General features: G+C 32.7%; 7 protein-coding genes and 1 pseudogene across 7 annotated transcripts in view; all 8 read right to left on the bottom strand.

Annotated features, from left to right (window-relative positions):
- The window catches only part of LOC114728908 (MADS-box protein AGL24-like), an 8,010-nt gene extending 1,386 nt beyond the window's left edge, over window positions 1-6,624 (bottom strand). Inside the window, exons 1-2 of the mRNA XM_028915864.1 lie at window positions 6,443-6,624; window positions 180-279 (exon numbers count right to left, since the gene is read on the bottom strand). Coding sequence (XP_028771697.1) covers window positions 180-279; window positions 6,443-6,624 — 282 coding nt within the window. The remainder of the gene's footprint in view (window positions 1-179; window positions 280-6,442) is intronic.
- A 7,826-nt stretch (window positions 6,625-14,450) lies between these two features.
- On the bottom strand, window positions 14,451-18,388 carry LOC114728907 (U3 snoRNP-associated protein-like EMB2271; annotated as a pseudogene).
- A 1,595-nt stretch (window positions 18,389-19,983) lies between these two features.
- On the bottom strand, window positions 19,984-20,397 carry LOC114728906 (vegetative cell wall protein gp1-like). Its single transcript, XM_028915863.1, has one exon. It carries the CDS (start codon window positions 20,395-20,397, stop codon window positions 19,984-19,986), a length of 414 nt encoding a protein of 137 aa, XP_028771696.1.
- Window positions 20,398-50,002: 29,605 nt separating this feature from the next.
- LOC114728913 (protein PELPK1-like) lies at window positions 50,003-50,773 on the bottom strand. The gene has a single exon (XM_028915867.1). It carries the CDS (start codon window positions 50,687-50,689, stop codon window positions 50,303-50,305), a length of 387 nt encoding a protein of 128 aa, XP_028771700.1. The 5' UTR covers window positions 50,690-50,773; the 3' UTR covers window positions 50,003-50,302.
- A 2,412-nt stretch (window positions 50,774-53,185) lies between these two features.
- On the bottom strand, window positions 53,186-53,871 carry LOC114728898 (protein PELPK1-like). Its single transcript, XM_028915856.1, has one exon. The coding sequence runs from the start codon at window positions 53,808-53,810 to the stop codon at window positions 53,418-53,420; it is 393 nt and encodes a 130-aa protein (XP_028771689.1). The 5' UTR covers window positions 53,811-53,871; the 3' UTR covers window positions 53,186-53,417.
- A 10,073-nt stretch (window positions 53,872-63,944) lies between these two features.
- LOC114728904 (RNA-binding protein 12-like) lies at window positions 63,945-64,454 on the bottom strand. The gene has a single exon (XM_028915860.1). The coding sequence runs from the start codon at window positions 64,403-64,405 to the stop codon at window positions 64,019-64,021; it is 387 nt and encodes a 128-aa protein (XP_028771693.1). The 5' UTR covers window positions 64,406-64,454; the 3' UTR covers window positions 63,945-64,018.
- A 2,339-nt stretch (window positions 64,455-66,793) lies between these two features.
- On the bottom strand, window positions 66,794-67,159 carry LOC114728905 (RNA-binding protein 12-like). Its single transcript, XM_028915861.1, has one exon. The coding sequence runs from the start codon at window positions 67,157-67,159 to the stop codon at window positions 66,794-66,796; it is 366 nt and encodes a 121-aa protein (XP_028771694.1).
- Window positions 67,160-68,834: 1,675 nt separating this feature from the next.
- On the bottom strand, window positions 68,835-69,471 carry LOC114728900 (protein PELPK1-like). Its single transcript, XM_028915858.1, has one exon. The coding sequence runs from the start codon at window positions 69,443-69,445 to the stop codon at window positions 69,062-69,064; it is 384 nt and encodes a 127-aa protein (XP_028771691.1). The 5' UTR covers window positions 69,446-69,471; the 3' UTR covers window positions 68,835-69,061.
- Window positions 69,472-72,089: the final 2,618 nt, after the last annotated feature.

Below are 72,089 nucleotides of genomic sequence, written 5' to 3'. Positions count from 1 at the left end.
TTCCATAGTCCCGCGGTGGGATCAGGTTTCACCAATTTCAATGGAATCAAAGCTTCCTTTAAAATCTCTGTTTCTGCATAACAAACATGTGTGCACGCAGAATTTTTTTTTCCAACTCCTTTTTCCTACCCCTAGTTAATTCCTGCATATTAATCGAGGTACAAGGGAAACAGATTGACCTTTTCCTTTGAAACACGCATCATACCCCTTTCAAGCAGTTCCTCAAGTTTTTGTAATTCTTGAACTGTGGAATCTTGCAACGCTTCCCCATTCAACTGCCTGTTTAAGTAGAAGAACCCTGATTCTTTAATACAATATAGTAGCTATATATATGGTACATACACAGTACTCATCGTGCAGTATAAGCATATATACCTCAGTTCATGGGTCTTTATTGCTATTTCACGGCTCAGCTCTTTGAAGTTTTCACATCCAATCCGTAACAAAAATTTTCCGGGGCAAACCCATCGACGATTTCACTTCAGGCTAAGCAACGTCTGTGAAATATTACATTCCGTGATAAAAGAATGAGGGGTTGGATCTTCAAGTTTTAAAGAGATTTAAGTCTTGATTAACGGGCTACTTGGCATGCAATCCATAACATAACAAAGAAAAACAGATATTTCTTCCAATATTATATATCTCGTCACTTCATCCAATTTACTGGTTTTTACAAGCTTCTATATTTTCTTTAATATTCAGAATTAGAGACAGCAACTTAAAATTGAAAGATTTAGGCATCAGAGAATGCTCAAATGCATTGTTTCATCACCCGGTTGATGTAAGAAAGTTGGTACTTCTATAGGGTATAGGTTCAGAGTCATGCAGAATAATTACGCAATACTCTAAACTAAGCACAAAGAATTATGCACTTATTATAACTAACAATAACATTACAACGAACATAAGGTGAAAACTAGTAATAACATTAAAGGCTATATGTTTGATAGAGGAGATAAGTATTACAATAGGCGCATGTAACATCATTTTCACTTCCATGCCAAATAGGCTTATGATAATTTTTAGTGACGTATTTGTTTTTGGTAAAATATCCATTTTCGTTGTTTTAACTGATGTGACACCAAATCATCATTTGCGAAAAATTGCAGGAAAAAAATTAAATACTTACCTGCAAATCAATACAAGGTTGATCTGATGTTTGCATGTCTAAATGGATACCATGTCTTTCAACTATCTTCTGCATACTTGAGATGGGAACAAAAAATCTCAGAATTCCTTTGGTTGATTATTAACTCATTTTTGTTTAAATGAAACATATTTCTCATCGAATGATCTTTCTGCAGAATCATATGGCTTTCTGCACTCATTTTTACGCTAATATGTTTTTGTTTATATATGTATGAATATCATTTGAAGACATGTTTATGTACATTTAAAGACATGTTTATGCACTCAACAATTCAAACATTGCGTCTATTTGGTGATCTCGTTATGTGTTCTCTTTTATGTTAAAATACCTTTCGGCCTTTTTCTTTCAGCTGAGTTTTTCAATCTTTTAACAACAATAAATGATGATTTAATTTAAAAAATTTTACGCCCAATGATTTATTGTGAGAAGATTTTCCACTTTTCAAAATGCTTATGTACTTTGAGATGCTTTGTTTGATCATGTTGGATTTGATGGAGAGAGAAATGTTAATAACAACTTTATTACCACTATAATTTTATCAACATCTAAACCTCCTCATTAAATTCCTTCAGTAATTGTTGAAACTAACGCCCTTTAAGTTAAATATGCTTTGAGCTACTCTAAACTCATCTTTAGTACTAGTTCTAATCACCACATTCTGTTCCTTACTCGTACAAGTCACTAGATTTTCTCTAACAAAGGTAAAATAGCCATAGTTAGATCTAGTAATTTTTTTGAAGATCTTTCTTACTCTATATCTGTGAATGCTTCTATATATTCATACGTTCTCCTCCTTTGAAGAGGAGGCCTCTTCTTGGAGACTCTTTCAAGTATCTTAGGATTTTATAAAGTACTGCTTCCGAGTGACCTTGTCTAGATTGATGCATATGCTGGCTAGCAAAACTTATTTATCAAAAGCTAGCATGCATGTGACAAATAGATCAGTTTTCCAACCAATCTCTGACACCATTCCTTATTAACAACTTTCATCTTCACCTCCCTTTCTAGCCTTTATGAGAATGTCACTTGGTTTGCAATCAAGCATTCCAGTTTTCTTCAACAGTTCTGATAGGTGCGTGTCTGTGTGTGTTTACTCTAAAATACATTGATTCCTCTCTTAGACTTAAACTCAATAGCCTTTACTTCTACTAGTTGGTTCATTTCTAATGTATTATCTCCTCTCAACACAATATCATCCATGTGTACATATCGAGAATATAGGATCTTGTTCCCATTTTTATGCTCAAAAAAAGATAGTGTGATATGGATGTCCCCTCTTGTAGCCTTCCCTTTTCAAAACTTTTGTAAACATCTCAAACCAAGCCCTGGGAGAATGTTTCAACCCATTCAAAGACTTGTAATGTCATGTGAACATCGATCAATTCTGAATTAGAAAAGTAATAGTTAAGTTGAAGTGGCCGGCCAGTGATAATTAGTAGCTAAAGATAGAAGAACTACGATTGTATTTAATTTAGCCACAGGCGCAAAAATTTTTGCACAATCAACTCCATGTCCAAGGAAAATCATTGGCCATTAAACTAGTTCGGTACCTTCTAATTTTCACATCAACATGAAATGTCACAATAAAAACCCATTTGCAGTAAACTGGCTTCTTACCTATTGGAAGTTATATAACTTCTCCATTCCCATTCTTTTCTAAGGCTTTCATTTCCTCTCTAACTCCCTCTTTCCATTTTGTTGCCTCTAGGGTCTCCTGAATATTATTTGGTATCTTGATCTTATCAAGGCTGCTAGTGATAAATGCCAAATACCTTGACAACAAAGAATCACTTGAAACAAATTGTTCAAAAGGATGGGCAATGAAAGAACAAAGCTTCTTGCTGCTAATTAAGAGAAATAGGTGCATCAAAATTATTGAATTCATTAATACTTTGAATGACACTATAAGAAATGTGATCATAGAGCTTATACCCTTTTTCTGGTTAGTGACCAATTGGAGGGAAGACACACTGAAGACTAAGTTCAGCCTACTAAGATGATCAGCCTGACCGCATATGACTCCCCTCAGGGTTGTTTCCTTCTTACTAGCATTGCCCCCAGTGAATTTAAGAGATTCAACTCTAGATAATAGATCTCTAATATAATGGGAGCGTTTGAAAATTTCATTTTGTTGTGTGTTTTGGATAGTACAAGGTAAAGGAGATGTATACACTAGAGAGAGAATCTGGAATCAATTCTAGTGTGTGAGATCCTGATATAGCAACAATGCCAATGGACCCGCTATTCATTCCCTAAAAATTTTGGACAAAAATATTTACAATCATAAAGCGTTGACATGAACTACATTACGATTACTATGCTAATTCTAGGATGTGAAAACAACAAAAGTTGAAGTAGAGTTAAATACAAAAATAATCTTTCCTGACATGGATTTCTGGGACTTGTCTTTCCATAGTTATGCAACAGGCTCTAGGGTTGCAAAAGGGGAGTTGAGCCATAAAAGGTTGATAGTGAGCGTAGTGGACTCCGTAACACGATCTTAGCCAATCAATTTAAATAGGGGCCACTTATCAGGCTTAGGGATGAGAAAAGGCTAGCCCCGTAATAAGACTAAAGTCTGCGATTAGATCTAATGTTAATTATATGTATGTTTTCTTGCTTCCCAAATAAACAAGTATCATCCAAATCCCTCACATATCACCAGTTAGGAAGGTACTCCCTCCATCTCTTACTATAAGGCATAATTAACTAATTCACAGATATTGAGAAATTAGTTGACTTCTAAAAATATATTCCTTCTTTCCAATTTTGTCTTCGATGATCATCATTTTCCTTTATTAATTGCAGGTGTGCCAACTCATTTTATTTATTGCCCAGGGGCATTATTGGGAGAAATTATCTAATTAATTTGTCCTAGAACTTTGTGAATTACTCCTCTGGTCCTATTTATAGGGTAGAAAGAGAAAATATTTTTTAGTCATCTTTATAGGGTACTAAGAGAAATTTTTTGTATGAATGTATAATTTTATCCTTCATTTATTATTGTGTTAACTTTGTTTATATGAGTATAATGTATACAAAATAGGGATAAAGTTGAAAAGTTGAATTTTAAATAAGAGAAACATGTTGGAAGTGACTTATAGATTGGACCAAAGGAGTAACTCATACAAAGGGACATCACAGCCTTAAAAATCATGTCATATAAGTAGGGACAGAGGAAGTAGTTTGGAAGCCCCCCCCCCCCAAAAGAGGGAATTGGAGAATTGACAGATAAGATGAGACGGATGCATATAAATAACTATGTGTCATATTACATGAATTTTATAGATCAAAATCAAACAAGTGAGAAACAATTAGATGTGTACTTGCTAATTTAAGGGTGATTCTTTCATTGGGTGATCCCTGAGAGACACAAACATGTAGGAATAGATAAAAGACGAAAGGTTCCTCTATATCGTCATTTTGAGATGAAACATGAAGTGTTGATAGTAATTGTAAGATGACTAATCGCTTAATTAAAGCAAAAGAAGCCGCCCTTTCATGTGCAACTAAGGAAAAAAGGATTAAAATAATGGAAGAGATGGAATCAGTGAATACAAACCCAGTTTAGAAATTCGTTGATCTTTTATTTGGTCAACAAACCATAGGGAACAAGTGAATCCTCAAGACAAAAACGAGGGTGTGGTTCTATTGAGAGATATAATATTGGTTTAGTTGACAAGTAGTATACATCAAAAGAAGGCATCGAGTATCAGAATATCTTCTCGATCGCCTATGATGACGAAATTCAACTATCAATTAGTCTTATTTTAATTTATGATAGTTGTGAGTTTAAACTTGAAGGCACATCGTATTGATGTGAAGACTAGCTAGTTAATGGCTTTTATCTAAAAAGGTAGAAAGCCACAAAGTTTGTAGGCTCCCTAAGGTATTTGATATAGGCAATGGCATGTCTAAGACTGATTTCTTCTTTATTTTAGGTGTTATGAGTCGTTTTCAGTTCGATATATCATTGACAAAATAAAGCATTTTCAAATGGCCAATAGGATTATTGAGATACATAAGGTGTTTTGCAAATTATTTATACATTATGCTAATCAATGCAATTAATTAGCAGGATATTCAGATGCTAATTGGGCTGTGAATCCATGGGCAAAGCTATAAGTCCTTGGATAATAGATTTTGATACATTATGGATGAAGGACCCTATAAGTACGATGGTAAGTTGACGCAAACAAGTAACTATTTGAGCCTTTTTAGTCTAAATAATTCTTTTGGCCAATTTTAGTCTAAATAATTAAAGACAACTATTTATTATTGTTGATGCTTACTAATTCTCTATATATTATGAAAAAGCTTTGAAATTGAAAGAGAAAGAGTAACGTCCTGTTCGATATTTTCTGGCTCGTCATACTTTATCTTTGTACATTTGTCCAGTAATAATCGTTTTCCGATGCATTCTGAAATAGGATATATATATATTCACCCAAAAAAAAAAAAAAGATACATAGATAATACATAAAAGTGTTAGTCTTACTATCTATCACTACAAGCCATAATGATATTCTAGGTAGAATTTTAAAATATTAATAATTATTCATAAACAACTTGTCTATCAAATGTGTAAATATTCCAAAATTTTTGTAGCTGAAAAAGGTTTTGAAATCACATTGTAAACAAATTACAATATTTCACTTTTTTTTCCATTTTGTATTTCTTGCAGGATATAATGAATTTGTAATTAACAACAATTTGAAGTAATGAAAAGTGATTCAAAGTGAGTCATATCAAAACTTTCTGAATAAGTAGCTCGGATTTATATATCGGCCATATAATTTGAGATAGATTTTAAGCATATAATTAGAAGGAGAAATTAAACAATTTTTTTTATTAAATTACACATCTAACTATTTTTATAATTTTATCTCTAGTGTATATATAGTGAAAAGGGCCATACCTCAAACATTCAAGAAATATCCTTGCAAGTGATTGAAACTTGAAAGGCTAACCAACTAAAATTAACTGCCTATCAACCGAATTTGAAGTTTATCATAATTAATTTCTTCCTTTTCCCTCCCTGTTTTTGCTCTTTTATACTATACTATGTTTCTTCTTTAAAGGTACAATAGTACTCAGGAATTTATTACCCAATTAGGAATTGTTTAAATTGAAATCAAGATTTTGTACAGGATTTGACTGATCAAGATGAAGAAGAATGGATCTATAGAGATAGAAATATAATTGAAATCTACATACATATATAAGGAAAGCTACGCACGCACACATGATAATGAAGGGCTATATATATACAGGTAAAGAGAAGAAAGAGACCTTGAGCTAGCATAGTCGTAGAGCTTTCCAGTGGAAGAAAAGACAATGAGACCAATCTCAGCATCACAGAGCGTAGCAAGTTCCCTTGTTTTCTTGAAAAGCCCTCTTCTTCTCTTTGAGAATGTCACTTGCCTTGCTGATATGTTATCGATCTTCTTTATCTCTATCTTCTTTCTTGTCATCTCCCCTTTAATTTCTAAATTAACACAAACCCAACACATCAAAAATCAATTCATCAGTAAAAATTAATTTCTGGGCTTGCATAGTTTTACACAGAAGAAAAATACTAACTCAAAAAAAAAAAAAAAAAAAAAGAATCAGTAAGCTGCAGATAGCTAGTTGATGTACTAAGGAAGATGCAGATCAAAAGTGAAAAGGAAGAAAACAAAGGAAATTTTGTTCATTAAAGAAAAGAATCGAGTGATGAAGAGAGATTAGGGTTTTCCTGGGTTTGGCTGTTGACTGTACAGAAAACAGAAAAAACCAGAACTTCGACAAATTAATTTGATGAAAGTGAAAGGAAGGAACCGTGTAATGGACAAAAAATCAGTTAACATAATTACTGTAGGTTGGAATTGGAGATCAAACTTGAAGGAGAGATCAGAAAATAATCAGATAATTATAATATCCCTTCTCCTCCCTTACCTTTTCCCGATCTCTTATTTTCTGAGCCCGAGTGATGTTAGAACCTAAAATTCTGAACAAAATCGCCCAGTAGAAGAAGGGAATGAGATAGAAATAAGCAGATTAGATGGGGAGTGACTGACTTCAGAATTTCCGATTATGGGCCGGCGATAAAGCTGGGGTTTTGTCTGCAGTGTTGGTTTTTGCTCCTTTTTTTCGGCCTCAAAGAAAGGTTAAATGGGTAAGCCATCCCAGGCTGTCTTAAAATTAATTTTGAAGTTTAATTTGCTTCACAGTACAAAGAGACATGTCTGATGGCTCCCTCAGACAGTGATAGCTCTCACCCTCGTACTCCTCGAATCTCCAACATCTTTACTGTTTTACTTTGGTTTTTTAATCTCGTAAATTACAAGTTTGGACTAGTTTGTTTATATTTATTCCTTCGATCTTCTGATTTTCTCATTGCTTTTTCTTATTCCCTGTTGTTTTTAAATGCCACTTTGGCTTTCACAGCCACCCAAGTAAATATATTTCAGTTTGGCCCAAAAAAAAAAAGTAAATATATTTCATAATGAATAATTATGTTAAATTTCTTAGTTTAATAAAGTAAATCGTGAGAATATTTAAACTTTACAGAGTTTGAAAAATACATAACATTATTGTGGCATATGGATCATTGATTCTTTACCATAAATGCATATCTTGTGTAGTTGTATTAATATTTATATTATCGAAAGTCATTAGACTCGGATATATTATTTATATGTACTTTTAATTTTATTATTGATATTCTGTGAAGCTAAATGGCTAATAACTTATAAAGAACATTTCAACGCATTATCTAATTAATTAAAGGGTGTCGAACATGATTTTAACACAATCTGTTCTTCTAAAATTATTTTTCATGAAACTACATCTATCTAATTGAAAGAAAATACAAAATAAGTAAAATAGACAAGTCTCTTTCTTTTGATTGGACTTAATACCGCAAGTAAATTTTGAGTTTGTGAGATTGAGAATTTGAGATATTGGAGTTACGGGGTTTCATCTTTCAAGTATATGTAATAATATCCAGGCAAAAACAAAAAGTATATGTAATAATATCATATATAGTACCTTGGCCAAAAAAAAAAATCATATATGGTACAATTAAAAATCTGCGGTGAGTGAAATAGTACAAGCAACTATGAAACTCAGCCCAAGCAGCTATCAATTTGGTGTCCTTGACAGACGCAACAAGCACTATGCACGAAGGAAGTTTGATGATGGGGAAAGGGAATATTGATGGAAATGAGAATAGGAATGGAGTTTTACGGGGTGTTTAAATAAATCTAAATTATAGTTTAGAGAATAACTTTTAAAAAAATTATTTTTAAAAATATATTTTAGGAAAATAAATTTTATAAAAAAATAATTTTAATAAAATAAAAGTGTTTGGGTAGTTGTTATCGAAAACATTTTTTTCATATACAAATTACTAAACAAAAATATAAGTTAATATGATAATTATATAAAGATAAATTTTAATTTATATTTTTATTTGAAGTAATAATTTTGTTAATAATATATTTTTCCAACATAATAATTAATATATAAAAATATAATTAATTAATAATTAATAGGTATATATATTTGTAAAATATAAGATTAAATATGTTTTTAGAAAAATGATTTTTTTGCCAACAGAAAAATTTTATTTTTACTTTAAAGATTTTAAACATGAAATCTCATAATATTTTTTAAAAAAAAACTGATTAAACATATATGAAAAAAATTTATTAATTATATAACTAATTAATAATTGGCGTGTGTGTATAAAGTAGAAGATTGATCAAGTGTATGTCATAATAACTGTCAGGTTGCAACTATATACAACATATGTAAAGCTAGTTTTTTTTTTTAAACAACATATGACCTCCAATATTTAATATAAAAATTAGTTTGATATTTAATTTGATCATAAATATAAGATCAAATTCATCTTGTTTCTAATATTTATTCATTTTTTTCAAAGTAGTCCCTGTAATAATTACACATGTTAAATGTTTCATCAAACGGTACTTCTAACTAATATACATGATTAGTAATGGTATTTTAAGGACAACAACACCTATTTATTACAAATAATTAATTTAACTAATTTTCTTAATTTACTCGAATTAGTTAACTAATTCTTATATTAAGCACTAAAAGTATCAGTACAATGGATGGGGAAAAAAGGACCACCTTTAACCCTCCAAGAAGCAATTTTTTTTTTTTTTTTTACTTTTCATGAAACCATAGTTAGGTGGGCTAAACTATGGTTTTGAAGTGAAACCATGATTTTATAAAAATATGGGATGTTTGGCAACTTTTTAAGCCAAATGTGTTTGGCTCAAAAGATAGAAGGGGAGGAATGAGATTTTAATAGAAGGAAAAGAAAGAAAAGGGAGACAAGATATTTTAATATTATTTTGTTTGGATTAATGATGGCAAATGGGGGAGGAGGGATTTTTTATTATTTGATATATGATCTGATAAGAGTGTAGTAGTTACCATCTATTTCCCATGTGATGTAAGATCAAAAAGGTAGTATGGGGATATTAAAAACTAATTATTGACATATAAGTCAAAATAAACTAAAATATTATCATTTTCTTCCAAGTCCCCCGAATTTGGAAGGGGGGTTATGAGGGGAGAGGAGGAAAACTCTTAAAATTTTTTTCTTACTCTCCTAAAAATTTAAGCAACCCAAACCAGGGGAGGAGAACAAAATCTCTCCTACTGTTCCCCTCCCTTCCTTTTCCTTCATACCAAACAAGCCCTTAGTAATTTAAATGGAATGCTTGTGATGGAAATATTAAAATGTCATTAGTTAGTTAATGACTCATGGGCTCTATAAATAAGGGTCTTAGTAGGTGATTAGATGTGTGTTAGGATGTGAGTTCTTTTACCAGGAGGGATGTTAACTTGGGTCTCTTTCATGAGTCCCCAAAAATTTTTGGGTTGTTTAATTAAGATTCCCTAAAAATGATTGATCATAGGGGCGTTTAACTACATCCAGTCCCAATTTCAATCATTTCCACACAAGACATTCACATTTACAAAATTTTTGGGATGGGATGAGACACAGGATGAAAGTTCCTGATATATCATCTTTTTTTAAAAAAAATTATAAATTTATTTCATTTCTCAATTGTTATTTTAGTTTTGTTTGCCAAATTTTAATTATTGCCAATTATTTTGACCAATTTTTATCCATTTTATTTATTTCTTCTACGGTTCTTATCATGAGTTCTTATGCTTGAGGTATAGTTAGTCTTTAAATAAAAAAAATTTAATAGATGGGACGTCAAAAGTGATGACATTGAATTGGAACGAAACGAAACACGAGAAGATTTGCCCTTGCGATTTCTCTAGCCACAAGGAGGGAGAACACTTGATCTCCATCGAGCTTATTAGACCTAGACGTTATCAACCTTTCCTCCAAATCCAACTTGAAGAAGGATTTATGGTGGTTGTATTTACATTTAATACGATCCACATGTAGGGTTTTTAAGCATGCGCATACTTTTTGAGAGTGATGTGTTGATATGTTCTCATAATCTTATTATCAAAATCATGGATTTAGTAACTCATATATCACAAAGAAAAATGTTTTGCAGAATCACATTAAACATTCATTATTTTGTTCAATTCCTTTTCTTGTTGATAGTGAATAGAGAGCATAAGGAGAGGACGATGTTGCTCTTCATAAAAAGAACCAATTATCAATAATCCTAGGTTATGCGTGTGTATGAATCAAGTAAATTCACAGTACCATTATTATCAAAAGTAAACTTTCTCTTATTGCTCATGAATGCCAAGAAACACTCTATATTGCCTTCACATAGCCTTTGCAATGGGCACTCCACTCTTTAGTGGGAGGATTGTTTCCTTTCTAATATAATTAATGGATGTGAAACTGACAAATGAACTCAAACTTGTTGCTTTGATGAGGTGCGCATCCCACTCACCATTGCCTTTCTGTTCACCATTGAAAGCATCACCTGCTGCCAATTTCTGTGTTTATATTCCTTTTGCCTCAGCCTGCTTTGTGTTGTGTTGTTGTTGTTATTATTATTATTATTGCCAACGGTTGTGTTTATTATTTAATTTCATTATTTCCCCCCCAAGAAAATGACAGACCTGTCAAAGCTATCTCTTTCTCTCTTCATATTACGACCAACTTATATATATAGAGAGTATTATTAAACTTTTAAAAAAAAATTAAATTGAGCTTTCTATACCAATTGTAAATATAAATTAAACCCTACAAAGAGTTAGTATCATTTTTAAAAAATAAAATGAAATATTCTTTGACTTACACAGGCCAATTATAGTTATAACTGATAAAGAAAGTATTATCTATAATGATTACATATGAAACCAATATTAATTCTATCTTCCAAACAGCTTATACCGTCTCCTATTATGACCGCGCTAAAAGCCTCGTTGTAGAAATCTTTTTCAAACTAATGTGAAACAGGATGAACAGTAAGCCGGAAGTTACGATTTGCGTGAATGGTATAACTGAGAAGTTATGAAGAAGTTTTTTTTTTTTTTGGACCTTGAAGTTATGAACAAGTTGGTGTGTGTTAATATGGTTTGTTTGCCACACATTGTCTCTTCAGTGCAAGTCACGGGACTTGAAAAAAATATCATCTTTCGGAAAACCCATGGTACATCCTCAACCCCGCTGGTAAAATATTTGAAGGTGCAAATCACGGGAATTAAAAAAAACATATCACCTTTTTGAAAACGCATGGGCACGTAAGATACTAGGAAAAATGGAGGTGCGGGAATCGAACCCCGTGCCTCTCGCATGCGAAGCGAGCGCTCTACCATATGAGCTACACCCCATCCGATGTGAAGTCTCCGTGACAGATTATCAAGTAAAGGGAAGCAGAAGAACTCAAAAACATAGACCTGATTGTTTCTATATGGATTGACTTATAAGTAGCTTTTCAAATATGATTTACGGAATACAAGGTAAGTATATGAGGAGAGTTTTGTCTCGACTTACGTGAACTTGCTTAAAAGCCCGTTTTGAACGGAGCTCCAAACAAGCCCATAATGTACTGGGTTTGTCCTATTTCCATATTGGTGATAATAGAAGCAAGAATGTGCGCTTTTCTTCTTAGTTCATTAAACTATAATAGCTAATAGGAATTGGATCTGGTAAATAAAATGGATTAATTTCTCACAACGTAACAAATCAAAATTTAATTCCTTACTAAAAGATGTTCCTATATTTATTATTTGACAGTATCTCGAACATGATTGAATTATATTATTTTTTATATATTTTAAAATGATTGAAAATTGAGGGAATATAAAAGATGTTGTTAAACTTTAATAAGTGGCAAAAGTTGAAATGAAAAGGACTGTGTCGAAATATTATTTTACAAGCAGCAAAAATCTGTATTGTACTGTATGAGAAATGGTACAAACAATTAAGAAACTTGAAAATTAATAAAAATTAAAACATCAAAGTAGTTGGCTCTAATAAATAGGGCTAACAACTCATAATGTGATGAATTAAGGTTAAAATCCTCGTTGAGAAAGATAACCACATTTAGTGTCCAACTGTCTTTCGAACATGATTGTCTCACATAGGAGGATATATATGCTTAACAAGAAAAAAAATCACGGTCATATTGATTTTGGCAAAATCAAATATATTAGAAACTTCTCTATTTATTATGTCATGAACTTCTTGACTCATCTTTAATGCAGCATGAAGCACAAGGTCAACACAATCTTAAATTTTTTTAAAATTAAAATCACCGCTAATTATTTATGTGATCATTGAAAGGAAAATTAAGAGAAAGTGATGATAATACTATGAGATTATGAAAAATAATTAGGTTTGGTCAACAAACAAAGCACCTCAAAAGCTCTTTGACGTTCTCCAAACCAGACATAGCGATTTAACTTTGTCTTTTTGGTGAGCCAGATTGGGTTGGTCGGTGTTTGATATTACGATTATGCAAATCTCCTGGCCACAAAAAGACCCCAACCCAACTTTTACGGGCCCGAGTAGCAGGCCATAAACCTAACTGTCAATAATGTAAGGGCTAAGTTGGGCAGGCTCTCTGATTGTAAGCATTGTGATTAAACTAAACCATCATTGAGCTCACCAAATGATGATGATGATTATAAAGTAAAAATTAATTTGAAAGTCTCTATAGTTTCACATGAATTTCAATCCTAATTTCCTCTAGTTTGATATGTCTGCTATAAAAAAAAAAAAATACTGCCCTTCAACTTAATATAAAATGTTCTTAACTAATTTGGGTGCATTAGGGATATTAGTTAAGTTAGTTATTTATCAAAAATATTTATTAATTCTTCTAAAATATGATCTTAAATTATTTGTATTTTTTTAACAAACTTAAATTATTTTTATTGAAACTAAAACTCTCTTAAGATATACAATTAATAAAAAAATTTTTTAAAAAAATGATAAGTATGGGATACAAAATATATTGAAATATTATATTTAGGATCAAACTCAACCCTACACTATCTCTCATCATAGAGACCTGAGCTGGTACATGAATATGATTAAAAATCATACAAAACTATAAAGAGTCCATGAAAAGGGGAAAAAAAAGTCCTTATTAAAAATAAGCTAAAATGATAAAGATTTGCAAATTAACTTTTTCTAGAATAAAATAAACCCAGATTGTTGATATGGAGTGATCTATATGTGTACGATAGCACATTTTACAGAAAAAATAAAACTATTCTTATATACTTGCATTTCGTAAATCACTTTTGAAAAGTTACTTATAAACCATTTCAAACAGTTTCATTGTTTATATTTGATAGGCCAAGTGAAATTCTATTTTTATCTTAATGAGAAGTGAACAGACCTGTATTATAAGCTGCTTAATTATTATAGAATTTTTTTGTGAACATGTTCCTTATTGGACCTCATTGCAATTCTCCTTACTTGTTACCCTCAGTGTTTGAGATAATCTCTACTGTTAGCAACGTCCATTAGCAGACAACCTGGCCTCCTCCAACCTTTGTAATTAGCCACACATTTATTAATACAAAAAACTCAACTGTTCCATGCATAAGACAAAAGAGATACTATCTGCTACCATGAGCTGATCTGCAAATTATGAGATCAGATATGTACATCCCATACTCACTTTACCTTGCAACTCCTACTGTATGTTCCTATGCCCCCAGGAAAAATCTAGATGTTATAAACTACCCGCAAGTTTTAGGCCAAATACGTGCAATTAAGTAGTAAGTAATAATAAATTAAATAAGATTTTTACGAAAATTGGCTGCTTTTATGATTTCCATTGTGAGGGTACAGACTATTATATATAGTCTTCATTGTTTGTTACGATAACTTGAGAGGACGAATGAAAACACCATTTCCAGCCTCTGGATTTCGTCCCCACCTTCCCAAACGACGTTCCTGCAAGTAACAGACAGATTTCATAATTCTAGGACTGTAAGAATACCGTACCAGATTTTCTTTTTATAATAAATTAAAACACGAGCAAAACTTCACCTGTCCAACTCCAGCAACCAGGAATTCTGCTGATTTTGCAAAAGCCAATGAATTCACAAAACCCACCTGTACATTGCAACAAGATTTAATTCTAATAAAAATTATGGTAGTTTTTCCAATTGCATATGTACCAAACTTGTCACAAATCTGTATCTAATTTTATTGCTTCGAGATTTTTATGAAAAAAAGAAAAGACATCATTTTGCGTTTATTTGATTACCATCACATTCAATATCTAAATAGAATATATTCTTTTAGTATATTTGCTTACCAATGGAACACCATAAAGAGATTTAATAACATCCCTCGTCTCACTTTGATCAATTGCCCATAATGGAACAGAACCATTACCAGCGCCAGATGCTGCAAGGTCACTGTTCCTACAAACGCTGACTGCACCAACCCATGAAGAAGATGATGAACAACGATGATGGATCTCAGCTTGGTGCTGACCACTTCGTTTCTTTTTATTAAGCATAGGCGTCATCCTACTCCTGTTAGAGGCTTGTTCGAGATACCGTTGATCATTGAACGTGGACACTTCTTCTCCTAGTAAGAATTTGTATTTTAGTTCGCTATATTGTGAAAGACTACTTTTTGTTGGACTCACATGCTGATCACTTTCTGCAGATGGAAGACAATGCTATAACTTTCATTTACTAATTAAATCAAGACTCTGCAAATTTCTAAAAATTTCAAAAAGCTAAAAGCATGAAAATGATGCACAAGGAACATCTGTGTGCTATTTGTATTTGTAATTAAGCTGTGAATAGTGTGACTCATTCAAACTTTGTGCGAAATACGAGACATATATTAGTTTAAACAGTAAGAGAAAGAAAGATGGTTACCATTTGGGATTGTTATGTTTTCGTTTGGCTTAGATTCCAACTCTTTTGTGAGTTCAGCGTGAGCATTTTTCACAATGTAGAGAGGCTTCTTTCGCATTACGCTCCAAAGCTCAATGCTTCCATCATCCGATCCAGACAAGAACTCATCATTATTCACAAAGCAACAGCATTCTACGGACGATGCCGAAGGTCTAAAAATTAATTGTGACTCTTCATGAACCTAAGAAAAGATTCATTAAACAATGTTACAGACCACCTTACATCTGAAAATTAAGGACACAAAACCCTTAAAAACGAGGGGGGGAAAAAGCCTTCTTTTATGCCCATTTCTGTCTTGTCCATTTCCTCTTCAAGATAGAGGCTTCGAATCAAAGAACAAAATGAGAAATTTGAATACATAGTTGTTTGAAGTGGGAAACAATGTGTGCGTTATATAATATACGAGGTTAATTACCTTAAACAACCGCATGGTACGATCACGTCCAGCTGTTAGTGTCCTTTCTTTTCGTAAGCAATCAATGGTTAGTACTTCACTTTGGTGGCCAAGCAACCCATCCATAAAAGTTCTGTCTTCAACATTCCATATCTTAACTGTTCGATCAAGTGAACCGGAAAAAAGTTCTGAAGTTCCTTGCCTAAAAGTTAGACATGAAACGGCCCCTTTATGGCCTGAAAAAGCCTGTAAAATTTGACACAAAATTGAGAGCTATAAGCAAGAAATTAACGATATACATGCATGGTACAGTTAAAAGGGAAAGGCTAGAATGCCTCATCAGACTAAAGGGTCTCTAAAATAATAGTGGATGTCCTAGGGAAGCAAGGAGCTAATTAGTTAATATAGGAATTTTGTTAAAAATGTCCCATATAAAATTCATGATCTATCGTCTAAGGCTTTTGGTTGAAAAATAGGAATCATTTTAAAGGTTAGAATAGGATATGATTTTACTTGAAAGCTTACATTGCCAAACATGCAGCAAATTGTTATAAGTTCTAGGAGAAAGCTCATTCCAAAAAACTAATTAACATATAGGAAGGAGAGCTTCTTAAACTTATAAACATTATTTTTCTTATGAAGCTGTTTAACGTGGGACTCGTAACAATGATTCCTCGATATTTGAGAGTTGAGGTTAATCCTCTCCATGATATCGACCTCTCAATGAATGCACAAATAATATTATCAGTACAAGTCTAAAAGAAAAGGCCCATTCAAAAGACTATTCTACTAAGAAGAAGAGTTCCTTGAAGCTATAGATTTTCCAATTATGGGATTCATAACACAAATTACAAATTAGAAATTTTCCTTGGTGTTAAGACCATATAAACAATAAATAAATTCTTCCATAGAAGAAAGAGCTACTGAATCTCCAACTGTAAACGATTTACCAGCTGGCTAGCTTGCTTATCGTTTATGCTTAAACCTAGAAATGCACGGAGACAATGATCACATTATAATCTAGAAAGATCAAAGTAATACCTGAACATGCTCTCTTGTGCGAGTATCCCACAGATGAACATGGCGGTCGAGGCCTCCGGTGGCCACATACCGGCCATCGGAGCTCACGGCCAATGCTAATACTTGTTTACTATCCCTTCCAGCCCGACCTTGTGGTTGTTTCATCCCATGAGACCTCAATGCTTCATCACTAGGCCATTTGTACTTTTCACTTTTCCCACTATTTACATCCCACTGCACGATAATCCCATCCTTTGAACCTGAAAATCCCTTCATGTCATCCTCTGATAAGGCCACAGCAGTAACAGAGGTGTTTCACTAACAGGTGAAATTCTCCACTTGTTCCTTCTTTTTTCACCCTATATTAAATTTATCATATATTATAAGTAACACACTATTATGATAATATAAGGGCTATTTAATTAGTTTGAGTAGATTAAAAAAGTTAAATAAATTGCTTACTTCTAACGAATGTAACATAATTTCTCTAAAATACTTACATATAACATTGGATTAAATATTAGTTTATAAGTCAGATAAATTAGTATAAAACAGATTAACCTGTTCTACCTAATCAAAATGAACTCCTAATCAGCTTTTACATTCCAAGTCCCTAGGTTAATGCAATTGCAAACACAAAATAAAGTCGATAAAAAAGGGAAGAGTTACAGATAAGTCAAATTAATTATTTAATTACTGATAACTCCCTAAACTTGACATGCTATTATTAATGGTTGAACTTCTAATAAATTTTCAAATTTGACTAGTCAATGTCGCGTATCGCAAGAGGATTCCTAATAAATTCTGGGTTAGAATTATTACAAGTCCTCTTGCGATGGTTATGAGGTAAAATTAAAAATTTAAGATTTATATTATGTCTTTCCGCAAGTTTTCAGAAATCTTATTAGTATTTAGTCAAACTGAGCAAACTTATCAGTAATTAATTTCTTTTATTGGACTTACCGGAAATTTATTTCCTTAAAAAAGTTGCAGAAATCGATATATAATTAACGACTTCAATCCTGAACAAGAAAGAATATTTCTGCAGCGTTACCTGGATGCAAATGCTCTCCGAACCCGACCGCTCTCTTCTTGATGTTCCTGGATCAACTTCTGGGCTATGAGTGAGTCTCTTTCGACTTCCTTTTCTTCTTCTTCTTCTTCTCTCTCCGAGCAATATCACGAAACATTTTCAGATAATCTTCTGCAATTCTCTTCCTTGCTTCACCCTCAGTTTCTTCTCCTCCTCCTCCTCCTCCTCCTCCCATTTGATCTTCCTCTTTCCCGTCGGCGCCATCACTGCCTATAAAGAAGTCATCGCCCTCTTCGTCGCTTTCTATCTCACTGGCATCGTCATCAACTTTCCAATGCTTTCTTGATTCGCTGCAAAACAGAGGATCATGATCGGTTGGGAAATTTCTACCTTTTCTTCCACCTTTCTTCTTAAGATTCTTTCTCCCCATAGAGGAATGCTTAGAGGTCACTCATCACTCCACGGAGAAATCGGAGAAGACAGCTAGGGTTTTAGCTCTTCGAGTTTACGAGGTTTACAGCTATGAACAGAGTGATGGAGGCGCAGCGGGAGAATAATTGTATTTTATGTAATTAATGCGAATATCTTTACAAAAAAGGAAAGACTGGGGGAAAAAAATCTGTTCTATGTCATAAGTACGTTAAGATATCGTATTGATGTAGCATATGTATTAATTGAGTAAAAGGAAATATGAATCCTATCCTCCATTTATATAGCTCAAATCAAATATTTGGTACCCCTCTGCTCTTTAATATAAAACCTATTTAATTGATTTGATTAGATTAAAGAAATTAGTTAATTAGTTAATTATAAAAATATGATATGTTTTTTTTTCCTAAAACACCATAATCATCTTTCTTAATATCCTCCATCTCTTACTTACTTGATTATAGTTGAGGAGTATTCATAGGGCTAATTTAGAAAAAATTGATAAATATGATAAATAGGTTTTATATTTAGGATCAAAATTAACCGAACAATTAAATCCTATATTAAGTACAAAAGAAGTAATATTTAAACTTAGTGTTTAGATATTAAATTAAACTTAAATCTAATCTAATTTTCCAATTGTCATGAGAGATATTAAGTTGAGATATTTTTCTTGTGGTAAAATAAACAAACTGATCGAAAAAATATTAATATACAAATCATTTAGTTAGTCATACGTGATGGATCATTAATTAAATGTATATCTATTAAGTCGCTAGTTCGATATATGTCAGACTCCAGATCCTTTGAAATTTAGATAACCAAAATAAATTGCAATAACTTTTTTCAATTCAAAATCTCTTTAAATGATCATAAAAATTTTATTATTATTTGAAATCATTTATTTAATAGTATTTATATTTTATTTCACCAATTTGAAATCATTCACGATTTTAATTGCATGTGGATGTAATGTATAGTTGATTTACGTTGACCATAAGAAACAGGCAGATGTGGTTCTCGGCGGACCAGAATGTTAATTAAGTCCACATATAGAAGCAAAAACATTATAAAACAAAGTTAACGCAGCATTAATTTCCTTAACCTCTGATTTGATATAGATAAATATAAAATCCAATATCAGTAGCAATTAAGAAACTCATTCTCCAATAATGTCATAACTATTTATTATTAATTATCAAAAGCAAAAGAAAAACCGGTAGCCTCACAAGCCACAACACAAATCTCCGATCCTGACATAGAAAAAAAGTAATCGAAGGCCATAACTATACCAAATAAAGTATGTATTATAGATGCTGCTGAGTGCTCAATCATATATAACTCAAGTACACACAGACACAGACACACATATTGTTCTCTTATAAAACTCCGTTTACTAATTGTCATACAAGAAAATGCAAAGAAAAATAAAATGATAGCCTCGTACAAATAATCCTCCGGAAGTAGAAGAAAAGAAAGCGAACGAGGGCCATATAACTATAGAAATAAAGTCAAGGATATATGTTTAATTTAATATGCTGCTGAGTGCTTATTCATTATCGCTTAGTATGAACAAGAGGACGAAACATATATTGTTCAAGGGCTGGGAAATAAAGGTGAGGGAGAGGAAGATGGAATGGATGGATTAGCATTTGAAGGAGGAACATTATTATTGGGCTGAGGCAAATTTGGTATTAAAGGAAAAGTACACGCGAGTCCAGGCAAGTTTGGTGTTGAAGGCAAAATACATGGAAGTTTAGGCAAGTTTGGTGTTGGTGAAGGCAAATTACTTGGAAGTCCAGGTAAGTTTGGCGTTGAAGGCAAAGTAAAAGGAAGTTTAGGTAAGTCTGGTGTTGATGATGAAGGCAAATTACTTGGAAGTCCAGGCAAGTTTGGTATAGAAGGCACTTGGAGAAGATGACGAGCTGCTATACCTGAATTCATCATGCTTGAAAATGTGAGAGCCACGAGGAAAGTTATGACTTGCGATTTCTCAGAAGAAGAAGCCATATGGCTGGATTATATATATGAAGTTGGAAAAGTGAAGAGGAAATAAAAGAATAAGATGCTTCGGTTTCAGTATTGACGATATGATTCAAGTGATGATAGTTTGGGGTCTTATATAGATAGAATAATTAGGCAGACGATGTGTAGTTAATTACGGAGAAGCTTTTAAGGATTTATGGAGATCTACCATCTTGGATTGGTACGAAAAATATAGGGCGGGTTTGGAGCCTCTCTGATGTGCCTCCTTTTAATGCTCTCTATAATGCCTCAACCTCCTAATTCCTAAATGCCTCATATAATTTCGAATTTTTCATGATTTTTCATAGAAGAATCCTCGAATTTATGCATTTGTTATTTATTTTAGAAAACTCATATAAAGTTTAAAAATTGCACCATTTTATCAGTGTATGTAAGATATTAATATGTTACTAAGTTTATCTAAAATTTAATAATCAAAAGAAAAATGAAAAATACTTTGGAAGTTGGGGTATTTCAAAGAGAATTAATTAGAGAGTATTAGAGAGAGGCACATTAGAAGTCTTAAGCCCGACGTAAAGTTTCGCTTCATAAATAAGTAGCTGAGGGGCTGACAGATTAGTTTATGCTATTGACATGTGGAAAGTCCTACATAATACTACCTCCAATTTTTAATATAAGGCTAGTTAACATATTTGAGTAGATTAAAAAAATTAGTTAAGTTAGTTATTTATAATAAATAGGCGTTCTATTTTCTAAAATATCCTTGCTAATCACGTGTATTAGATAAAACTAAGTATTTAACATCTACAATTACTATAAGGGCTATCTTAAAAAAATGGATAAATGTGAGAGACAAAATGGATTGGAGTCTTATATTTAGAATTAAATTGAATATTAAATTAGCTATTATATTAAAGACTAATGGTAGTATATATTTAGAGGTCTTTTGTTAGGTCTGATCAATTTGTTGAATTGAAAATGCCTGTAGTGTTGTATACTTACATTTAGGTCGGTTGGTCGTTAATTAACTAGAAACTCTCAAACGTCGGATAGGTTATTCATATAGAAATGTGGTACGTTTGGAATAATAGAGTAGGTTGTATATGCTTACACATGATTATGTTAAAGTTAACCCACCAAGTCGGTGGATTTAAATAAATTGATGTCATGATCGATTCAACCTGTTCTGGAAACTTTAACTTTATTTCTGGTTAACGATGATGTAAACATGTGTTTAGTTTTCTTTTTTTAAGATGTTCTCCTAATTATTCAAATATAAGGATAACAAATGGTCTTCTGACTTTTTTCCTCTCTCTCCATTTCTTTCATTCAATTTTCTTTTTCTTTTCATTCATTTCTTCTCCTCATCCAAAACAGAGCATAAAGAACTTTTGGGCATAGTTGTTATGAATTGTACAAGGGTTCTTGAATCTTTAACAAGTAACGTTTCGTTTCCAATTTTTTTTAAATATAAAATAAGTCTCGTTTGAAGGAGTCTCTCAGTTCCCTTCATCAATGACCAGATAAAGTTTCGTCCATATTTTTTTTGGAGAAAAAACTCCTAGTATTTAAAATTTGGGAAAAAAAACATTTTATGCAGAGATCTTTTGTTAGGTCTCACCCATTTGTTAATGTGATTGAAAATTCACCTTGTGTTACAGACTACTAGGTAGGTTTTGGTCTTTGACTTGAAACTCTCAAATACATGTATACATACATATATAGGATGGCCTATTGTTGTGTCGTAATGTGGTACTTTTAGAGTCGTAGGATATGTTTTGGGAAAATGACCCACAGGTCCCAAGGAGTAGACTTTATTCATTTAAAGTCCCACAAAATATCAAAATTATTAGCAGGTCCCAAAAGATCTTAGAATATTATATTCTAATTATAAAATGATATCACTACTCCTCAGATTCCCAATTCACGTTTTCTCTGCCATTACGAGTGACAACCTCAACAGTGACTATTAACAACCCAATAAGCTATTGACAACCTAAGCAGTATCCGCTGACAACTTACTTTATAGGACCACATAACCTCCATATAAGAGTAAATTATAACCAAATAGTATAATACAATAATTTTAACACCAAAATAAGAAACTTTTCAAAGGCATTAAGTATTTTAACTAAACCCAATAGGATTATATCAGAATTTTAATATGGAGATCTATTGACAACCTCAACAGTGAGTATTAACAACCCATGGGGAGCTGTTGACAACCTAGACAATGTCTGTTGACAATTGACTTTATAAAATAATATAACCTCTACATAAGATCAAATTATAACTAAATAGCATAACATGACAACTTTAACACTGAAACTAAATAATGTTAGATTTTAGTGTTAAAGTTGTCATGTTATGCTATTTAGTTATAATTTGATCTTATGTAGAGGTTATATTATCCTATAAATTTAGTTGTCAACAGATACTGCTTAGGTTGTTAACAACTCTTCTAAGATTGTTAATACTCATTGTTAATGTTGTCAATAGATCTCCACATTAAAATTTTGCTATAATCCTATTGAGTTTAGTTAAAGTACTTAATGCTTTCGAAAAGCTTCCATTTGGTGTTAAAATTGTTGTATTATACTATTTGGTTATAATTTACTCTTATGTGGATGTTATGTGATCCTATAAAGTAAATTGTTAGTGGATACTACTTAGGTTATCAATAGCTTCTCATTGGGTTGTTAATAATCACTGTTGAGGTTGTCAATCATAATGGCAGAGAAAACATGAATTGGGAATTTGAGAGGTAGTGATATCATTTTAAAATTAGAATATAATATTCTAAGGTTCCTTAAGACCTACTAGTAATTTTGACATTTTGTGAGGCCTTAGATAAACAAAGTTTAATCTTTGGGACCTATGCCTCATTTTCTCATATGTTTTTGCGTGTGGGTTAATTATTTAGTAAGGTTGTGTGTGTGTCTCTCCCTATATATCACTATGTTGAAAATCGAACCCACCAGATTGACAGCAGACTGTACAAGCTCACATGATAGATTCGGCTTATTTTGGAAATTAAACTATATATAGGTTATTTATCAAGATTGTGTGTCTCTATATATATAGGTGGCATCCTACTGACTCTGAATCTATCTCTTTTTTCGAAGATCGACCTTATTCTTTTTAAAAGTTTCCGTAATTATTGTTTTCCTTAAATTTTTGGTAACGAGTGTATATTAATTTTCGTTTAATTTTTCATTGTGGATTTGCTGTAAAAGGGTAGTCAGAATATTTTGAATGCTCCATTTAATTGGGATAGTTGATAAATGGCTTTGTCATATATATTTTTATCCTCATAATTTAGTCCTTTTAATATCTATTTGAGGCTAGCGAATTGATATTAATAGAGAAATATTCCATTTTATTAGCCAAGTTTCAATAATGTGTGAATTTTAAGTGCTTATAAATTCTCAACTTTTAAAGTATAATTTTTTTTTTAAAAAATAGTTTTTCACATGTGCTGCTTAATTTTTTTTTTTGTACAGGTTTCTTAGAGCTAATGAAGTCAAGAATTGATTTTAGAACCTTTTATTATTTACAGCTTTCTTGTGGTCTTTTTATGTAGTTTTCAATTAAGGTTAATTGTGTCTTTTTGTTTTTTCCCAATTATTGCTTTTTTCTCCTGGCCGGGTCCGTCGCTTTGTATTTCTTTTTTTTTTTTTTCAATAATACAGAGAGATATTGTTCTTAGTTCCAATAAAAACATATTAAGAATTTCTTGTGTAAATAACATTAATTAGGAGGAAATAGTAGCATCTAGCTTTCAATATAAGAAATGCAAAGTCCCATCTGAATTGACAGAAGCTCACACTCCAATAATATTACATACACAGTGTTTATTAATTGCCACAAAAAGAAAAGGGGAGGAAAACAATGATAGCTTCTCTCATAATATAAATCTTCCCTGACATAGAAGTAAGAAATAACCGACCAAAGGATATAACTCTGCTCACTAATTGTCATATGAAAGAAAAGTAAAAATGAAAAATGCACAGACAGCCTCATATAGAGAAAGCCTCCGAAATAATCCTGACATATACATTCAACATATTAATGCCATCCATTGACAATTTCATCTATTGTTAATGGATGGCCATACTATGTTGAATATGTCTATATATATATATATATATATGCGCTGGTGAGTGCTTACTCATTATATATATATATATATATATGGGAGAAAATATAGTGTTCAAGGGCTTGAAGACGAAGAAAGTGGGGGAGAGAAGGATAGGAGAGTAGGCGAAGGAGGAGGAACATGATGAGTTGGCTGATGGAACTTTGGTCGATAAGGGCTTGAACACGTAATGAGGAGGATGACTACTAGGAGTTGCTACACTTGAAAACGTGAGAGCCAGAAGCAAAGTTACGATGATGGTGAGGACCAACTTCCAGGAAGAAGCCATATATGTGTGTGTGCGCACGCGCCCCTGGATTTTATGGACTTGATAAGATATATATAGAGTGAAGAAGAAGCTGAACAAGTGGATGCTTAATTTTAATTTGATTTGAGTTTTGATGATGAGCTAAGGGATGGTTCTTTGTCTTATATGTATATATTGTTAGAGAATAGTCTAGGCCCAGTCCATATTACCCAGTTTGTATATTTTGTCTGTATTGTATTGTGTGATGATTCCTTGTAATGGAATTCTGTATACGTGTCATTTTTGTATAGATTCTGTTACTACAATTCACAGTTGTATATTCTCTAGAACCATGTATTCTGTTATATAAATATATGAGACCCTGAGCACTACTATTCAGTGCTTCAGAGCTTATTCCTCAATCACTTTTTTCCTTCCTAATTTCTTGCTTGGTATAAGAGTGATGATGGCAGAATATGCCAAATCCGACTCAGCTTCCCCTGTCTTATCTATTGTCAAGACGTATGCGCTCTTTAGCTCCTCTAGCCAGATGGTGGCGGTCAAGTTGGACCGTACAAACTACCTGGTCTGGGAATCGATCATTCTTCCTCTAATCAAAGGTAATAGACTTGCTTCTCATGTTGATGGAACGACTAGTGTGCCTCTATGTCTAGTTCCTGATACTGTAGGTTCCATGAAATCTAATCCCAAATTTGAAGATTGGTACTCTGTTGATCACATGCTAGTTGTGGAATACGATGACCCAATAGATCTCAACTCAACTTTTGCATTGCAAACAGCTAAAGACTTGTGGCATAGTGCTAAAGAATTAACATGTGCCTCTATAAAAGCATAAGTTATGGCTATCAAAATCGAGTTGCACAACACTCGCAAGAACTCATTGACAATGGATGCTTACCTATCAAAGATAAAGAGCCTTTCGGATGAACTTGCTCTTACAGGAGCCCCAATCGAAACTAACAAATTAATCCTTCACACACTAAATGGGTTGGACGCCAATTATAATGCTATAGTCGTGAAACTTGTTGATCAACCCAATTTGACTTGGATTTCAGCCCAGTCGTCCTTACTTGCGTTTGATCAAAGGCTCGAGCAACTCACCCAGTTCTCACATCTGAGCCTTCAGCCCTCTGTTAATGCTATGAACATTGATGCTCTTCACTCGGACTCTGGTAGACAGTTTGATTCTGGAAATGGGGGGAGATGATGGTGTGGTTCTTGCAATTCTCAAGGAATTCACAGTCGAGGACATCGTAATGGTGGTCATCCAAACTGTCATTGGTCTCAATGCCCAAGCCATACTTTGGCTACATGCTATTATAAGCCTTATAATGAATTTACTTCTTGTTTTGATCATTTTTCTGGCTATAATCCACAGCTATTTTATGCAAATCCCCAGATAGTCACAGATCTATCCTAGTATATGGATGGCGATGCTAATTATCATGTGACGCTTCATCTCGAGAATCTAGATCATGTTACTTCAGTTGGTAAGTCTCATATCATTTCTTGTACTGGTGTTCGAGGGTCCATTATGGGCATTGGCTCTACTACTTTTCCTTGCAGTCAGTCTAAATTACTTCTTAAGGATGTCTTGCTTGTACCTTCTACTACCAAGAATTTAATGAGTGTTAATCGATTAACAACGATAATCCTGTGGATGTGTGTAACACCCCGAATTTTCTGACTCAGGATGAGCAGAAAAGAGAGAAATTCATTAAAATTATTTATTTGCAAAATAAAGTGGGGAAAATTATGGAATATTGATTTTTAAGATTTAGAGACATATTGGAAAAGGTATTTCCCCAAAAATAGCTTAAATATTTTAATAGATAATTTTAAGAGAAAAATGGTTTATTTTCTCTGAAAATTATGGAAAAATACTTAGAGATTTATGTTTAATCTGAAAATTTTAGGATGATCATTTGAGATAGTGAAGAAGATATTTGAGGCATAAAATCCTTAAAATGGGTTAAGGATTAATTTCTGGAATTAAGAGTTATTTTCTTGGAAAATTCAAGAAAAATAGTTATGAGTTAATTTTTGACCCAAAATGTTTAGAGAAATTATATTATGGATCAAAGAAGCTAGTCGAAAAGAAAGATCCATATAAAACATAGTGGAGTAATTTTTGGGTTTATCTATTTATCTCAGAATTATAGAGGAAGCATGAAAATGAAAGAAAGCAATGAGCGTAAGGGCAAAATGGACATTTCGTTTGTTTTTACTTCCTCATCACACGTGTACTGCCTCACCGCTTAACATAAGATAACACTCTTCCTCCTGATTTTTTCATCCGGCCACTCGAAGGAAAAGAGAGAGAGACGGAGAGCGAGAGAGGGAGAGCACGGAAAAAAAAAAAAAAAACAGTACCGAAGTTGGTGATCGGAGGTAGTGATCGGTGGCCAGATTCCTGCATGCAAACGGAGTTTCAGATTCAGGTGAGCCTCCTGATCATTCTTCCACCCTTCTCTTTTCTGTTTTCTGCGTGGTCTGGGCGGTGATAGAGGAGAGAAGATGGGTTTTAGAGAGAGAAAGTACAGGAAAGATGAAGAGAACCGGTGAACTCTTATTCCATGAGAGGACTGAGGTTGGTAGGAGTAGTTTTTGAGCTTGCATGTTAACTTTTAGTTCTGTTTAGAGGGTGGCCGATTGGGGGGTCAAAGTTCTGCAAGGCTGAGTTTCAAATTCCTTGCTCTGTTTTGACTTCGCCGAAACAGGGGTTTATGCTCATGCATGTGTATTATATGCTCTGGGTTATTGTTGCAGAAACAGAGATGTAATGACTTGGAAAAGTAGCGTCGGATATAGCTTGTGAAAGTGAAACACAATGGTCAAGCTTGTAGTGGTTGATTTAAGGGATTGCATGTGATAGTTTGGATCTTTGTTGGTTGTATTTCGGATCTGAAAGTTTTCAGATTCATTGAATAAAGTTGTTTGAGATTTTCAAGAAGCTAAGGGCGTGAAGGAGAAGAATGAGGCATTGTGGGGGTGTGTCTATATATATATATTTGATTACTTGTGTTTTGACCGCGGGGGCTGGAAGTTAAGCATTCTAATTAAGTAAACCATAGTGGAGACAATTAAATGATGGTTAAGGCTCATGGTAAATAAACACACACACACACACACACACACACATATATGTATGTATATTATCGGATGTATGTGTATATGGCGTCGGGGTACTATTAGGAAATGGTGATTGTGGAAGTATGTGAGTGTGACGAGATAATGATCTTGGAAGCTTTAAGTATTTAAGAAAATACCTCTGTTAAAATGATCACTAAGAGTAAGTTATAGGGAATTGAGAATCAAGTGTAAATATATGTGTCTACATGATAGGCGTTTTGGATCTGACAATAGTTGAGGAAAAGGTTGTAACCGTGGAACATTGTCATTGTTACTGTTATATATATGTATATTTATAGGCTAGGCGGTGGCCGAATAAAAAGGGAAGAACTGAAACTTTCATATATATCAATGTTAGCTGTTATGACACTTGAGAGTATAGCATGTAAGATAGTGGAAATAGGAGGTGGTATGGGTGAAATGGATTTGAGGCCGAGGGAGATTAAAGAAGAATAGAGGTATGGGTTCATGGAAGTGACATGTAAATATGGAAGAAAAGATGAGTTAGTTAGATAAAAAGTTACTGTTTGATTTTGAATAAATATGAGCAAATGAAATGTTTAGATGCTTATGGGAAAGAGAAAAGGAGAAATCAAGATAGGATAATAGGCTTGAATTGTTAGCGAAACATTAGTTTAGGTGTTCGAATTATGAAGAGATTAAGAATGAAATTGGAAGGAGAATAAAGGGATTAAAAATATGGTTTATAATCAGTTATGATTTTAAGTTATTTAAATGGGGACTTTATATTGTTGATTTGAGGTTGTTACATTAAAGTGGAAAAAGACATTATTGATTGAAGGATGTATAGAGGTTGAATTGCTTAGCTTTCCTAGTTGGGTTTCGATATTGATTAGATGAATATATTTGTTGTAGCGTGTGTCTTGGTCAAGAATTAATTAAAAACTAAACTTACTTGATTGAGACTTAAGTAAGCAAACTTGTATGTAAATGGTTAGAATGAGTGGTGACCAGTTACTAAGTAAAGTAACTACATGGGTTGAGATAAGGAAGGAAACCCTCCATAGTTTGAATAAGAAAAATTGTCCAGGATTATCAACTGCTACATAAGGATAGAGATTAAAGAAGATTTGGGATTTAAAGAGTTATTTAATTTATGAGATACAGTTGGATGAAGTATTGATCTACCTTACTAATATAATAGGTTTTGATATCTGCTCAAGCCCACCAAGAAGCAGAAAGAAATGAGAACGGTAAGGTTTGATTTGGAGCGAAGCGGCCCAGGTAGTAGTTCTTTCCTCCCTTACACTTGTGTATGATTGCTGCATGTCTGTTTGTGCCATATTGCTATTCAAAAAGCATGAGAACATGTAATCCTTAATTCCTTGCATGGATTATTTAGCCGTGATCACGTGCAGCTGATAGACATGGGGCAGTGATTGCCAATTATTTGCGCTTTACTTATTCAGCTTGTCTAACAGACATGGGGCAATGATTGCCAATTATATGCGCGGCAGTGATTGCCAATTATTTGCGCATTATTTATTCAGCTTGTCTATCTGTCATTGCGCATAAATGCTTAATTGCATTAGCTTGCAAGGTTTTGTTCCATATGGCTTGTTTTGCATGTTTTATGTGATCTGCACATTTGTTTGATGGAAATTACTACTACGGGGATTTTTCGGAATCTCACCCCCCAATTTATGATGAACAGTGAAGGCTAGTAGCTAGAAGGACAAGGAGGTTATTTAAGAAGAAGGTGGGCTGATTGAAGAGCAGAGATACCTGTTATAATTCTGTAAATTGTATAGTAAAATATTCGGGCAAGTAACTTTACTTGCTTTATGGAAATATTATTTTGTATCCTTTAGAAGAAGGAGGTGAGCATTGCCAGGTGCACGTATATGCTGTCAACCAAGAGCGTTGCTTTATTTTTAATATAATATTATAAGATTGTATAGTATGAAATTATTTTAGGTGATAATAGATTGAGTTGAAAGCAGGGTTGATATTGGATCACTAATCTGTTATCTGAAGGTTTGAAACATTTGATCAATTGATTCCAATGTTAAAAGAAAGAAAAAAAAAAAATTCCCTGTCTTTTCCCAGGACCGAAACCTGGCGTTAGTGATTCACAGACGTTAAAATGATCCTATTAGTATATAAAAGTGAGGTGTTGCAATGTGAATTTTACTAATTGTGGTTGCAATGTGAAGGAGACGGTGATAGGCAAGCTGTTGATAACAAGGACACCCAATGGAGGCCTGTATCCAATAAGTAGTAAAGATCGATTGGGGCCTGAAATACTTAGCACTGAGCTCAAGTCAATAAGATCAAATTTAGAGTTTATCAAGTGGCATGATGCTTGGGCTCATCTGAGTATCAAGATTTTGAAATATATAATGAATAAATGTAATCTATGTTTTCCTTTCAATGAAAATTTTATATGTGAGGCCTGTCAATCAGGGAAATCAAAATTTTTACCATTTCATAAATCTCTGTCTCAAGCTTCGGCTCTACTAAAACTAATTCACTTTGATCTCTGGGGTCCCTCCCCTATTCAAGCAATAGAAGGTCATCGCTTTTATATTCTTTTTGTGGATGATTTCAATAGATACACTTGGTTATCTGTTGAAGAATAAAAGTAAAGCAGTTGCCGCTTTTAAACATTTTAAAGCATTGGTTGAAAATCAATTTAATGAGAAATAAAGGCAATACAATGTGACGATGGTACACAATTTAAACCGTTCGTTCTTATAGCTCAAGAAGTTGGTATTAATATGAGGTTCACATGTCCCTATACATCCGAACAAAATGGGAGAGCTGAGAGGAAACATCGACATGTTGTAGAAACTAGATTAACACTTTAGGCTCAAGCTCATATGCCTCTAATGTACTGGGTTGACGCGTTTTAGATGGCTACTTTTCTGATTAATCGACTTTGTTCCCCTATTCTTAATGAGCTGTTTCAGTTGTTTAGGACAGAGCCTATTTATAGTCAGCTGAAGCCTTTTGGGTATGCTTGTTATCCCAATTTAAAGTCATACAATGCTCACAAATTTGAGTTTCACAGCCAAAAGTGTGTCTATCTTGGTCTTGCTTCACAACAGAAGGGTTATAAATGTTTGAGCTCAACTGGGAAATTTTTTATTTTGAGGTATGTTGTTTTTTATCCGTATCTTTTCCCTTTTGTTTTAGGGTTCTTAAACAAGCGATCAAATCCTAGTGGTTCTCCTAGTTGGATGCCTTTAATAATTTGTGCACCACCCATGGGGGAGAATAATCGATCACACTCAACTCTTGTCTTCCCCACATCAGAATGTGTTAGACTTCTTATCCTCTGAGCAGTCACATGTTGCGATTCCAGGTGAAATGGCGTCTCTAATCAGATCCAAGTTTGTTGAATCTGCTGGTTCATCAGGGTTATCTTCTCTGACTTCTTTATTTGCTCCACTCTCTTCATCTAGCCCAAGTCAGAAAGAATAGTCTTTGCTAGCAACTGGGCTTGTTAGAGTGTACCCAATGATTTTGGCTCTTGCAGTATCATTCAATTGGGAAGTAAGGCAACTTCATGTGGATAATGCCTTTCTCAACGGTTTCCTAAAAGAAGATGTTTATATGCAACAAGCTGAAGGTTTTTATGATCCTAGTACCCTAATTATGTCTGTAAACTAGTTAAGGCAATTTATGGGTTAACACAAGCTCCACGAGCTTGGTTTGATCAGTTGAGGTAGATGCTATTACAGTGGGGTTTTCAAAATGCCAAGAGCGATACCTCACGCTTCTTGCTTCAAACTCAAAAATTGATTATCTTTGTGTTGATTTATGTTGATGATATATTAGTCACTGGGAATAATTCTGTTTTAATCAAAATCTAGGGCTAGAAATTTATCATGACAAACATGGAACGTTTCTGAGTCCGGCCAAATATACTCTTGATTTGTTGAAAAAATTTGGAATGTATGACTGTGCTCCTATATCTACTCTTATGGTTACTAGAAAACATGCTCTATCAGATGAAGGGGAATTTCTGACTGATCCAACCAGATATAGACAAGCCATTGGCTCTTTTTGGTATCTTGTTAATACTCGTCCTGATATAGCATATGCAGTCAATAAACTTAGTCAATTTCTTGCACAACCTAGAACAGGACATTATCAAGCTGTTAAAAGAATTTTCAGATATTTAAAGGGTACATATAGTCTTAGTTTGCATCTGAAGTCTTTTCATACACTCCAGTTATATGGCTACACTGATGCTAACTGGGCTACTAATATTATTGACCGAAAATCAATGGTTGGAATGTGTATTTTCCTTGGCAATGATCTTATTTCTTGGTCTTCTAGAAAACAACATGTTGTGTCTAGGTCCAATACTGAGTCTAAATATAGAGCTTTAGCTGATGGTGGAGTTGCAATTCGGTGGTTAGCTTCACTACTAAGTGAACTTGGTATATCTCTCAAGCAACCATCTGTTATGTGGTGTGATAATTTAAGCGCCAAGGCCTTATATGTTAATCCAGTCCAACATACTAGGTCTAAACACATAGAAATTGATGTGCATTTTATCAGGGATTTAGTTCTATCTGGAGCTATTGATGTTAGATATATACCTTTAGCATATCAAATTGCAGATTGTTTCACCAAACCTCTATCTTCAGTCTCAGTTTCAATTTTTCAGGCACTCAGGATGGCTATTGCCCCCCTCTCGTTTGAGGGGGGATGTTAGAGAATAGCCCAGGCCCAGTCCATATTGCCCAATCTATATATTTTGTTTGTATTGTATTGTGTGATGATTCCTTGTAACATAATTCTGTATACGTGTCATTTTGTATAGGTTATGTTACTGCAATTCACAATTGTATGTTCTCTAGAATCATGTATTTAGTTATATAAATATTGTGAGACCCTGAGCACTACTATTCAGTGCTTCAGAGCATATTCCTGAATCACCTTTTTCCTTTCTAATTTCTTGCTTATATATATATATATATAGAGAGAGAGAGAGAGGATTTGTGGTTTTGGAGGACCATTAAGCCAATGTTTATATAGTCTTTTTAAAAAAAAAAAATTTTTTGCGTTCAGATGGTATGAGAAAATGACAAAAAAGGGAGAGAAAAACGGAAGGGGGGAAATAGAAGAAGCACTCTCTTAGAGAGATTTTGGAGAGAAAATATGCTTTTCAAAATTGCTCTAAAAGAGAGAAAAGGAAGGCATATGATTGCTCTAAAAGAGAGAAAAGAGAGAAAAACGGAAGGGGCCACATTTTTTTCCCCATATGATATTACTCCTATAGTGAATTTTTTTTATAAGCGTGAATTTTGTTTTCTTTCATTTTTATTTTTTTCGGTTATTCAAATATAAGGGGAAAGAAAATATTTTCTGTCAACATTTTTCTTCTCTCCATTTTCTATTTTATTTCATGTTCTTCCGTTTCCTCTAGTAATTAAGAAATCTTTTTTTCTTGGACTGAAAATTAGAAATTCAATTTCTAATCTTTGTGTATAGACTAAATCAAATTTGCAAAAAATATCTACCTGAATAAAGATTAGACTCCGCTCTTCGCAAACAATTAATTACTCCTAGTCTCTTAATAAGAAAAAAGTTGATGGAGATCTCTAGTTAGGTCATAAGAATTTATTTGTGTGATTGAAAATTCGTCTTGGTTATTATACAAGAATTAGGCTGGTTGGTCGTTAACTTGAAACTCTCAAACCTGGAATGGCCTATTCTTGTATCTTAATGTGACAATTTGGGATATATAGTAGGATATAGCTTATTCAGTTAGATTGTATATTATTATACTATAAAATTGGACCCATCAAATTGGTAGATTAAATCAGATCACATTGTAATTGAACTCATATCAAATTACTGAGGTGCCAATTTTCTTTTATGAAGGATGGCAAAAAAAAAGATAGATATGTACAATAAATTTTATTATTACTACTACTACTACTACTATTATTAGGCTGGTTGGTTGTTAATATCCAATCTTCAAGCGCAAGATCACCTACCATATGTTATAATGTCTTATAAGAGGTGAATTACAAAGATAAAAATGTGAAGAAAACTTGCTCAGTTCTTCATAGTTAAATGCATTCTCTTGAAAAATCAAATTTTTAGATAGAGCAATGCTTACATCAAATTTTTTGCATTTCTTTATATCAAGTTCTGTGCTATTTATAATCAAATAATAATATTTCAAACATAGTACTGTAATTGGATAACATAATGAATATAAGAAACTTGGCATAACCTAAGTCATTCCCTTTTATATATTATCCAATGAAAACTATGTATATTATAATATAAAAAATACTACTTCATTTTCTTCAAACTATTTTATAAGATTTCATATACACACAACATAATATTTTAAAATCATCAATAATTATTTCATGTTCGTTGTTTCCCTGATAGAATAGAGTTCATGGAGTGGAATATCAGCCTATATGTATGTGTAGACACCGGGCATTGCATATGCTAGTGAACGAACAATTAGGCACTTCAATAAAGACTACTTTAATAATTTATATAAATGTATTTTAAATGCCAGTTGAGTTTACCTTTATTCACACCTCACTCTATTCCTATTATTTGAGGCAGTCTCATATGTCTTTTTTTAAGGTAAGTTTTAATTTGATCTTATTTAAAGTAAGACCTCTAATGTTTTACAAATTTGATTCATGTGGTTTAATTTAAGTCATATGTTTTATATTTTTAAATCTTTAATTCAAAAAACCAATTAGATAGTGATTTGATTATTCCTGCTAATCCAATGGTGTGACAACCATTCTTTCAAAACCATTTTAGATTAAATCCAACAATTTATTTGAATGATTAACCATGATAGAAAAGAAGAAACCTTAAAATTTTAAAATCGCTATCATGGTTAAAAGAAATAAATTTATATTACGAGCCACATCAATTGTTAACTTGGGCCTTGGACTTTCAAAGTCCAGACATATTCAACCGTTAGCCCAAACCAAACTTATACTTTCAAACACACGAACTAATAAAACATTTTAATATAAGTCATGGAACACATTAGTCAAAAGTCAACACTATCAAATGAGCGTAATACGCAAAGTCTTAAATATCTCTGGCCTTCCAATAACCTCCCATATCAGATAGTAGTAATTAAAAGTATTAGTTTACAACATTAGAGTATATGGGTTCTACGTGGCAATATATAATAAGCCAACACATAAATAAAAGCAGGGAGTCTATACAAGCTATAATAGCACACTATGCCTCCGGAGCCTTCCCTGATAGGCTACCACCTGAACTATCACCTTGAGATAGTAAAAACCACGGGGTGAGACAAACGCCTCAATAAACAACTTTCCAACTCATCATACATACTAACACGTGCTCGTGAGGTGTCAAGTGGGACAATTATTAAATCTCAATATCTATATATCAATGAAAATACAAATATGTATATTCAAATAATCTCAATCATCCAAACCCTCATTACAGGGGTTAATACACAAGCCACATAAGTATATCCCTCACTATAGGGGATCCCGACATATAGGACTATCCCACACTTTATGAGACGAATAAGTAGTAACAAATGTCCATCCCTTATTATAGGCCTATCCCACACTTTGGAGGACGAATAAAAAGCCACAAAGGTCTATCCCTTACTCTAGAGACGAAAGAAGAAGCCAACCAATGTGCATCAATGGCGGCCTTACCACGTGGTAAGATAGAGCTCAATCCAAAATCCAAACAACAACCAACCATTCATAATATAACAAAAATATCTCAATCTTTTTCCAGTATAATCCATAAGATATAAATCATATATCTTTTCCAAACTTCTTAATCACAGTTCCGAAAATCCCACAAGACAATTTTCATAGCTCAAAAGATATAATTTATCTACTCGAGTTTCAAATAACAAATCATTATACCAAAATAGCAAAATATTCACAAACAACATATTAGCACATATAACAAGTGGAAAGTGGTTACCTCTCGCCAAAGCAATACTAAGGATTACCACAAGGTCAATCCTTTGCTCAACCAATAATTAATCTATACAATTAATATAATCACATATTAATATAAACTAATTAATTAATTAAACTTCTCCATATTAGTTAAATTTCTAATTTAATTAAATTTTTATTCTAAATTCTCGCAACTCTCATAACCCAAAAATTATTAAGTATTTTAGAAACAACTTAAAATTTCTAACAACCCAGATTATTTATTTACTACCTCCAAATTATTTACTTTAATAAAAAGGATTTTCCACAATTTCCAAATATAAAATTATTATGTTCTAAATTCTAAAAATCTCCATTTAAGTTTAAACCTCAAAATTAAACTATCAAAAATTCAATAATATTTCAAATATTTATAAATAAATAATCTAATCAAAACTTTAATGGTATAACTACCATATATATATTTTCATCAATGATAAACTTTTTAGCTACAAAATATTTAAAAACCTTTAGTCACCCAATAAATAAAACTAGACTGATTAAAATCTCAATAATATGTCAAACAATCCAAATAAATTATTTAACTTAAATTTAATCGGTAAAAATATGGTATATCTCATAAATAACATATTTTCAACTAAATAAATTAATTTAAATACTAAAACTAACAAATAGACAAATCTAAACCGATTAACATTAACAACTCATTTACTTCTAAATTTCTATAGTTATCTTTTATCAAAACTCAATACTTATATCACATATAAGTCTCAAAATTTCTCTAATCACTATAGTAACACTGTCATTAGGAAGCCTAAAATATATAGGAAATATTCATAAATAAAGTTTGATAAAAAGAAGTAATTTTATGTATCTAAAATATCTTTAAAGCTTGCCCTCTCCTTCACCGGTATGCTCCTCTCTCTCACGCACACTCCAACTCTCTTTCTCTCTTTTCTTCTTGCACTTGCCGGGGAAAATGAATTGCTGGGGGTGTATTTAATACCCCCCCCATATTTATTAGGGGAGGGGGGATTTTCAAACTCAACCTCCAACCCCCAACCTCCCCTCAAACTTTCCACCGAATTCGGTGGAAAGTTTGACTTGTTTTTTTTAAATAAATATTATAATAAAATATTATTATATTATATTATATTATTTCTTAATTATATTTATTTTTTTTGAATTTTTTTTGGACCTAAATAAAATTTAGGATATTACAAATGGTATCTAGTACATCTCTCTCTCTCTTTTTTTTCAATATGTAACTCGCCCATCAAAATTCAGTTTCCAAAGCTCAATCTCTTGCTCCAAACTCTTCAAAACACCTAAATCCTATCACACAAAGCTCCTAAGAATGCCCAACAAGTGCAAAGTGGCAGTCAAGGTTGAAATGTGGCCTTAAAACCTAAAATTTTAGAGGTTGGTTGAGCTGTGTGTTTTCCTGTCAGGGAGTGTGCCATGGCCTGAATTTCTTGCACTGCAGTCAAGTTTGTCTCTATTTTAGTTAAGCTACAGTTAGGTCAGAGTGCGCTATGGGTCACTTTGCTTCTAGAAAATTAAAATCTTCTACCTTTAATAAGGATTTTCACCCATGTTTTGGCTTCTAATGATGCTTCTTTGTTCTCACAATGCTTTCATGAAACAACCTTGATCCTCACACTCTTTAAAAGGCTTCCAAAGTGGCTTGACATTTAGTTCTTGGATCAAAATATACCCTGTAAAAGAGTAACTCCATAAGCTCGTAAATATCAAAGATTAAAGCTAAAATATACACAATTAAGCAATAATGTGCAACCAAAAACATCATGCACATTTTCCTATCTTTGAGTATTCAAAATATGCACCAATACTCCAAAAAGCATCACAAGCTTAAAGAAAATGTGCTGAAATGATATGAAAATCTAGAGGATAATAGACCAGAAAATTGAGGACAGGAGGGCCTTACTTATAGCTAGGGCAAAATTTTAACACTGTTTGACATAGAAACTAGTGTTGAAAACTCATTTTACATTGAACATAAGATAACCGGTATTAATTTTAAATGTTATATCGAACTTGACAACACCCAGTGTAAAGACTCCCAGAAAATAACTAGTTACTAGTTCTTCTCTTTCTTCAAACTAGGAATGATTTCTACTATAGTTTTAGGGTTCATTATTATTGATCTAAAAGAGAAAAATGCGTTAAAAAGAACAAAGATAAGAGTAGATAATCACAAAATAGATAATATATTATATATAATTGGTGTGGATGCGGAGGCTACCTGTACAAAATATTTTTAAAAAAAAGATTACATTTTTATATTATAAAAGAACTAATAGCTGGAGGAGGAGGAGACTTCTTTATTAGATGAGGAGGAGGAGGTAGCGGAAGAGTCATCCATGTCATCATGCTTGATTTTCCTGTCATCAAGTAGCAGATTGACCTTGTTGTTAAGGGTGTAGAAGTAAGACACCACGCAACGGAGGCTGTGATTAATTGCAGTTACTCTTGCAAGTAGCTGGTTGACGGGTAGTAGAGGTGGTAATCGTTAGAGTTCAAACTACTTCAAGAAAACAAAAAGGCAAGAGATAGGCCAATTTAGAAATTAGTAACGCTAGTTGTTTCCAACAACTAGTGCCATTTAAGTATGTTTACATTGGTTGGGTTAATGTTTGATGTAAAAGTAATAATGACATTGAATATAATAATAACTAGGGTAAATATTGTATTATTATTTACAAAAATACCACCACCTAATTTATTACATCGTTGGCATGATAACCGAGGTAGATAAGGCAATGCAAAATGGTATTTTTCTAGTAGTGTGAGGAGAACACTTGATGGGGTCAGGAACTTATTCAAGGAATATGTTATTGATAGAGCACAATGTGTAATTCATGTATCCAACTCTACTTAATGAAATAAGACTTGTTGTTATAGTAATTTGTGAAAGATATTTTTAATAACATATACTGATTTGAACATCTTACTGGAAAACACATCGATTTCATGATATAATTTTTTGTCAATGATCTGGAAGATATTTCGATTGATTTAAAAAAAAAAAAAACAACAGTTTGCGTAGTACTGTAGTGCGTGTTTGTGTTATATAACATTTCATGAACCCATTTGGGGTCCAATTGCGGACTGAAACAGCGTGCCGAACAAAAACCCGTTTTTGTTCAACCCAAAAAAACACGTTTTGGTGGCCCATGGGCATTTTCGTCTTTTAATTTTACTCCATTCGATGACTTGATGGAACTGTCATTCCCATTGGTGCGGGAATGCCCATCAAAAGATGGATTAAAATTGGATTAACTGTTGCAGTGTGATTATATGACGCGGGCATTTTCATCTTTAATTTTAAATAATCATGCAATTGTTAATTAATAGTAACTTATTGATTTCCTTTTTAATTAATATTTTCAAAATAAAAGGAATAACATTTCAGATGGAAACAAATAAAAAGGATAAAGATCATAAAAAATAAATTATAAGAACTGAAACAAAACACTATTAAATTTTAAGGACTTCGATTCTTGGAATGATGTTTTTATTTTCAAAAAAATTAATAACTACATATTTTTTCATAGTGGTAAAAAATTACTGGGAATTAAAAAAAATACCTCAATTTGAGCCACGTGATGTCAATCCTTTTAGTTTCATTCTTATATTTTGATCAAATTTTGGTTTAATTCTTGTAGTTTCAAATTGTTAGTTTTGATTCCTATAGTTTTGTTTTTTTTGTGCGCTTACACGTTTAATAAGTTTTGATTTTGATCTCTATGCTTAAACCCGGATTAAGTTCTTATGAAATTATATGGAGTAACCAACGATTTGAAGTGTTATGAAAAAAACCGAGGATTTAAAATCATAAGAGTCAAAACCAAATTAAACCTGGATCTAACTACAAAGACCAATGATGATATTAACATTATGTTAAACATGTCTGACTAATAGCTTCTTAAAACAGCAACCACGACATGAACACATAACACTGTATTAATTGTCACACCAAATTAAAAAAAACATGAAAAGTACCATTGATAGCCTTGCTCAAAATCCTCCCAAGTCCTGACATAGAAAAGAGATCAATTAAGGACTACTACATCGATCTATTACAACCATATACTATCTCTAGTCCTTACTATAATAGTTAGTTGGCTAATTTGAATAGATTAAGATAATTTGTTAAGCTAGCTATTTGTAATAAAAAGGTATTATCTTTCTTAGAATACCATTGCTAATTATGTGTATTAGCTTGAACTACCATTAATGGAACCTTAGCTTAAACATGTGCAACTATTATAAAGATTATTTTGAAAAAAATAGACAATATGAGAGACATAGTGGATTGTAGCATTATATTTAGGACCAAATCACTACTACAAAAAAGAGCTTTTACGACATTAATTTACAGTGGTCATTAGAAAAAATACTGTAAAAAACATGATGGTGGCATTTTTGTAATTATATGAAAGTAAATTTTACTTTTCATAGCGGTTCTTTAAAAAACCGCCGTGTAAAGTATTTTTAACGGCGGTTTTTAAAAAAACCGCTGTAAAAAAATACTTTTAATGGTGGTCTTTTAAATAACCGCCTTAAAAAGTCTATCAGAATTTTAAAACCATATTCATTGCATAATAGTTTTCACTTTTCAGAGTCAAAACTTATAGTCCCCCCATTACCTCCTCACTCGATTTTCTCCTTCCTTCTACCTTTACTGGCCTTTATCCATTGCTTTGATCATCTCCGCCATATGACTGTTGCTGTCGTTGTTGCCATCGCTATCACTGTTGCCGTCGCTGTCGTTGTTGCCGTTACCTCATCCTCTTCATTCTTATTTGTGAGTTTTTCACCCTTTCTCCTTCTATCTTTCTATGGGTTTCATAGTTTTTTTGGTTTGATAGCTTGAAATTCATGAATTTTATCATATCTGAGTTTTTTATTTTACTTTTATTAAATCTTAATAGCTTCGATATGGTGGTAGAAGGTGAAGCAAAATGGCGCTATTACGGCGGAAAAGAATCTATATTTGTTTCATCAGACTACTTTTAACTAGTAAGAGGTTATTGGTTAATTGATTCTCAAACCCCTTCCTTTGGACTTTGTTCTTCTGTTTTATTCTAATCAATTGGATGAGAGTAAAGTTAAAAAAAAACACTTTTCAAGGCGGTTATTTATATAACCTCCGTGAAAAGTCACATATCATGGTGGTTCTTCCGCTGTGAAATCCTTTATATTTTACATCGATAGCATAGACATCGCTCTTAAAACTGCCGTGAAAAACTCATTTGAACTGTAATTAAATATCTTTTTTTGTAGTAGTGAATTGAATGTCAAACTAGCTTTTGTATTAAAGATAGAAGGTCGTATTGAAGACATGAGGAAGTATATAATTAGCTAGGGAGATTTGGCATCAAGTGTCAGTAGGAGGGGTGGAGTTGGAATGGGACGAATAGCTAGAGGAGGTGCGTTAGAATTGCCTCTAGTTATAACTGGCAAAATATTAATGGTAATCTCACTAGCTGTAACGATACTTGAACTCATCATCATCATGCTTGAAACTGTGAGGAGAGCCACAAGCAAAGTTATGACCATGGATTTCCCTGCAGAAGAAGAAGAAGCCATGGCTGATGTGGAAGCTGCTTTGATGAGTTTCGATGAAGATGAAGATTCAGTTATATATACGTACATTCTTGGTCTTCTTTATGTATGTATATATAGACGGAAGTGCGACGAGATCATCGATGGATCTATTGAAAATTCATCTTCGATAGATCTGTTCTAGACTCTCGTAGGTTTGGCAGCCTTAAAAGGATTAGGGTTGGGACCAGACGGACAACTTTTTAATAAAAATATGTCCAAATGATTCATATTTCTTCAATGATAATAATCTCAGAATGCATGCTTGAAAATGCAAGAGCCAGGAGCAAAGTTACGAGCATGGAGTTCCCAGGAGAAGCCATGGCCTTTAGATTATGAAGCTGAATAGAGAGATAGAGTGAACAAGATTGAGAAGAAGAAGATCAGAGACTATATCTTTTGTCTAAGCTTCGATGACGATCCAAGTGATAGTTCTTGTTCTTTATATAGACAGAGGTTGGTAAAACACGTGTGGTTTAAAGAAACATGAAGGGACTTTTGAGATCATTTTGTCTGGCAAACAATTTAATTCTGTGCCTTCCTTTTTAAGTATAATTTATTAATGTGATTGAAAATCCATATCTCCAATTGTGTAGACTGATGGTGGGGCTGGTCTTTAAAGTTTTCAATTAGCCTAGTCTAGTAGTGTAGTAATAAAATGTTAGAGAAGAATAAACGGAAAGTTAAAGAAAACTTGCGTTAGTACGTGAATAATAATGGGTCAGTTTAGATTAACGGTGAAAAAAGTGACTTCTTTTCAATCAGATTGGGTAATGTGATTTATGTTTAAATTGACTTTTGTAAAAGTTAGTTTGTAAAATAAAAAAATTGTTTGGATTATAATTAAATAAGTAAGTTTAGTTTGTAACATGAACAAAATAGGTATAACTTTTATTAAGTAATAAAAAATTATTAAAAATATGAATTTAAAAATATGAAATATAGAAATAAGAAAATTTATTTATATGACTCACACTTGAGAGGGAGATTGTTGAAATACAAGTGTGAATTATGTTAGATGGAATTGTTTATTATTAATATTAATGTCATTTCTTATATCTTATATTCCTGTGAAAAAAAAAACTCTAGAAGAGTTAGTAGCACTCAACCTTCTATGAGTGCACAAGTTTAATTTCTACCATTAGGTAAAAGATGAAAAATAACGCTCTAGAAGAGTTATATTATGATTTATTATCCCAAAGATAAAATCTATAATTGATAACATATTCCTTATAAAATATTAAGGAGAAAAATAAATAATATAACATGGTAACAAGAAGTTTACCAATAATTGAGAATAATTTTATAATAAACCAAAAGTTTATGCATTCATAGTTTGGCATGACCGGTCAATCATCCCGGATCATAATGATGCAAAATATCATGAAAAATATGCATTGTCATTTATTAAAGGATCAGAAGATCCTTTAAAAATGATATATGATTCAAGAATTTTTACGTGTTGTTTGTTCTCAAAAGAACTAGATAAGAGAACATCACTAGCTATGCTCAAAATCGGATCTGTGCAGATTTATAATGTATCAACTTTATATATGGGCCCATTTAGATACCATGTAAACCAAAGTAATACTCTATAAGTGAAAGATGCATCTCTAAAATGGTCACAGGTGTTTATGATCAACTTGCAACCTGAAGTTTGCAAATATGTTCAGATAATTATATTGAGTACATAAGTTCTTGATTATAAAATTAATATGATTCTTGTTGAGATTGTTAGTGATTGTTCCTCACGTTGCTGATGATTATATGCTTAGTAAAAGCCTCCATAAGTAGCTAGATCAGAGTTTATGAAAACAAAATTCCCATTTGAGTAATAGGATAATTGATTTTATATATTTTTGCACATAAATGCATCAAGCCAACAATGTATTGTGAATTCTCCTATTATAATTGGCTTTTAGTCAGGAGCCAGACATTTTTCATCTTAGAATGTGCAATATCTATTATTCTACCGCAATAATGCACATAAATGGATATTAAAAGTAAGTTGGAATCACAGTTAGATAAGAATTTCCTTATTCTTGTTTGTCTCTAAATGAAACAAAATAATGTTTCTAAAGGAGATTTATAGATTTGGGAGACCTACATTACATATTCTCAATATGAGGGAAAGAAAATGTGTAACTAGAAAAGAAAACACATAGAATGTATTTTTACTATCAAATGTAGATCCTCAAATATAGTAGTGTGAACTAGAAGTTCATAAAGTATTATATTTGTAAAACATTACTAATATCTGCCAGATGCCATTACTGACCCAAATGGGAATTTTTAATTCTTATATTCTAGCTAAAAGTGCTCATATTCTTGAAGACATGCTAAAAACATGAGATTATGATTGGTTCCAAAAGAAAAGAAAAATGAGCGAATGATCATGATGATCATACTAAGGAGATATGAATTTTAAAAAAGGTTAAGACATAACTCTTTGACTCCTGAAGAGGTTTAAGTGTCTGAAAGCAATAAAGAGATCTTGATATATTACGTCATAAAAGAAAATGGGACCGATGAAAGAATAAAATTGTCGACAATAATTTTATTGATGATATCACATAATCAAATAAGGATTTTACATATAAATCTATCATGAGATACAGACAGAAAATGGTTGGCCAACAGAAAAGAAAAGAAGCAATATATCAGGGATTTGTGTATCCCTAGCTATGCACTTGAAGTGTAATGCTAGTATTATATAAATAGGCATTTGTATAGTATAAAGAGAAATAAAGCCTTGTGGTGGATTAAATTACATGCCTTATCAATCTGGCAGTCTAGTAATAAATGAAGTTTTCTTTCCATGTGCATCTTAAAAATATATAACTATAATGTATGACTCACTTTATGGTGAAATTATATGTGAATCCCAGAAGGATTCAAATTCTTATATAAATTGAAACGATCCAATACATGAATAGATCTGGATCATAATGTATGAAAATCCTTGAAGGATTTGAGTTTCTAGAAGCATATAATTATGTTCTCAAGAACATTATTCAATTAAGTCTTTATATGAGGCTTATGTGGTTAATATCAAATGAAAGAATGATGTAAATACATTCCAACTTGTCTATTTGTGAAAGATTCAAAATGAGTTTGTCATCAGTACTATTTATGATGATAGTATCAAAACTCCTGATAAGTTTTCAAAAACTGCAAATTACTTAAAGAAAAATTTTGAAATGAAAGCTTTTAGAAGAATACATATGGATAAGTCATATCCATTTTGTGGATATGCAACATCAATTATATGTTTCGGTAGTTACAAGATCTTTAGATATGGACTAAAGATTGATTTAGATCTCCAGAAGGTAATAAATAAACACTTGGTCCAGAAGTACTATATCTTAGTATCATTGAAGTATTCATATATCTATCTAGTCATACAGAATCTAAGCTATCATTTGCTTATTAGCATGATATAGTTCTTTATCAACATGAAGATGTTGGAATGAAGTTAAAAATATTCTTCGTTACTTTAAAGATATCATGGAGGTAATATTATTTTATCTAAAAGTACCAAAGACTAATCTTAATGGCTATATAGATAAAGTATTCTTATTTGATCCTTATGTCAAGAGATTATAGTATAATCCACGTGTAGGTAAACCATAAAAGGACTATTCGTCTCATGATTTTTTTGAAGATCATGGAATTCATACTTGATGTTTTTATCTCATTACAATATTTGGAAGGGTTCTTTGTTATATTAGATTTTGCAGGCTCAAAGATGTCAACTATGTTGTCAAAACGGAGAGTTGATATATGTTGTACTCTTTTTTCCTTGTCTATGGTTTTGTCCCACTGGGTTTTCCTAGCAAAATTTTTAATAAGGCAATATTGCATAGTGTATCAATGAATGATGTATTCTTTTTCTTTTGCTAAGGTTTTGTCCCACAAGGTTTTTCCTAGTTGAAGTTTTTTTAATGAGGCACATTCATATATATTGGACATCCAAGGGGGAGTGTTATGAATATAATAATATCTTTGTGGATGTCCATATATCTCCTATTATCTCCTATATCTCCTATTATCTCTATATCCTACAATTATCTCATGTTATGATATAATCTGTAGATTCTATCAAAGGTGTAAAGCTGTGCCTATAAATAGAGGTCATGTATAATGTATTGAACACACTTGAATGGAATGAGAAATACTCTCTCTCTTGTTAATCCTCTCTTCCTTTGTATGATTTTTTTTTTCTATATTTCTTCTTTATTTATAACAAACATAAGTATAACAATGTCTTTTAATTCCAAAAAGCTCTTTTTGTATAACTCAAGTAAATTTTAAGTACTTTTACAATCATACTTAAAAAGCCGTTTTTAACCTATATATAAGTCAGATTGGCCAAAAGCTGTGGCAAACAGTTTTCAAATTTACAAACTGATTTATCACACTTATAAGTTACTTTTTCTCCTCTAAAACGCCTTACCATAATTATCTTATAGGTTTGGCAGCCTTCAAAGAAGCACTTTGGTATTGGGACCAAGTTTTAGGGGGTCCTCATTCAGCATGAATAATAGTACAAAGAATATGTAGAGAGAGAAGCATGAAAACAATATAAACATAGGTATAACAATGTCTTTTAATTCCAAAAAGTTCTTTTTGTATAACTCATAAGTAATTTTTAAGTTCTTTTACAATCATACTTAAAAAGTTGCTTTTAACCTATAAGTTAGATTGGCCAAAAGCTGTAACAAACAGTTTTCAAATTTGTATACTGACTTATCACATTTATAAGTTACTTTTTCTCTTCCAAAACACCTTGCCATAATTATCTTATGTTAGAATCAATCTCACCCAAGAGGGGGTGAATTGGGTGAGTTACAAATTTTAGAATTAAATGCGAGACAGTATTGAAAAACAGAGAGTCAGAGTCAGGAGAAATTTCACCGCAGAGGGAAGACACAAGATTTATACTGGTTCGGTCTTAACCACTTGACCTACGTCTAGTCCTCAGAACACCTCTAAGTATTTCACTATCTTCCAAAATCGACAGGGCTTTTGGTGCCTCGGTACAGTAATTGAATCGCTCAATCACTCCCCCTTACTCCCGTAAGGATACAAGCCCTCTCAAGAGTCCACACTCTTGAGTATCGCTCAAGTATTTAATAAAGAGTAGTTATCGGCTCTCTTACAGAGTGAATTTAATGATGAACACTGATGCTCAGTAGTATCGCAGAAAACAGAGTATTGAATGCTAGACTTAATAATCACAGGTGGTAGTTCCGGTATTCAATCTCTTCATTAATGCTTCTTCGCGCCTTTTATAGTTGAGGTCGTTAATTAGCCGTTAGACGGAAGAGCTTCTAGCCGTTGTGACTCAGTTTGCGTGTTTCGCCGGTTTCAACGGTTCCACCATTAATGCGTCTGAGCTTCTGACACTGTAGATTGCAGTTTACGTAATCCCGTTGAAGAGCCGTTGTAATCTTTCTTGGTAATCTGCACATATTAAAACTTTAAGCAACAAGGAGTCTTGTGGTGTAGGTTTTAATTAAGAACAAGAAGAAACACAAATTTATCATTCAAAGATCTTGGTCGAAATGATTTGTCTATAGAAAGAGCAGAAAGACTTTCTGGGTATGTTGATCGAAGTGGTGATCGATTACTTATTGTTCGATCAGGTTATCGAAAAAATGAATGAAAGCTTCTCGAATTAGTTCATTGAAATTATCGATCAAGTGTTGGATCATTGACTTTAAGAATTATCGTAGTAAACGGAAATCGTTCCATGATCGAACAAGTGATCGAACACTTGTTGATCGAACAGATTATTGATAATTCAAATGTTATTGAAATGAAACTTTAGTCACAGATGATCGAACAACTTATCGAGAAAAGGGTGATGGATAAAGTTATCGATAAACCATGAGTAAGAATATTCATTGAAAGACACATACTCTCTGGAATGATCGATCAATGAATATTCGAACAAGTGATCGATAAAGTGAGAAAAGAAATTTAACCCTGTAAGGTGAAGAAACTGATTATCGATCACGTTTTGTAAAAACATGAGTTTCAAGAAATCGAATGATCGATCATATTACCGAAAAGTCAATGATCGATTAGGTGATCGAAAAATGGTTCAACATAAGTTAATGCGAATATAGCAATCCTTAGACTCTTTATCGATCATGTTATGTGAAAAGATAATATGCAAACAAGTTAAATTATCGATAATGTTATCGATAATGTGGTTGTAGAAAAACTAAATATGAGTAGATAACAACATTGATTATCGATCATGTGATCGATAATTTTATGATCGATAAGGTTATCGATCCAGCAGTTAAGATGATTACCTGCATTCAGAGTTAGAGCATAATGATCGATCATGTGATCGATAAGCCAGTGATCGAAAATATGATCGATAAATGATAAACAGAGTAAATGTGCAGAACGAATAGAGTGTGTTACCTCTTATCGAAGTCGTTATTGATAATTTATTTATCGATCATGTGATCGATAAATGCACTTCAGATTTGGTTCTCTTTATCAGTAACTCGATTGTTTATCTGATGTTATCGATCAGGTGATCGATAATTAACGGTAACCTTGTGTGATTTCCATGTTAGAGATAATCGATCATTTTATCGATTAACTACTTATCGGATAGTTCTTCAATCAAAATACCTACTATAAAACTGAATTACACCTGAACAATTATCTGTAACCTTAGCGATAAACGTTTGATCGATCAGATGATCGATCACCATACTTAACTAAATTAATCTGACTTTGTTATCATCAAAACTATAATCCTAACATCTTATAGGTTTGGCAGCCTTCAAAGAAGCACGTTGGTATTGGGACCAAGTTTTAGGGGGTCCTCATTCAGTCAGCATGAATAATTATATCTTATAAGGTTTGGCAGCCCTCAAAGATTTGCGTTGGTATTGGGACCAAGTTTAGGGACGCTCATTCAATGCTTATCATTTAAATGATGAGTACGTGGTCATCGCTATAATACAAACTAAACTATTCAAAATCTGATATGAATTGTTCAGATTTAAAATTTTTAATTTCTTAATGATAAAATTATGTTTTTAGAAAATGTTAGCTATAATATTATATTTATTTTTAAATTATGTATCTATCAAAACAAAAAATGAATTAAAAAATATATAAAAAATTGCGATGAGCACTTTGTGCTTATCATATGTGGTGAACATGTGCTCCCAAGTTTTTTAGGTGGTTGTTGGATGAGCAACTAATACACATTTTTTAAATAAATTATTGGTTCCATACTATCATATGCTTTTTCATATAAAAAAAAGTCTAAATAAATATTTTTCGCAAGGAGCTATGCAATTTTATTCATCAACCTTAAAAAATGGTGCAAAAATTTTTAATCCATATATAATAGAGGCATGATATTTTTTAAGTCAGGGCTATAGGCTCACATGCTATGTCACCTATAAATGGGTTAGAAAAAAATATCTGTAGAATATTATATTATCAGTATAAGAAAATAGGAAATTTGCAATGGAAACTGAAATAGCATCGCTAAAAAATTTGCAACCAAGAAAACTGTGACAACCCAATCTGTAAATACTGGCATATTTTTTTTGGGTACAAAAACATTTAGGTAAGTTGAGTCTTGAGGACTCACCAGGACCAGGACATGCTTCCAGGCTTAGAGAGCGCTTACAAAGATACTTATAGATCGCCACCAATAAGGCCCTCATATCCACAGCTGGATTTGAACTCATGACCTTATAGGTGATGAGTTAGCTTCTTACTAACTGGACCAACTCTTATTGGTTAAATACTCGCATGTTTTACAAATGGGTTTCATCTAATTCTCCTCCAACCTTGGGCTCAATTAGCCCAATAATAGCACGTAGCCCAATCCCAATGGTCGCAAGCCTCTAATATCAATTTGTAGCCCATTCTCGTATTAAAAGAAACATAGTTGTAGCCCATTTAATTACTCCCAAACATTTCCCTAATCATAAGTAAAACTAATTAATGGCGCGCAGTTGGAGATAATGAAGCCTTTATAACATGTCCAACTTTATGTCAGCTTAGTTATTGTATAATAATGTATGTAGGTAATTATTTTAATTTTTATTCTTTTATTACTGTTGGAATCCTTTTTGTATAACATAAAAAATTAACTTATATCAAATAGTTAATTATTATAATTATAATAATTACATGATATTCAATAATTATAATGTTTCATAAATGAAAGTGAAGCTTAAATATACTACCCCCAATCTTTAATACAAAAGCTAATTGGAGATTAAATTTTATTTTAAATATAAGATCTTAGTATATTTTGTCTCTCAAATTTATAATGATTTCTTCAAAATTTTTGTATTGATAGTAAGGGTTCTCACCAATGAAAAGTTTTATTGCACATGATTAAAAAGTTTAGAAAATTTAGCACATATTTACTATAATTAACCAATTTAACTAACTTTCTTAATCTCTCCAAATTATTTATGAGGTAGTACTCATTATGCTTATTTTTAAGAGGTATCAGAATTAATTTAGAGAACTGGACATAGTACCGCATTATATTATTGCATAATAAATGAAAATCTATTACTTATATATCTATAACACAACAAATTATTTACAATCAATAACAACAGACTCATATATCAATGATGCAACCCTATTTCAAAGTTCAAACCAAATCAAAAAGAAAAACAACAGAGAGACATATAACATACAGAAATAAGCCAATATATATGTAAAGGAAGTATATGCTGGCATATGCTTCTGAGTTTTGCGACCGCACCAAGAAGTAACCGAACACAGAATGAAGATACTAATTAATAACATGACCACGTTCTGAGATTAATTAGAAGGAGGAGGAGAAAGGAATGAGATGGAGGGCATAATGTTTGCGATTTTGGGAATAGAGGGAATGTTAGGCAATGGAGGAAGTGTGACCTGTGGGACTGTTGGAATCTGAGGCATAGAAGGAAGAGGAGGAAGTGCATTGGGTTTTGGCATATTTGGGAGATTTGTGGGCAAAGGCGGAATGTTATTCATTGGGATTGAAGGCAAAGGTGGAAATCCTGTAGGTTTTGGCAAGTTACTTGGAATTCCAGGAATGTTTGGCATCGAAGGCTGTGTTGTTTGAAGAAGACGACGAGCTTCTATGCTGGAACTCATCATCATGCTTGAGAATGTGAGAACCAGAAGGAAAGTTTCGAGGATGGACCTCCCAGAAGAAGCCATGGCTGGTTATGATGAGGAGGAGGAGGAGAAGAAGAATGGAGGAAGATATGTGAGAATGCTTTGGTTCGAGTTTTGATGAGGATCTAAATGCTTAATTTCTCGATCTTATATAGAAAGAGGTAGGAGTCATGTAGAACCTTGAGAGCCTTTGAAACCTTTTGGTAGTTCGCCTATATATTATCTGCGGTTGGAATTGTATATATGGGTTGGTGGTCTCTTTTTTGAAAAAAAAAACTCTAAACATATTCAAATGTAGGATGACCTACTATAATATTTTAGAAGTTAAAAGAGGAACAAGGCAAATAAGAGGCTGTTGTTGCTGATGTTGCATCTTCCAGATTTGGATGTCTCGATTGTATTGGAAGAAACTGATGTTGAGAACAAGTTTGGCTGAGTTGGGTTGGTTAACTATAATGAGTTACTCCTCTGGTTCTTAATATAAGACCTAATTGTTGAGTTGATTTTGATCTTAAATATAAGACCTATTTCTCATATTGATCATTTTTTTCTAAATTAGCTCTATGGATACTCCCTCAACTATAATAAAGTAGAAGAGGGAAAGAAGATATCAAGAAAGATAATTATGGTGTTTTAGAAAAAACATGTCATATTTCTTATAATTAACTAACTTACTAACTTCTTTAATCTAATCAAATTAGTTAAATAAGTCTTATATTAAGGATCGGACGAGTAAATAATAACTTTTTGAGACTACTCTTATTAGCCAATGGGGTTTTAATTTCACGGATATCTTCTTTCTTTTTTTGTAAGAATTTTACAGATATCCTTCATCATATTGTATACTGTTCGTTTGATTATTACGATTCACGAATCTAATATTGAGAAAGTTTTGCGTCACATTCTACTTATAAAAGATCATATTATAACTAAGCAAATAATTTTAATTAATTAAAATATCTTGGTAATTTTAAAAAAATTATTTCAATTTTTAATATACATTGTTCGTGTTCACTATTATTATTAATTGACAATGATTATATATATTTTGACATTTTAAAATATATTTTATTGTATTGAAACCCTACAAAATTACCAAACCGCGATTGTACTATCATCTACTTCTATACTTCTCACTTTTGTACAGAAAATATGGTCTAACGACAAAAGTCACTTTGCGAACAAGGCAATGACTTTAGAAGATAAACAATTTACTCCCTCCTCTGTCCCTAATCATGAGAGCCAATTTTCTTATTCACATATCAAGAAAATAAGTTAAATGTTAATAATGTCTAAAATATTCTTGCTCATTTTCAGTTTTGCCCTCAATGGTAATTTTAACAACTTCAAATAACTTTTCCACTAAGATCGATGGGCCGTGAGATTTTAATAATTCATTAGGGGTATATGTGGAAACATATTGTAATTAATCCTACGACTTTGTGTCGGAAATGCCGCCGCCAACACTTTGTAAAAGATTTTGTAACTAGGGATACCAAACCTCTCAAAATTAACTCTTATGACTAAGGATGAAGGGAGTATATATACTTCTCTAAGGGAGGTACTCCCTCTGTCTCTTATTATAAAATTTAAATTTTTAAATTGATTTGTCCTTTTTTATTAAGTTTATTTTGAGTTTGTCTAAACATTAAATATATTTTTACTTATTTTATCTTTAATTGCTGTGTTTTTTCTCATTATTTTTATTCTATTATTCTATACATTCTCTTTCTTTTTTTCTTTTTTGGTTCTGGGCTACCCACTTATAAATAAGAGCATATTTAGAAAAAAGATATTTTTTTTATATCTTTATTACTTTTAATTAATTTTAACAGTTTTTCTTAAACAATACAATTTAGTTTTTCGGATATGATAATAAGGATAAGGGAAGTAGGGAGCATATGCTGAGCGCTTCAAGCTTTTTCTTTGCTAATGTCGCGTTTGGTTTATAGGAATAGAAATTAGAAAGCAAGGTAAACCAAATGTTGAACTGTAGCAAAGAATGCAATGTTGGTTGGTAAGAAATTAATTCCATCTACAGATTCATATTTCCATTGACCATGTATGTAGCAGGAAAACTCATTTGGTAGTTGCCACAACAATATTTTGTTATTAAATCACTTATGGATGGAGGCAGATTGATGACTCTCTAATTTTCATATATTTTGGTTGGTTTTGTTTGCAATATGTAGACTCATCTATTATACTCCATCTAGTATAAGACCAAATTGATTAATTTAGAAAAAATTAAGAAAGCTAAAAAATTACTTAATTATAGTATAAGTTACATGATAATCTCTCTAAAATACTTATACATATTATTAGATTATATATCAGTTTTTAAGTAGGAAAAATTAGTTTGAAAAAGATGATCAGCATAATACTTTAAAATAATTTATTTAACTTTCTTAATTTTCTCACGTTGATTAACTAAGTCTTATATTAAGAAATAATATTTTGGTAAATTTTCGTTCATTTGGTCCGTTTTTGCTATGGAGTGCTTAAGGAGTACCGGATTAATTATTCGTCATTCAATATATAACAAGAAACTCATATTAATGATATAAAAAAGAAGCACAATGCCTTAAATTTCTCACCGAACATAGAAACACAAAACAAATCCTACCATACAGAAATAAAAGAGGATGCTAATTTAAGCCAATACATATGTATTAAATGTAAATGCTCTGCCATGCTGCTGAAGTACTGCGGACCACGTCAAGCAACGAACAAGGAGTGAACACAGTAAGAAGTGAACATCTTTTTGATATTAATTAGAAGGAGGAGGAGAGGAGAAAGGGAAAGAAGGAATAGTAGTTGGGATTGTGGGGATAGAAGGAATGTTATTAGGCAATGGAGGGAGTGTGGCCTGTGGGACTGTTGGGATCTGAGGCACAGAACGAAGAGGAGGAAGTGCATTGGGTTTTGGCATATTTGGGAGATTTGTAGGCAATGGAGGAATGTTCCTTGGGATTGAAGGCAAAGGTGGCAATCCTGTAGGTTTAGGCAAGTTACTTGGAATTCCAGGCATATTTGGTATCGAAGGCTGTGTTGTTTGGAGAAGACGACGAGCTTCTACGCTGGAACTCATCATCATGATTGAGAATGTGAGAGCCATAAGGAAAAAGGCTGCGATCAGAGCTTTCCCAGAAGAATAAGCCATGGGCGAGTTATGAGAAGAAGAAGAAGAAGAAGAGAATAATGGAAGATGACTGCTAAATTTGAGCTTCGATGAGAATCCATGGGGGAGTGTTTGTGTTTTATATATAGATAGAGGTAGGTAGGGCATGAAGAGTATTTGTGATCTGGTAGTTCACCAATTATTTGTTTGCAAATTGCAGTTTTGGTTGGACTGATAACCATATCAGAACTCTGAGCATTCAAGAGTTGTCCAACTTTCTCTATTATTTAAACTGTGTTAGGGAAATAAAAAGTTTTTACTATTATTACATTATTATTATTATTATTATTATTATTATTATATATTTTTTTCACGTGTATCATCTTCATCTAATTTTACTTTTGGATTTGGAAGCCCCAGTCGGTTAGCTGAGCTAATTTTGAAAAACATGTTGAAATGGTTTAATAATTCAGCTTTTATACAATAAAACTGCCTTAAACTTCTAAATATTTGGATAGATTTTACATTCTGTATTGATTGATATTGATGGTTCTTCCCTTGAGAGTTGGCATATATTAAACTTGTGTGTGATTATTTGTTTGATGTGGTATTCAAGTCATTAGACTTTTTTTTTTTTTAAACATATTGAAAAAGGACCATCGTCTCGTGTAGGTAATTAATTTTCTGTTTTGACCTGGAAGATCCATTTTTTATTGTAATCTCAACAAAAAGTGCTCATCAAGAGTGATTAGCACCCCCAAATTCATTAGATTTAGACTATTCGTATCAGATCTGAAAAATTCACATTTAGTTTCTTTTTTATTTTTTAAAATAATTATTTTAATAGATATATAATAAAAAATGGGAAAATCCCAATTAAATCCATATGAAATAATACAATTCCAATTTAGGTCGATACTTTTAACAAATTCCTATTTAGGTCAAGAGGCCTAATTAGGGATTTTCAAATGTTACTAAAAGACCAGAATGTCCCTTTGTAATAAAAAAAGGAAAATTGAATGTAGGTGTAGGCCTGGTTTCAGTTTTAATTATTCTTGTAGATTTAATTAAAATTTTTTTAATGAAAAACAATTAAAAATCAAGATAAAAAATACATGATAATGAATTAAAGATTTATAGAATTCTTCCATATCTACTAATATTAAATTTATGATTTCTCAAATCATGTAACGATTGATCAATTCATTCTTTTTTTTTTTCCTTGAGAAGAGGGTTGCCAGTGATACTTCTAGTGGAAGGAGAATTGGCACAGCAAGCAAAAGAAGAATCATCTTTGATATAACATTCCCACAGTATGAACCAATATCTTATTCATGTTTCAGTTTGTGCCATTGTTTTGATTTAAAGTTGAAAGCATAATAATCCTTGAGATAATATATAATAGCATATGATCATCTACGTTTGTGTAAACTATCGTGAATCTCCAAACCTAATAGAAACTTTTCTTCATGACCAACTTCAAATCTAATTAGATGATCAATATGTTTGTGTTGATTACATGATTCAAAAGAGATTCGTTGAGCAATGTTTTATATCTTTTTGATATACTCTCACATTCAACAATATAAAACGCTGTATGTGGAAATTGTTGAATAATCATGTACATATTCATATTCTTTATCCATTAGTTTTTAGTTAACCTATCAACCATTTTTAGTCATGTGTTAATCATATTAGTTTTAAAAAAATTTCAATTAAATCTAATCAAAATACTAATTAAATTAATTTATTCATTGCAGGTTGGTATTAAAAATAACGTCTCTTTCTAGATCAACAGTTGCAAAAGAACTATTTTGTTTTTTTTCATGTAGATGGGCAATTTGTGAAGAATGTTGAAGGTTAAATTCAATATAATGGAGGAAGAGTAAGATTAAACGCCATAAGAGAGGGGATGACACTTGAAGAAATGAGAGTAATGATAACATTATGGATTAGCAGCATTGATAGTAATAATGGCGAGATGAAATATATTGTGACTTTTGATGAGAAGACCCTAATAGATCTTGTTGATGATGTGAACTTGCAAACCTATTTCAGTATAATGAGAAAAGCAGGCATGTGTATATAGTATGCAGAAGAAATGACAATGTACATGAAATATTTGATGAGCAACAAGTGTAAGTGACTTTGTTGTTTTTGTTTTTGTTTTTTAAAAAATTGTTATTCGTTATAGTGTTATTGTTAGTAACAAAAATTGTGATTGAGTTATGCAGCACAGAGGAATTGTTGGGATGCTCAGAACGAAGCTCTCTAACAAATGAAGCACTCGAAGGACCTAGTAACCTACCTTGTAGAGTACAAAGTGCACCCACACCCATGCCTAAATTGAGCTCATTGAAATGGAAAAAATTGTTGTCAGAAGTATTGCAATCATTTGCAAATACTAATGCTTTTAGAAAGACACTCTACAAGTATAGTATTGCTTACATGTTTCAGTACAAATTTTTGAAGAATAACAAGGACAGGATGTCCGTGAAATGTCAAATTGAAGGGTGTTTTTGGAAGATTTTATGTCTAATGAGGATGTAGTATTTCTTAGATTTTATGTCAAAGTTGTGTTTTGTAATTGTGAACGCTATATCAATTCTGGAATTTATGGCTTTTTAGTTATTTTTTATATAATAAAAATTTGATATTGACTAAATCTTGGAGACCGAAAAATTAAAAATGAATTGATGAGTCTCAATGTAATTTGTGAAATAGTAAAATTAATTTTGACAAATATTCAAGAATTCCATGAATCTTTGATTTGATTTTTTTTTTTGCACAAAAAAAAATCTTTGATCCTGTTAATCTTTGATATTTGAAATTGTAAAATTTTTTATTAGTTCCCATATTTTTTTTTAATTCTGTGGATATCTATAAATCATGTATTTTTTTATCTTGACTTTTCCATTATTTTTTATTGGCCATAATCTTGACTTTTCTTTTTTATTTGGTTTTTTATATGATAATGTTTTTGGCCAAATTTTTATATGATAATGTTTAAAGGAAAAACATGTTAGTTAAATTTAGTTAAAGAATTAAAATTGAAATTAGGTTTTTTAATTACAAAGGACATTTTGGTCTTTTAGCAACATTTGAAAATCCCTAATTAGGCCTCTTGGCCTAATTAGGAATTTGTTAAAAGTATAGGCTTAAATTAGAATTTTGCTATTTCAAATGGATTTAATTGGAATTTTCCCTAAAAAAATAAAGAAAACCTCTCAACTATCATTTTTTAAAAATTAATTTGTTATTTAAAAACAATTTATTAAAAATATTAAATTAGAAACTTTCAAAATAAAATTTGGACACTCCAGATTGCTTATTAAGTAGTGAGCGTAGGCTGTGCGTCACTTGATGAGCACAAAAACCTGGTCCAATCTTAACTGCTTATTTTATTTCTTCCGAGACATGACATACTACTATCATATACACATATTTATGAAGAAACATTTTACATCTTTAAAATGAGACACTTAAATACTTAGAAATTATGTGAAGTGTATATTAACATTTTTGTTATTTAACTAATTCTGTTATTAATATGTATTCTGTTACAGATAAAGCTTCTTGTATATATATGACTCTTCCTTTAATGAAAAGCAAGTCAGTTCATTTTTCCACAATTAGTGACATGGTATCTAGAGCCTAAGCCTCCCCGTCCTTTCTTTTTCTCTCTCTTTGACCGAACTTCCCCTTTCTCCCTTCTCTTTCAACCTAACTTTTCTCTCTTTGACCGAACTTTCCCCTTTTCCCTCTTTCTCTTTCAACCTGCTTCACCGTCTTTTCAAGATTCTCCATGGCCGACCCAACTTCGTCTTCCTCTTCCTATTCATCTTCTTCCTCCAGTCTTTCCTCCAATATTTCTTCAATCGATCAAACCAGTCCTTATTACATTCATCCAAGTGAAAACCCTGCCTTGATCTTGGTTGCTCCTCCTCTGGATGGTTCGAACTACCATAGCTGGTCACGAGCGATGCGTATGGCCCTGCTTTCGAAGAATAAACTCAAGTTTGTTGACGGTTCCATTTCTCCTCCTCCGGCGACCGATCCTCTGTATTCTGCCTGGGAACGCTGCAATACTCTGGTTCAAGGCTGGTTGACAAAATCTCTGTCTCCTACGATTGCCAAGAGTGTCCTCTGGTTCGACAAAGCATCTGAAATTTGGACCGATCTACGGACTCGTTACTCACAGTCTGATCTTTTTCGCATTGCGGAGCTACAGGAAGAGATCTACAATCTTAAGCAAGGGAGTCTCACAGTCAGCGAATACTACACCAGACTCAAGATTCTGTGGGATGAGCTTGATAGTATTAGACCGATTAAGCCGTGTATCTGTGGTTCTACTGTTGCTGCATCCACTCATCGTGAGGAAGATTGTATTATCCAGTTTCTGAAAGGGCTCAATGAACAGTATTCCTCAGTCAAATCTCAGATCATGCTTATTGATCCACTTCCTCCCATCAACCGTGTCTTCTCGCTGGTTATTCAACAAGAGCGCGAGATTAGTCTCCCCCTGGATCCTAAAATTTTGGTCACCAAAGGACCTTCTCGTATGAATCCTAGTCTCGGCTCCAAACCTTTCTCTACCGTTTACAAGCAATGCAGCTATTGTGGCAAACCACGCCACACCGAGGCAACGTGCTATAGGAAGCATGGCTTCCCTCCTGGATTCAAATTCCGGTCTTCTGCCACGGTGAACAATTTTTCTGCTCAAGATCCTGGCCTTGTTCAAGAAAACCTTACTGCTGCATCTCTTCCACACACACCTTCTTCCACGGCTTCAGTCCTACCTCACCTCACCTCTGAGCAATATTAGCGCCTCCTCACTCTATTAGCTCCTCCACAGACATCCGTTTCCCCTGCTTCTATTAATAACCTCACCGTCTCTACACCCACCTCTACAGGTATATGTAATTCTTTCTCTAAATCTTGTATTACTTGGATCATTGATTCAAGTGCCACTGATCATGTTTGTAGTAATCTTGCTTTGTTCTCATCTTATCATTCCATTTCTCCTGTTTCTGTTAGCTTACCTACAGGAACTCATGCCATTTCCACAATATCTGGCACGGTTGTTATATCTTCTTCCTTAGTCCTCCACAACGTTCTGTTCCTTGCTAATTTCTCATTCAACATTGTTTCTGTTTCGAAATTAACCGTGTCTCTTAATTGCTTTCTCACCTTTTTCTTTGACTCTTGTCAGATTCTCTCACTCAATCCTTTGGAGATGATTGGTTCAGCTAAACTTTCCCAAGGGCTTTATCTTCTACATGCAGATATGATTTCTTTACCCTCTTCTTAAATTCATTTGGCCTCTGCAAGTTCTTCAGATTCTACCTTATGGCATTTACGTTTGGGACATTTATCTGATTCTACCATTTCTGTATTACATAAGAATCACCCTGAGATATCTTGTACTCCTCATGCTTTACCTTGTGATAGTTGTCATTTTGCTAAGCAGAAACGTTTAACTTTCCCTGTAAGCACAAGTTCATCTAATAAAATTTTCGACTTAATTCATGTTGACATCTGGGGTCCTTTTTCTGTTTCCTCTGTTCATGGTCATCGGTATTTTCTTACAATAGTTGATGATTTTTCTAGATATACTTGGATTTATCTGATGCATTCTAAGTCTGACACACGTACACACATTAAAAATTTCTTAGTTTTCATTGAAAACCAATTCTGCACTACTGTGAAAACTATACGGTCTGACAATGGCCTTGAATTTAACATGCCTTCTTTTTACAATTCAAAGGGAATAATCCATCAAACCTCATGTGTTGAAACTCCCCAACAGAATGGGGTAGTTGAGAGGAAACATCAACACATTCTTAATGTTTCTAGAGCATTACTTTTTCAGTCACAAATTCCTCTTTCTTACTGGTCTTTTACAATTATGCATGCCACATATATAATCAATCGTCTTCCCTCTCCTGTTCTCAAAAATTTAACTCCTTTTGAAAAATTACATTCTGTTCCACCTTCTTACTCTACCTTTAAAGTTTTTGGTTCCCTTTGTTTTGCTTCTACTTCATCTCAAAATCGTACTAAATTTGACAAAAGAGCCCGAAAATGTATTTTTTTAGGCATTCCCTCTGGATCAAAAGCTTTCATTCTTTTAGATTTGCATAATAATCAAATTTTTCTGTCTCGAGATGTCATTTTCCATGAACTTGTGTTTCCTTTTACCACTGTTTCTGCTCAGCAGGTTCCTTCTACAGATCCCACTATTCAGTCTCTCCCTACTTTCCTTGATGATGACTCTGATTTACCTGTCATTACCCCTCCATCTGTAACTCCTCCTTCGTCTAGCTCTTTCTCTTCTATTCCCAATTCTTCATCTATCCAGCCCTTACGTCGTTCCTCCAGATCACATCATCCTCCATCATATCTGCATGACTACCATTGTGCCCTCATGTCTACCACTGAACAATCATCACCAAAAGGTAATCCTAGGTATCCACTTTCTTCTGTTCTTTCCTATTCCTCTCTTTCCCCTGTCTATAAGAATTTTGTAATTGTTGTCTCTACCATTTCTGATCCTAAAACATACAATCAAGCTGTAAAACACTTAGTGTGGAGAGATGCCATGACTGCAGAAATTAATGCTCTTGAACAAAACCAGACTTGGGTTCTCACTTCCCTTCCACCTGGCAAAAAGACCATAGGTTGTAAATGGGTCTTCAAAACAAAATTAAAGGCAAATGGTGAAATTGATAGATACAAGGCTAGGCTAGTAGCAAAAGGTTACACCCAAATTGAGGGCCTTGATTATTTTGATACATTTTCCCCTGTTGCAAAGATGACCACCCTAAGGCTATTACTTTCCATTGCTGCTGCACAAAATTGGCATCTTCATCAACTTGATGTCAAGAATGCCTTTTTACATGGAGACCTTAATGAAGAGGTTTACATGGATCTACCCAAAGGCTTTTCCCCTCCTAAACCCAATCTGGTTTGCAAGTTACAGAAATCCATTTATGGTCTTAAACAAGCAAGTTGTCAATGGTATTCCAAACTTTCTTTTGCTCTAGTCTCCTATGGGTATACTCAATCTGCTTCTGACCATTCTTTGTTTTTCAAGGCTGTATCTACTTCATTCACTGTTATTCTTGTGTATGTTGATGATCTTGTTCTTGCTGGCAATGATATGGCTGAGATTAACCACATCAAACAGCAGCTAGACCAAGCCTTCACCATTAAGGATCTTGGAGACCTTCGCTACTTCCTAGGACTTGAACTTGCCAGAACAAAAGATGGCATTTTTCTTTCACAGCGTAAATTTGCCCTTGAGCTACTTGAGGATACTGGTTACCTAGCTTGTAAACCTGCCACTACTCCCATGGATCCCAACCTTAAGCTTTCTAAAGATAAAGGAGTGTTACTTGATGATCCTAAATCTTATAGAAAACTCATTGGTAGACTTCAATATCTTACTACTACTCGGCCAGATTTAAGTTTTGCTACTCAACAGCTCAGTCAGTTTATGTCAGCACCTAGGGATACACATTTACAAGCTGCGCATAGGGTCTTGAGATACATTAAGTCCTCCCCAGGTGCTGGGCTATTTCTCTCTTCTAGTTCTGATCTAAGACTCAAAGCCTTCAGCGATTCTGACTGGGCAAGCTGTGTTGATAGTCGTCGATCTGTCACTGGCTATGCCATCTTTCTTGGTTCTTCACTCATTTCATGGAAAGCAAAGAAACAGCCAACTGTTTCACGTTCTTCTTCAGAGGCTGAATATCGTGCTATGGCCTCCACCACATGTGAAGTTCAATGGCTTTTATATCTGCTAAATGATTTCAGCATATCTCATTTTGATCCTGCTTTTCTTTACTGTGATAACCAGTCTGCATTACAAATTGCTGCTAATCCTACTTATCATGAGAGAACCAAGCATATTGAACTTGATTGTCATATTGTTCGTGAGAAGCTTCAAGCCAAAGTCATTCATCTTCTACCAGTGCGCTCTACAGACCAACTGGCTGATGTCTTCACCAAACCCCTCCATCCCACACGTTTTCATGATCTCATTTCTAAGCTTGGCATGAAAAATATCCATGCTCAAGCTTGCGAGGGGGTGTGAAGTGTATATTAACATTTTTGTTATTTAACTAATTCTGTTATTAATATGTATTTTGTTATAGATAAAGCTTCTTGTATATATATGACTCTTCCTTTAATGAAAAGCAAGTCAGTTCATTTTTCCACAATTAGTGACAAATTAGAAATTAATACTTTATTTATCTCAAATATTAGTCTACTTTAATTTTTATTCTTTTTGAAGTCAAATTTAATATTTGGAAAAATCATAGAAAAGCCTCGTGCAAAGAAATTAATACTCCTCCGGTCCTTAATATAAGACCCATTTAACTAATTTGATTAGATTAAGGAGGTTAGGTAAGTTAGTTAAGTATAAGAAAAGTGACACATTTTTCCTAAAACATCATAATCATTTTTCTTAATACCCCCTCTCCCTCTTCTATTTGATCATGGTTGAAGGAGTATTCATAGGGGTAATTTAGAGAAAATTGATAAATATGGGAAATGGGACTTATATTTAGAACCAAAACCAATTCAAGAATTGGGTCTTATATTAATATTAAAGACAAGAGGAGTAACTAATAGTTTTACTAAAATTGAGTTATTACCCGTAGAGGTCACATCAAAAGACTTTGGCCACATACATCAACCCACGAACAATATCGAGAATATAGACGTCAACCTGTAACGGGCACGGGTCGTCACAGGTGTTTTATGCGCAGGTTCATCAAATTTTACGTATCCTCGAGTTACTTTATAGAATTACACAAAAGATAAAGTGAGAATTTCTTTGTGTCCTGTGATAATTTACAATTCTTCCGCCAGTACTTATATGTTAAATTGAGATACTTACTTACAATACATTGATGCTATTTAAAAACACACATTTTCAATGCATAAAAGATGAAATTTTTGGAGTTTTAATTTGAAGCAAATCTCTCAAAATACCATTTTGACATATATTTGGAGCATATTTTTTTGGTCAATATATTTGTAGCATAGCATGAGGACGGCAAGTACAGAGGCTTTGAGGGAGTTTTAATTTGAAGCTAAATTTCTTCTCGTTTTTCACTTCTTAATTTCTTGTTATGTTCTTTATTATAATTTGGATTGTATTAATTACCATTTTTATTGTGATATTTGCTTTTTATGAGTTCCTAAATTTTACAGCGGAGTATAGGAATAATGTTTTAAGATTGCATTGGGAAAACTAAAGTTTTATTTCTTGCGTTTTTTACTCTTTTTTTTCATGTTGAACTGTATCTTTTTAATTTTATTCATTTTTCTTGAGCTTCATGTTGATTTTATAACTGTGCATAATTTACTTTAATTTATGAATGATTTCGATAAGCTGAGCGGTAAAGGGTGAACCTAAATATAGAAAAATAATAGACGCAAATAACTAAATTATATAAAGATAATTCTATGAATTTCTGCTAATAATCTCATACCGTGAGGTGAATCCCGATCATCCAATGCTTAATTAGTGATTGAATCTGCTTAAATCAATCATCAATTTATTATTTTATACTTCAGCTCAAATTCGACTAGCGAAAACTGTGTCTCCTCCTTTTAATACGACACTCGATATGAATTACTACTATTTCGTACGTTTGTTAGCTCAATATCAAAACGTGAAGCTCATTCCTCTGGATTATCCAGATTTAATTTCATTTTTATTTTTATTTCTTTAAAATAATTATTTTAATTGGTATAGAAGAAAAATAAAGATAATCTATGATATCTTAATTATTACAATCCATGAAAAATTAGTAATGGTCATCAGAAGATTGTTACTCAGTTTGTGACAAATATACGCAGTCAACTCGCTCCACTAAATGTTTGACAGAGTGTTGGACTGTGAAATAAAGAATGAGAAATACTAATAATGGTCTAAGCATCAGATTAATTACCACCCAATATATAACAATAAACCCTTACAAATGATATTTAAAAAAAAAAGGGAAAATACGCTGCTTTAAATTTCACACCATAACCAAAGAGAAAAAAGAATGACATATAGCAGCATAAAACTTCCTAACGCACAGAAATACGAGTATGCAACATAATTGAAGCCATTATATATATATATATATATATATATATATATATATATGCGTCTGAGTACTGCGGACCACATCAAGCAACGAACGTGGAATGAACACAGTAATTAAGAAGTGAACATATTTCTGAGATTAATTAGAAGGAGGAGGGGAAAGGAATGGGATGGAGGGCATAGTCGTAGGGATAGTGGGAATAGAAGGAATATTAGGCAGTGGAGGAAGTGTGGCCTGTGGGACTGTTGGAAACTGAGGAATAGAGGGAAAAGGAGGAAGTGCATTGGGTTTTGGCATATTTGGGAGATTTGTAGGCAATGGTGGAATATTGCTTGGGATTGAAGGCAAAGGTGGCAATCCTGTAGGTTTAGGCAAGTTACTTGGAATTCCAGGCATGTTTGGTATCGAAGGCTGTGTTGTTTGAAGAAGACGACGAGCTTCTAGGCCGGAACTCATCATCATGCTTGACACAGTAAGAACCAGAAGGAAAGTTTCGACGATGGACCTCCCAGAAGAAGAAGCCATGGCTGAGTTATGATGAGAAGAAGAATAGAGGAAGATATGTGAGAATGCTTTGGTTCGAGTTTTGATGAGAATCCATGGGGGTTTTTTGGTGTTTATATAGATAGTGGTAGGTAGGAGAAGCTTGGATTGGAGAACGTACCATGAAGACCGTTTGACATGTTCTGGTAGTTCACCAATTCTGCGTCTGCTTTTTGGTTGGACTAATATATGGTTGGTAACCACCTCTGAACAGTCAAAAGCAGAAAAATAATATTTAATCACTATTGTTACAAAATCATTTTTTAGGCACATTATTAATATTAATTCTTTTATTTGCAATTCTTGGTTGTAAGAGCTTAATTATATTAATCATTATCACTCCCGTTTTTAGTGCATTAATAGAACAATTTCAAGCACCATGATGGAAATTAAAGCTTTCTTCTAAAACTTATCTCCAATAATAATAATGATAATGCTCTCAATCAAACTTCGGATTATTTCAACATTAAACACACTGAAATTTCATCTCATGGACTAATAGACTTTCTAATCAATAGTTAAATGATTCAATGTTAGGAGCTGTTTCTAACAAGGACCATGATTCGTCTCTGGAGAATGCGGAGAATTTAATCTCCACCATTCATTTAACGTGCCTTTGAGATCGTCCCCCGGGGCATTTTTCTGTTTTAATCTGGATCGTTCATTTTTATTTTAATATCAACCGTCTGTTTCATTGTGTTCTTTAATATATGAAGCAGGCTTTTATCTCCTTAAGTAAGACGATTCAACATTATATTTAAAATTAATAACTAGGATTAATATTATTTTAAATCATAAAATCTGACCTCATTTTGGTTTTAATTCTTAAAATTTAAAATCAATAATTTTGATCATTGAAATCTTGTTTTAGAGACTAAAAACACTGTTCTAAACCAAAAATCTGTAGGGAAATCAAAATGACGTTAAATTTTAAAGCCCAAAACTGCTAGTATTAAATTTTAAGGATCAAAATCGAAATAAAGTTAAATTTCATAGACTGAAAATGATATAACCCTAATAATAATTATAATCCTAATAATAGTTAATAACATATTTGTCTTAAATATGTCTCTAAATATTTCACTCTCCTTGAAAGTCGACTTCAATTTTTTTTTTGTTTTCGAGGAAAAAGTACAAATTAATATTATTTGGACAATCTCTCTCTCTCTCTCTCTATATATATATATTAAAGACTAAAAAAAAATTAAAACATAGACGTTTCAACTTTCAAGTCCTGTCTAGATGATTTTTTAAAAAAATAAAATTTTTAATATTTTATATCTTGTTTTAGTTTCGAATATAAATCTTGTTTTCGTTTCCAAAATATTAAAACGTAATTTGGATGAAGAAAAAAAGTCAAGGAATGTCCAAATCTCATTAGTAAAATTTAAATAAATTTATGGAATGATATTTATCATAAAAAATGGCATTTAGAGACCAATCTAGGAAATTAATTATATTTAGGGATCACCAATTTGTCAATTTTTTTAAGTAAATAAATAAAAATGAAATTGTTGATGGAGTTTGAGATCTTGTCCCACGTAGAATCATCCACGGCACTTGATTCAAGTGGCACTTGTAATGATGGACAAGTAGGAGGTCCAATGACTAAAGAAGCCCCATGAAGGACTAGATGTTTAATTTTTCCACATCTAATTAGTTTATTTTGTGCTTTATTTGTTTAATTATAATTTTTCATATTTAGAGGATTTTCAGTTAAATCCTTCGAATTATCTATTAAATGTCATATATTATCTTGTAAAATTCGTTGGATATATTATTTTAAATATATAAGTTTTCAAATACAAATCTCAATGATATCATAATATCTTGTTAATATGTTATAATATGTTTAATTTAATTTATGTAGATGCCATTTTATCCTCCATATATTTTTTTTTCAATTTTTTATTTAGGGTCAAAATTATTTTCAATATTTTTTTATTTCGGGTTAAAATTAAATTTTGTCAAAACGATCGACCAAATTGTATCTAGTTATTTGTAAGGTATATACTGAATTTCTTTGTGAGTTTTATACTTCTTGCTTTTGTGTTCTTGATAAAATAATTCTAGGTTGCAACTATAATTAATACAAATACCGAGGACTATAATTAATATAATGGTTAAATAAGTCTCAACAGCGAAGAGAGGACATGTAACTGCATTATTGTATAATAAGCCACGGTCTACATATGGTCCCCATAACATAAATTTCACACACAACCAAAAGGAAAACAACAAAAACAAATGACATATAGTCGTATACAACTTTTCCTCACACATCCATAAGTAGAAGACAAAGCAAATATTAAAGCCAACAGATATGAATTACATATAGAGGTGATGACATGAACCGTGCATGTTCAGATATTAATTAGAAGGAGGAGGAGAGAAGAATGGGATGGAGGGAATATTAGTTGGCATATTGGGAATAGAGGGCATGTTTGGGAACGAGCTTATAGATGGCAATGGAGGAAGAGTAACTTGTGGGACCATTGGAATGGTAGGCATAGGAGGAAGATTTGGGATGCTAGTAGGCAAAGGAGGAACATTGTTTGGCTGAGGAATTGTTGGGATTGAAGGCATAGGCAAGTTACCTGGAATTCCAGGCATGTTTGGGATCGAAGGCTGTGTGGTTTGGAGAAGACGACGAGCTGCTAGGCTCGAACTCATCATGCTTGATAATGTGAGAGTCAGAAGGAAAGTCATGAGGATGGAGCTCCCAGAAGAAGCCATGGCTGGATTATGAGGTTTAAGAGTGAAGAAGACAATGCAAGAAGATGAAGATATGCTTTAGTTTGAGTTCTGATGAGAATGTGGATGAGGTTTACGGTCTTATATAGATAGAGGCAAAGATAGAACTTCTAGGGTTTGGAGAACCATAAAGGCTCAGATATTTTGTTAGTTCACCAATTTTCCTGTATGGCATGTAGTCTCTTTGTGGTTGGATTGATTAGGTTGGTGGTTATTATTTAACTCTCAACTTTCAAGCGTAGGATGGCCAACTAAATAGTATAATTTCAGTTTAGACGGAAAGGGGAAACAAAAGCTTCTTATAATAATAATAATATCATCAACAACAATAATAATTGACTTTGAGTAAAAACCACGTTGAGTTGGTAACTTGCCCTAATTAAATGAGTTTATAGTAACCTTTAAAAAGATTAATTTTTATAGCCAATTATGCTTCGCCAAAGGAAAAAAAATGCATATAACAAATGAGATTTTTTTCAGCTATTGTGTAAATTGCACTTTGTTCACTTGACCTTTTGAACGCATTGTTGAGAAATTTTTGAGTTATGTCCAATTTAACGAAGATATATTGACATATATTAATGCTTAATTAGAATAAAAATGCCTCTACAATTTAAAGAAGATCATTTTATTTTTTTTAATATGTCCAATATTCTCCGTCTTCATGTTACTCATGTTATATTAATCATGCTTTATTTTTAACTATCTCTTCATGCTTAATTTTTCTCATGTTGAATGAACCATATTTTGGCGGAGTAGAGCAATGTTACTTAAGTAGTCACTGATTGTGAGTACTCCCATTAGTTAGACTAGTATTTGTTTTGAGAAAAATTTCATTAGACAAATTTTGTGGAAGCGTATTGAGTTAAAGGATACTATGCTAGAAATAACTTTCTATTTTTTCACTTTCAAAAATTGTGAAGTTCTGTTAAGCGTATCAAGTTATGAATCCTATAGACTCATAATATTATATTGGTACTTTTATTGAAAGATTATAACATCACGAAGAGGGCTGCTAATAAAAAAAAAATTCTGAATTCTGATTGTCAATGTTGAGTAAAACGCCCACAATAAAACCCACAAATGCCCATGTTGTGGATATTGCTTTCTAATTCATGAATCGACAATCATAGACAAATTAAAGTATGTAATTAAGCTTTAATTACTTATAAAATTTAATGAAATTTAGTTATCTAACTTGATTTAATAATATGGTGTTTAATCTGTGGCACTAGTGCTGTATAAGTTCGGCAAGACTCAGTTATTCGTTATTACACTGTGTTTAATCTTTTTGCACTTATTTTGTTTTGGCCAAAAGCTGAAATATTAATTCATTTTATTTCTGCACTTGGTTCGGTTTTGTTGCGTTGCTTTTATTTTGCCACATTTGATTAATTGACTTGTTGAAATAACTACGTGATAAGACGTATCCGTCTTATGTTTTTACCAAAGAAAGAACCAAAAATTTGAACCCTCAACAAATGGCTTTGCCTATTTTGAAGGTTAAGCTGACGTCCTTAGTTGTTATCAGACATGTTGATGGTTCAATAAAGCTGATAAATACCGTTAAAGAAAGCTCTTTTTCTAGCATAGTGAGGGAAGATCAAGGAACATCATCGATTGCATTATATTATTGTATCATAGTAGGTCATAGAAATACATGTAAAAAAAAAAATACAAACTGTTCTAAATTTCACTCCAAATGAGAAGAGAAGAAAATAACATATAGCCAAGTGCAACTCTTCCAAATATACAGACACACGAGATAAAGCATTCGAACCAAAACAAGTGAAATTCTACGTAGGTATATATTCCGGCATGCTGCTGAGTACTAACGAACAAATCGCAATATAGACGAGAAAGTGAAAACCATGTTTTGTGATATTAATTGGAAGGAGGAGGAGAAAGGAAAGGGACGGAGGGGATAGTGATAGGGATTTTGGGAATAGAGGGAATGTTAGGCAACGGAGGAAGTGTGGCCTGTGGGACTGTTGGGATCTGAGGCATAGAAGGAAGAGGAGGAAGTGCATTGGGTTTTGGCATATTTGGAAGATTTGTAGGCAATGGAGGAACGTTACTTGGGATTGAAGGCAAAGGTGGCAATCCTGTAGGTTTAGGCAAGTTACTTGGAATTCCAGGCATGTTTGGTATCGAAGGCTGTGTTGTTTGGAGAAGACGACGAGCTTCTACGCTGGAACTCGTCATAATGCTTGAGAATGTGAGAACCAGAAGGAAAGTTACGAGGATGGACCTCCCAGAAGAAGCCATGGCTGAGTTATGAGAACAAGAAGAAGAAGAGACTATAGGAAGATGGTAGCTAAATTTGATGAGCTTTGATCGATGAGAATCCATGGGGGTTTCATGGTGTTTATATATATAGATAAAGGTAGGTAAGAGGGAAATGTAGTTTGGAGAACCATAAAAGAGACTTTGAAATGTTATTGTTAATTAGTTGGCCAAACTCATGGTACATTTGGCATTTTCACATTTAAGTGAACAATGAATTCAGCACATCAACAGCTTAAGTATTATTCTTTAAGTAAAAAAGTCTTTCTACAATTATATGATAATAATCCCTCCCGTCTTAATTTGACAAAATTAATTTCACACATTTTAATAAGTGACATCTTTGAACTTAAAAAAATGTTTGATTTTTCAATTTTGTCCATCGTTAAAAAAAAAATTCTATTCAGGAATTAAAAGCATACCAATTGCTGTAATTAATGAGGACTAAAATTTTTAAAAAAAACATGGAAAAATCACGCACAAGTCCCAAGGAGTAGAATTTAGTCATTTAAGATCCTACAAAATGTCAAAATTAATAGCAGGTCCCAGGGGACCTTAGAGTTAGGAGTGTTCAAGGCCGGCCCGTCCCGATCGGCCCATTCCGGTCCCGATTTTATTGGGACGAGACGGATCCGTCCCGAAATTTTTCGGGATGGGACAAACCGAGACGGGACAAAAAAGGGACCGGGATGGGACGGGACACGGGACGGGGTCGTCCCGTCCCGGTCCTGTCCCGGTTCTTTTTTTTAATTTTTTTAATTTTTTATCCTATTTATATAATATCATTTTTTTCATATTTTTTTAAGATTTGAGACTATTGTATGGAACTATAGATATATTTATTTAGAGTTTTTATATTTGTTAATGATTTGAGATTATTGATTATTAGAATTTTTAGCAAGTTTTTATTGTGTTAAAAGCTTTTGTTTAGAGTTTTTAATGATTATTATATGTAATATTTTGAGCTTTTGTTTAAGAGTGCCCAAACAAATAAAAAAAAATAAAAAGATGTTTTTTATAAGGTTTAAGCCCAAAAAAATATAATTAAAAAATTCAGATTTTTTAAAAAAATTTAAAATTTAAAAAAATTTAAAAAAATGTTCGGGACGTCCCGGATCCGTCCTGTCCCGACCGGGACCAGGACAACCCCGGGACGGGCCGAGATACGGGACAGAAAATCTGTCCCGTTACTGTTCATCGGGACGGAACCGGGACGGGTTTATCCTGGTCCCGATCCATCTCGTGAATAGCTCTACTTAGAGTATTATATTGTAATTGTAAAATGATATCATTACCCCTCAGGTTTCTAATTCACAGTTTTCTCTACCATTGCGATTGACAATCTTAGTTACGAGTATTAGCAACCCAATAGGAAGCTGTTGACAACCTAAACAATATTCCCTGACAACTTACTTTATAGGAGGATTACATAACCTCCACATAAAAGTAAATTATACCCAAATAGTATAATACAACAACTTTAACACTGAAATAGGAAGTTTTTTGAAGGCATTAAAAACTTTAACTAAATCCAGTAAGATTATAGTAGAATTTTAATGCGAAGATCCATTGACAACTTCAACGACAAGTATTAACAACCCAAGGGGAAGCCGTTGACAACGTAGGTAGTTTTTGCTGATAACTAATTTTATAGGATAACACAACATAGCCATGTTTGATTTTTATAATAGTATTAAACGTAACGTTTTTTCTTTTTTTATTGGGAAGGTATTACATGACTAGATTTAGATTTGAATGAATAATAATATCATTTTCGATCATTTGACATATACATTAGCCTATTAGGTGGAGCAAACTTCTTTTTGAGGGAGGAAAAGTTTTAAATTATAGCAATCTTTGATGAGTGTATATTTTTGGATGTTGTAGATGAAAATTCACAACTAACAAGGATTGGTCTAATAGAAGAATAACATGTGTAAGTGGAATTTACTTATTTTAATTTTGAAGTAATGTTGTCTGCTGTCAATTGTTCTTCTTAGTTTGTCATTTGAGTGGTCAAATATTATCATTAACAACTCTATGACTTGTCTTATTATGTAGGATGGGAGATTTATTCAAAGGTTAAAATGCATTGTCTATGTCTCTACTGAATGTGTTGGGTGAAGACCTACCATTATTACCATGTGGTTCACAAATAATGTCAACACTTATTTTTGAAATGAATTCGACAAAATAGAAGGATTTGGTTATTAGAGAGGACAAATTTTTCTCAATGTAATGGCCCTTCGGAAAACACTATATAAGTACAGTATTGCTATGAAGTTTTCATACAAATGATTTCAGTGTTAAAGTTGTTATGTTATATTATTTAGTTATAATTTGATCTTATGTAGAAGTTATATTATCCTATAAGGTCAGTTGTTAACAGACACTAACTAGGTTGTCAACAGCTCCCTTTTGGTTGTTAACACTCACCGTTGAGGTTGTTAATGGATCTTCCCATTAAAACTCTGCTATAATTCTATTAGGTTTAGTTAAAGTTCTTAATGCCTTTAAGAAGCTTCCCATTTCAGTGTTAAAGTTATTGTATTATACTATTTGGTTATAATTTACTCTTATGTGGAGGTTATGTGATCTTATAAAGTAAGTTGTTAGCAAATACTAT

Source organism: Neltuma alba, unplaced genomic scaffold (genome assembly GCF_004799145.2).
Source record: "Neltuma alba isolate B1F8T4 unplaced genomic scaffold, ASM479914v2 tig00012581_pilon, whole genome shotgun sequence".
NCBI classification, from domain to species: Eukaryota; Viridiplantae; Streptophyta; class Magnoliopsida; order Fabales; family Fabaceae; genus Neltuma; species Neltuma alba.
The sequence above is the reverse complement of the archived record's forward strand: the minus strand, read 5'-3'. Positions and strand labels throughout refer to the sequence as shown.

Coding starts and splice junctions, on each gene's coding strand:
- LOC114728898 (XM_028915856.1), bottom strand. CDS start 53,810: ATGGCTTATTCTTCTGGGAAAGCTCTGATCGCAGCCTTTTTCCTTATG.
- LOC114728905 (XM_028915861.1), bottom strand. CDS start 67,159: ATGGCTTCTTCTGGGAGCTCCATCCTCATGACTTTCCTTCTGACTCTC.
- LOC114728906 (XM_028915863.1), bottom strand. CDS start 20,397: ATGGCTTCTTCTTCTGAGAAATCGCAAGTCATAACTTTCCTCGTGGCT.
- LOC114728904 (XM_028915860.1), bottom strand. CDS start 64,405: ATGGCTTCTTCTTCTGGGAGGTCCATCGTCGAAACTTTCCTTCTGGTT.
- LOC114728900 (XM_028915858.1), bottom strand. CDS start 69,445: ATGGCTTCTTCTGGGAGGTCCATCCTCGTAACTTTCCTTCTGGTTCTC.
- LOC114728913 (XM_028915867.1), bottom strand. CDS start 50,689: ATGGCTTCTTCTGGGAGGTCCATCCTCGAAACTTTCCTTCTGGTTCTC.